At 32.2% G+C, this 72089-nt stretch overlaps 2 protein-coding genes and 1 pseudogene across 2 annotated transcripts; all 3 read right to left on the bottom strand.

Moving 5' to 3' along the window:
* Positions 1-21910: 21910 nt before the first annotated feature.
* Positions 21911-23053, bottom strand: LOC149558928 (bark lectin-like). Its single transcript, XM_089831128.1, has 2 exons — positions 22395-23053; positions 21911-22052 (listed from the first exon to the last, which is right to left on the bottom strand). Exons 1-2 carry the CDS (start codon positions 23051-23053, stop codon positions 21911-21913), a joined length of 801 nt encoding a protein of 266 aa, XP_089687254.1.
* Positions 23054-38587: 15534 nt separating this feature from the next.
* LOC149558927 (L-type lectin-domain containing receptor kinase IV.1-like) lies at positions 38588-39805 on the bottom strand. The gene is made up of 2 exons (XM_089831126.1): positions 39107-39805; positions 38588-38986 (listed from the first exon to the last, which is right to left on the bottom strand). Exons 1-2 carry the CDS (start codon positions 39803-39805, stop codon positions 38588-38590), a joined length of 1098 nt encoding a protein of 365 aa, XP_089687252.1.
* Positions 39806-54872: 15067 nt separating this feature from the next.
* Positions 54873-56262, bottom strand: LOC149558926 (L-type lectin-domain containing receptor kinase IX.2 pseudogene; annotated as a pseudogene).
* Positions 56263-72089: the final 15827 nt, after the last annotated feature.

Below are 72089 nucleotides of genomic sequence, written 5' to 3'. Positions count from 1 at the left end.
TTTAACATTTAAAACACATATGATACACATATAATACTAAGCACCTCGTCCTTGTATGATATAATATAAAATTTCACCCGATATTGCTCACTTCGCAACATTTGACTAAATATCTTTAAACCCTCCCAACTAATATTCCACTCATCTTGCCAAACTGTAATCTTGGGACACCAGATGGGAAAGTATTTTCGATATCAAGCGATATGGCATTCTTAGTGGAAATCCCCGTGGATATTCTAGCAAAGTAGAAGACTAATGTTGAAATTCATGGGCTTCTTGTTCGATATTAAATTTTAGTCTTTTTGAAGGCAGACAGGCATGGTGCAGAAGATGGTGGTTAGCATATAAGTCGAGTCATTTTTATAAAACGTTAAATTCCTCGTTAGTTTGTTGTCTCTATTTTACTTACTGATTTTATGATTCGAAATTCCCTAGAAAACACATAGAAGTTGAGCATTTCTTAATGTAGTCAGTCGGGTGATTACATTTTGACATACCAACGAACACATAGGCCTCTCCGTGTTGCGTTAAATTTCATTATATTTTTTTTACCGATAAGATCTAGGAAATTGTTAGTGATGATGAAACCTCGATGACATGCAGGTTCCATAAAGGTCTTGGTTGAGATATGAAGAGTGTGCAAGAGAAATATTTTCGATGTCATCCGCTACAGAATTTGTCGTGTAATTCCTTTGGCCATTACAAATGAAAAACATCGAACATTTTGAAACTCTCGGGGTTCTTGTTGTGATGTTCCATGAGTTCAATCTTTTTCGAGGCAAATAGGCATGGTCCACAAATGTCGAATATCATAGACATCCATTTTTTTGTATAGTATTTTAATGCCTCGTCAGTTTGTTTTCTCTAAGTGGCGTTAATTAAGTTGAGAGGCTTCTACAATGGGAGCACATTTTGTTGTAAACAATCTAACATTTTGAAAAAATATGATAGGTAGTTGAACACTTATACCACGTCCTTTATTGAAATTCCATTCGGACTTGACCAGCAATGCTTAACACTGACACTTCCCATTCCTTCATTAACCACACTGTATTTTTGGTTTGAACGCTTCAATATTTCCAAACACTAAACATGCGTCCTGCAAGTCCGTAATTGCAAACATCAGGTCCAGTCGGGTCGTCATCAAATAACAGTTTATTGCTGACAGTGTGAAGACACATTTAGACGTTTCTAAATATATTTCTTCGTCATTCACTCGAGCAAGAAGAAAGCAAATAATCTGTTATGACAAGAAAACCAAATGTCTTGTCTTATGCTCCATTTTTACGCCTTACATGTTTTCAATTCTTTGAAGTTGAACCATCACACATCAACATTATATATGGCAAGAGCCCATTTTCTTTTTTATTCAACATTGTATTGAACAACATGATCGATATTCTGATTTATATTCAACATTGGATTGAGTAACAGGATCAATATTATGATTTCTATTCAACATTGGATTGAGCAACAGGATCATTATTCTGAGTATGTATGTTTATGTGTTTTGATTTCTTCTATTTTTGAAACTTTTATTGTGTTGTTTTTTCTTATTTTCAAAGCTCTATAATTTCCTTAATTTTTCTTAGAAACTTTGATAGAATAGAAATTCTTCTCAATTAGAAACATTTTAGATTTGTATTTCTTCCATTTTAGAAACTTTTATTGTGTTGTTTTCTCCTATTTTAAAATCTGCATAGTTTCCTTAAATTTTCTTAGAAACTTTGTTATATTAGAAATTCTACTCAATTGTAGATTTCTTTCTATTTCTTTCTCTTCATTCAAAACATTAGATTTTTAGAACTTAGATATTATAGTATTAATTAATCTGACTTCTTCATTAGATTATTTGAATCAATGATTATATTCCTCTATCTATTATTAAAATAACATTACAAAGCTATTTTAAAATAACATTAATAATGGTAATTGTTTGCAATTTTTATAATTATATGTTTTAATTTTTAATTTTTATTAATGAGTAGTAATCTTTTTAATAGATAGATCAATTTTAATATATAAAATTTTAGATTATACTATTTTTCATGTTATATTGTTATAATTTAGATATGCTCTCAAATTATTGATATTAGAAAACCTTATAAATTTGTTTAGATTTATTTACTATGTGGATTAATAATAATAATTGTTTGCAATTTTTTATAATTATATGTTTTACAATTTTTAAAATTTATTTAGATAAATAATTTGGTCTCAAGAAATATATTAGTATAAAATTATGATTTAGTTAAATTAATCTTCAAAATATTTTAACAAGAATAAAAAATGTAGTAGTAGATGGATTCAACGTTGTTTTTAGATTTGATCTTGTAAGATTTTAAATCTGTATATAAGTGTTGCATTCTATGAACTATGATCATCATTTTGAAGAGTAGTAGATAAATTTTAGATCAACTAATTATATAGTATGGGTCATGTGAACTATTATCATGATGTTAAATAAAAGTAGATGAGATTTATATCAATTATAGCTCCTACAAACTATTATTAAGATTTTCAACAAAAGTAGAATAATTTTTAATCAACTAATTATATGCTATAGGTCCTATGAACTATTATTGTACTATTAAATAAAAGTAGATGGATTTGAGATTAGCTAATTATACTATTATAGGTTTTATCAACTACTATCATGATATTAAATAGTAGTAGAATAATTTAGATAACCTCATTATACATCATGAAGCAATTTAAATCTAATACTTTAAGGAAACTCTTTAATAAAAATAAGAGTTGTTTTTTTAAGAAATAGAAAATTAATTTGAAACCAATCCATTATATAGTTTATCAAACATCCAAGTTTAGATAAATAAACATAGATACACATGTACAATTATAATTAATTTATATATTTATAATGCATGATACATTAATTTTTATTAATGAGTAGTAATCTTTTTAATAGATAGATCATTTTTAATATATAAAATTTTAGATTATACTATTTTTCATGTTATATTGATTGATCAATATTATTGTATTGTTGTTATGCATCCTTTGAGAATAGACTTATCGGAAAATAATTTTTTATTGCTTGATAAAAAAAGAAAGTTTAAAATTATAGGTATTATTTAGTTATGTATTTTTAAAGAACAAAATTTATGAAAAAATAATTCTTAAAAGCTTTGTTAGAATAGAAACTACATGGTCTCTACCTTGTCTTGTGATATATGTAAGAAGTAGGTCCTAGGCCGTGATATAATCTCTAATATTCTTTTCAAATTTTCTCAAATTTATAAATTTCAACCTTATATTAAAATAGATTAGAAAAGTTCAATTAGATCTATCAACTAAGTCTGAAAGATTAATACACATTTAAATGAAATGATGGATTAGGAAATTTAAATTTTATATTTAAGAATGTCTTTTAATTTTTATAAATTTTATTCTACTTATAAATCTCAATTTTAACGTCTATCAAACTATGAAGAAAATAAAAAACAATATTTCATGAAATGTTATCTATTTTCTACTTAATATTTGAAGTTAGGTTTTACTATTAAATTTCTAAATCAAAGATTAGAACATTATATAAATAATATTAATAAGATATAAGGTTTTATTTAAAAGAAATTAAATGCGTAGAATTATGTCAATAAGAAAGAATCAAACAAATCTTATTCTCTTTCAAATACCAATTTATTGCTATATATGCATAGCTTAATTCTTGTCATTTTGATACTGACCATTTTTTATCCTTACATTATAGATATCAGAAAAAAATTAGCTATGGATGCTTAACAAAATAATTCTGAGAACACTATCACAAGCCCACTTCTTCCAAATGACTTGGTGCAATCAAGCCAAATTGTTCAAAATTATTTGGATAGTTTGGGAACAATCATTTCTGAGTCTTGTAAAAAAATTACAGATGAAATTCATAATGCGAGCTTTCATGTTCGAGGTGTCCAAGATTCTCAAATCTTGCAGATGGGACAATATACAAAGGAAATTCATGACGAATGGAAGAAATCATTTCGGTTCTTTGAATTTATGAAAGACATCTGCTATAATGAAGAGCACATTGATGGCGAAAATAACCTTTTCCTCACTGATGAATTCCACATGTTTTTGCATCACTATAATGAAATCTAGGAGTCATATTATTTGAAATTATCAATTTTTTTATATTAATTTGTCTGTTCGACTTATCAATTTTGATGAACGTATGTTATTTTTCCTTTGTCTTAAATAAATTTAGTATTATACATACAAGACTATTTGGTATTTAGTATATTTGTAGATCTTATCTACACAAAAAAGTTCCTCCTATATGTATTTGTGAATTGTTAAACTATTAATTAGAAATCAATAAATAACTATCTTATCTAAAGTGCAATGCCATTAAATTAATGTGATATTTTAAACCAATTTTATAAAAAATAATTTACTAAATCTACTATTTTTTTAATGTTTGGCTACAAATTTATTTCATAGAAATGAATAAATCAAGTATGAATTTCCAATCAGACCAAGAAAGAAGACAATACAAAATGGAGCAACAAAGAGCATACCAGAGAGAATACCAGAGAGAGTATCATAGACAACGAGAAGAACAAATGACACAAGCTAAAAGAGAAGAAGAAAGAAGAAGGAAAAATGAAGTCTGACGACTAAATTATGCTAGAAGAAGGGCAGGATTGCTAATACAAGAATATGAATTACAAAATAGGGATAGAATTCCTTGTCAATGAACATCTGATGAAGTATCTCATTTTGAAACACAAGGGAGACATGAAGTTGATTTTGAATAAGTGATAGGCACAATCAAGCATTACCTGTATTTGTGGAAATGAGTCGCCAGAATGAAAATTCAAGAACAACAGACCGTTATCTTGATCCTGAAACACCTCATCCTACAAGAAAAAATAGGATAAATTTAGGTGGACAAGGCAACAGAGAAAATATACAAAACCCAACTGTATTTCTTAAGAATAATTTCTATAGATCCCAAATGCAGTTTCAACAATAACTGGATACCTTGAAAATGCCACAGATCTGTTATATTTGTCAGGAATGCTATCTACGAATGAAAGTGGTCCGTACATCAGAAGGTCCAGTATGCAATAGATATTGACCAGAAGGCTATGATCAATCAGCCACCTTCTGGAGGCAATTTCTAGTGTAACCGCCCCAAAGCTGTACACGTCATCTTTAGGACTGGTTTTCCCTGTTATGTAGCACTCTGGAGCAACATACCCCCGCATGTGTTTCACCATGGTCATATGGGAAGCCTCCTGGTTATGTTCCATCAGTCTCGCCAAACCAAAATCACCCAACTTGGCATTGAAATCAGAATCCAACATTGCATTTCTTGCCTTCATGTCTCGATGAATGACACGCTGGTCCCACTCTTCGTGGAGATAAACAAGAGTAGAGGCAATGTCATAAGCAATACTATATCTTCGGCTCCAATCCAACGTATCCTCCTCTTCCCCAAAAATGTGTTTATCCAGACTCCCATTTGGCAAGTACTCGTAGACCAGAAGTAACTCTCCCTTTTCGTGGCACCATCCTAAAAGCCGCACAAGATTACGGTGTCTTAACCTGCTGATTGTTTGAACTTCAGAGACATACTCCTTTCTTCCTTGTCTCGATCCTTGAGCTATTCTTTTCACAGCCAGCGCGTCCTCGGTGCTGGTCAGGATTCCTTTGTAAATGCTGCCAAAGCCGCCTTGTCCAAGATTTTCTTTCTTGCAGAAATTTCCTGTCACGGCACTAAGCTCAGCGTAGGAAAAGCTTCAGGGGCCATGAAAACAACATTCATCCAGCTCTGGATCACTCTCTTCGCTAGCCTTACCTTCTCTTCCCCTTTTTCTAAAATACTGCCACCAGCGAACAACTATGAAGCCACATAGGACCACAACAACGAACACTAATAGATTTGGGAGTGTTTTGCAATGTCAATTTGCATTTGGATTTTTTTTTTGCCTTATAGCCCGATGACATCGCAATTGCGACGTCGTCGTGCTATAAGGAAAAAAAAAAAGAGGCGCATTGCTCATTATCTGCTGCCGCCGAGAATTATCACTGCGTCTGAATCGCCAAATCAAGCACCCAAGGTATGGAAAAGTTTTTGCTGCTTCTTTCTCCTCCTTTTTCCTTTTTATATGCTCTGGAAAAAAACTTAGTAGGGACACTACAGAGATATTATCATAATGGCCTGGATTCACTTTTCGCAAAGCCAAAATTCTTTCTTTAACATACTCGCTTACCTTGTCGCAGAGCTCCATGCCTATCATTAGGGTCGATGGGAAAATGGGTGAAAGCTACACTGGAAGCCCACCAAAGCCGCAACCAATATCTGCAAACCAAATTTTCTTTTCTTGACCAGTTGAGGCAGAACATGCGTTCGCTGGTTTCAAATTCTTAGAGTTCGAGACTTCGTGTTCTTCTTGAGCTTCGCCATTAGGGTTAGGCGTTGGAGATTTGTTGTCTTGGAGATGTTTTCTGGAGAAATATGAAGGGAAATGGTCGGCATAATTGAATTGAGCCGGACAGAGAGGTACAGGAAAGTGTGAATCACTGAGAGGATTGCTGTGAGCTCGCGCTTTGTAAAAATGCTTCCTTGGATGCTTCACGGATGCGCAATGCTCTCTAGCATGTGACATTGCTCAAATTCAACGGTTTTTCTTCACATTTCTTGACGAGATTGGAGAGAAGCTCTGTGGTGAAGAATGGTTGTTGCAGAACCTCCTGGATGAATGGCTGTCATAATACGCCTCCCGTTGTCTTGTCATATTTCTTCAAGATCTTTGCAACCCCTATGTAGTCATGGTCTCGCTCAATGGAAAAATTTGACAAAACGGGGGTTTTGAATTTGAGAAAGGGGGAAAATTAGGGACATAGTCCATTATTAACCTTACATACCTCTGATAAACACATTCGAAAACCTTTTGTCTTTTCAGGAACCCCATATACATCTGATAAACACATTCGAAAGAATTTCATCTCTTTTGGAACTATTGGAATACTTTCAACAACATTAGTGATACTAGATGATGCTCCAATTGGTCCAAGGCAGATGTTGCAATGACTAATACAAAATGAAGGTGTTGCAATATTTAATGTAGAGAGTCCGTTTGAACTTGATACTGGTATTGTGTTTTCTATGGAACAAATGAGAAGCAATTATTAGAAAATAAATAAAATATAAACTGTTCAAATGCAGGAAAAAATTAAATGAAAATTTATTGCTTGTTAAATATACTTTCAGATGTAAAATGGGGGTGTTTTAATGTGTTGATATTTAAAAAATCACATTAAGTATTATTGCCGGCATGTTATCATTGTCTGTTTATTATGATTAGTATTATTTTTCTATCTTCTTTGTGTCATCAATCAACAATATTTTTCTTTCATGTCATTTTAAGTTAGTATTTAATGCTGAAACAATACAATTATGTACAAGGTCTTGAAGGATAGGAGAACAATGGAGTCTATTCGAACAATATGTGAGAAGGTATATTTGAATTATTATATATTAATGTATTTGATTTAGAGCTCTACTAGAATTGATGTTTTGTTTTTAGATTATAGGCTTGTAATTGAGCTATTAACAGTTTACAATACAGTTACAATTGGATTGAAAAAATGAATTACAAAATTGTCACATAAAATTAGATTTAAAATTTGATACATGCCCAAAAATCTTGAGGAAGATGTACCTTTAATTGTCAAAGCCAAAGGTTCTAGAGATCTTGATGAAATCTGACAATCATCATTTGATTTTAAATGAGTTGAAGATTTTCCTTCAGAAAATGACTGGAACTACTCCACATGCTCTAATATCTTACGAGCTGCCACTCCAGATTGTTGCGACACTAGAAGTTCATATGCCAACAAAACCCCCTGCTTCTCTGTTTCCATTGGTTTCTTGATAACTGCAATCAAAAGAAAGAAAGAAAACACTTCTGTTATAATCTATGATATCAAGTAATGTGTACATGGATTTATAGAAACTTACAGCAATATAAGCATATTCGGTACTTCTCAAAAGAACTATTTAACTGTGTTACAAAGAAGACGTGCATACATGTTTCCTATAAGATTTCAATTTATGACCTCTCACCCATGAATTTAGCCTAAATGTATTAAATATAATAAATAAATAATTTATTCGATTGAATTGTTAAGTAGCTGATTGAAATGCACCAAAATTACCCAATGGGAAGTCAGAGCTTGTCCTTTGTCAGTTCATCCTCAACGGCATATAAGAGCGTCTCCCACTTTTTAACAGCTGAGATGCAAATTGTATCATGTCAACAACCAATATTTTATCTCAAATAGCCAGAATCAAAGGCAATCATGGAGGGGAAAATGTTGTGTTGCCCACCTGTCGTCCACCTGTAATTGGAAACTGTATGGGCGACCACTTAGATTCTGTAGTGCTTACAAGCACAATAAAAATATTCATGGAATAAAGGACACTATAACTTTTTAGCAATTTTAGAAGTACAATAGGTATTCATATGGAGGAGATATTTCTTACATATTTAGTATTCATTCTTTTATAAATATGAACTGTACATTTAGTGGTGATTGCATTTAGAAGATGTTTACAGAAAAGAACATTAGATCTTGCTAACCTCTTTAAAGTGAGAGCTACCATCATCTATATCCCTTCTTGCCCTCTTCCTCATGTGATCTTGCTCTGCATTTTGCATGTTATTTGCTTCCCCTTCAACCTCTTTAAAAGTGCGCTTCCTAGAGATATATGAGTTGAACCATTTCAGTGCATACTCTCTAAGAAGACAACTCTTTTCATTATCTCCTTTGCAACTGCCATTACCCTCTTTGAAATTCTTAACAGAGTTATTTCCTGATTTTGTTCTTTGTGCAATGTGATGCTACAGTAAATGTTTCTTCTTTGTTTGAAATCTAAATTTTATGTAGAATGAATGTATGTTTCCAAGTTTCCTCTTCTATTTCACAAAGATCGCACCTTTTCCACTGTGGGTATGAACTTTTTAGTTGCAAATTGCTCGTCTAGATAAGCTTCATCAGGAAAAAATAATCAAACAACAGATATCCGCTGTTAAATTTTGTGGTTTCTAATTTGAACTGCCTTTTCTAATCCAGGTGATATGGCCTTTAGGAATACAGTTTTGCAGCATATATCCAGCCAAAATTAAGCATTTTTACAGAAATAATTATTGGCGAATAATTGTATTATGATTTATTTGTGGTTTTCATAGTCTGTTCGATTTTCATCCTGTAAAATAATCATTCGTCAGCGATTGGAATAATTGGCTTTCAAAAAAGTCATTAAATAGAATGCCAACCAAATCTTAGTCTTGAAATAATGTAGCTCAAAAATAACGGCCGACATTTGAAGACTTAAAACTTTTATTACTCTTAAATACAAAACCTTCATTTAAAATCTAAGTTTCCCTCTTTGTTTTCATCTCTCTTTTATTAATTTTGCCAATCAATTTTTTCAATCTTGAAGTTCATATATTTTCACTTTTATTTTTATTTTTATTTTTAGAGTTATTATTATTTTTAGTAATTTTATTATTCTAACTATTTATCAATAATAATAATATATTTTTTTTCTATTAAGATAGTTTAATAAATATCTACATCACGAGTTCAGAGTTCCGAAAAGAAAAAGAAAAAGAAAAGGACTTTTCACACCCCCTTGAATATATACAATTACAAAATTAGGGGGTGATGGTATCAGTTCTTGATTGGGCATTGTATTCCAACCATCATACTACACTAGTCCCTGCTCTTCATGATTATGGGCTAAACCTCCACCAGATTGCTGATCAGCTCCCCAACCGGATTGAACAACATCAACCTGATCCTCCTCTTGATTATACATATTTGCCCAACCTGTTTGAGGAAGCTCAGTTTGAGGGACATCTTGCAACTGACATTCACAAATATATTTGTTCAATTCGTCCATTTCTGTTGGAGCCAAGAAGGATTGGAATCCTGAAACATAGTTTGTAGCTTGAATTTGATCTTTCTTTATGATTAAGCACCCTTCACAGATTAGCCTCATCAAGTCTGATCTTTTGATTTGAAGAACCAATGATACTTGTGACATAATATTAAAATGGGTGAGTTTAAAATTAAACTCAGTAAGCTTACTCCTCTCGGGTTGAAGGATTTCTTTATTCCTGTCCTTCCATAGAATCCATAATAGCTCAATAGTCAGAACAAACCAAAAACTATTGAATTTAGAATCAAATCTATCCACATATCCAGCAAGGATCTCTGACTAGGAAAAACTATTAATACAGTTCTACTTACATGGAGACCCCAAAAAAATAGACCATATCTTACGTGCATATAAACATTCAAAAAATAGGTACTCAAAAGACTCATGGACATTACAAATATTACAACACACAGGAGAAAGACCAATTGATGAAAGGACTTTCTCAAGAGCTAACTTCTTAAATAAGAGCAACCACTTGAAAAAAAGTTTTTTTGGCTCTGCTTTACCTTTTGACATGTATTCAAAGAAAAAAGACCAAATAGAAAAAGGCTTAATTTTCCCCCAACACTGAGACACCCTGGCTATGAGAGAGGAGTCATTTTTCATACAGAGATAAACATTTTTGGTAGTACTTTCTGACAACAGATTACCATTAATCCATTTAATCTTCTTTAAGGATCCATTAGCATCTAACAATTCTTTTGGCTTACAACTAAGCATTGCTTTCTTAATAAGGGTATATGTCTTTTTCTGCGAGTCAGGAATGTTAAATTTGTATTTGATATCCTCCCACTCCCTTAGCTGCCCACCATCCATAATGTTCTGTATCAACGAGATCCCCTTTAAGTTCCAAGCCTTGGCTAAACAACTCTGTGTTAAAGCCAAAGGTTTACCATTATAGGAAAGCCCCCACCAAATAGATCTATCTTTGACCAGATAGTGTGGAGGACCTCCTACTGCTCCAATTTGCAATATCCTCCTCTTCACATGCATAAAATAGAAATGAAAATGTTATAATCTATCATAACAATGGTCTTTATGTAATGCGTATACTACCATAGTCCATACACAATTTTGAAAGACTACAATCAAAATCTAGACTCATATAATTGTGATCTCTCTAGCACTATGATGTCATTTAATATGTCTTGCTAACACTTGTAAATTTTGTTCCTTTTGCCATGTCATATAATATGTCTTGCCTTGCAGCTTATATGTTTTGAAATTGTTGTTAGGCCTTGTAGCTTGTATGATTTGATTGCTGGAGAGCTTCTACAGCTAAGCAAGAAGGCCATTGCATGACTTATATAGCCACACACTCATGTATGAAAATTGCATATTTTTTAATCTAATGTATATTTTAACTAGACTTTTAGCTTATATGTTTTGAAATTGCTATTAGGCCTTGTAGCTTGTATGATTTGATTGCTGGAGAGTTTCTACAGCTAAGCAAGAAGGCCGTTGCACGAGTTATATAGCCGCGTGCTTGGGTATGAAAATTACATATTTTTTAGTGGCTTAATGTTGTAAGGTCTCTTGAAATAAGACCTTCAGGCGGTTGGTCAAAGTTTTACAAATAATCTTATCCAAAAATTTGCCTAGAGCAATTGATTGAATGTTATAAAAGGTGATTGGATTAAATGTCATTATATCATTATAACAATTTATATACATATGAAATCACTTGATGATGGGTTGATGATCATGGTTTATTTATGTTAATCAATTTTATATAGGTTGATCTCCCCAGGGAAGTACATCATATGAACCACAACAATTCGAAGAATATAGTTTTTGAAGTGGAGGAACATGGAGGTGCAAATATCCAAGGTGAAGACAATGATCCCATTGAAGATGACGATCATGCGCTAGAAAACACAATTGAAGATGATGGTATAAATACATTGATCCATGACACATTTAGAACAAGTGTATCTGATGATGATGATGATGATAGCCTCGATGTACCTCTACTTGAGAAGGCATACGAGCCCCTATATAAAGACTCCCAAACAACTCTTCTCTCTGCTATATTGTTGTTGTTGAACTTGAAGGTTATGAGTGGTTTATCCAACATAACTATGTCACGTATGTTAAGGTATGTCATATATGTCTTTATAGTTAACAAAGGGTGAATAATGTACCACTAATATTGTTTATATTAACAACTTATATTTTTTCTTGTAGATTGATAGGCGAGTTTCTGTTACCATCATCAAAAATTCTACCTCGCTCATATCGAGAATTATCTACTATTATGAAAGATATTGGAATGGAGTATCAAGCAATACATGCTTGTCCCAATGATCATATTATATATTATAAAGAACATGAATTTGCAACACAATGCCCTGTATGTCATACGAGTAGATATCGAACAGATTGACTAACAAAAAAGGTGCCTCAAAAGGTTCTTCGTTACATCTCCATTATTCCACGGATGCGACAATTATTCAAGTGTAGTAGCTTGGCTCAATTTATGGATTATCATGCACGCAATAGAAGTCGAGATTGAACAATTTATGGCTACATTTGTATATTGAAAACAATCTTGATTGGATGACGGTATGGATTGAACGATGTCAACATTCTGGTCGGACATTAACATGGGAAGGTGTATCTTCATTGGTTAAAGAAGCTCATCGTAATGGAGATTCCAATGTTATGCAAAGGGAAATAGATTTAGCATGTGGTTTAAGAGATTTCCAGGTACGTACAAATTTATTAATCACTCATATGTTTATCAACTCATGATACAATAATTTTGACATGTTTCACATATTATTGTAGGTTAAACACCACAAGGCTATGTTCTGTAATGGTCAAAAATTTCGCGTCAAAGTGTTGGATGACACGAAGAAAACTTGTGATTCAGGAATAACTGCAGTCTTTCAAGTGACTAATATTTCATCTAGAAATGACTTACATCCTCGAGAGTCTAAAAATCGATACTATGGCATTTTGGATGATATACTAGACTGTGATTTTAGTTCCTTCAAATTAGTACTCTTCGTTGTCAAATGGTACAGGCTACGACTTAATCCAAATGATCCTGATAGAACTGTTATTGAACATGATAATGGATTTACAATGGTTAATACAAGGTCATTTGAGCCAGTTGGGGATGAGCCCTATGTTCTTCCAAGCCAATGTGAGCAGGTATTTTACTCAGAGGTTCCACATAAACCGCGTTGGTCATTTGTTGTTAGACATGAACCGAGAGGAAGGCCAATAATGTATAATGCGATGGAAGAAGAAGATATTGAAGAAGTAGAAGATAATGTAGATGTTGCTACTGATGATGATGATGAAGATGAAGATGATGTTGATGTTGATGATGATGATGTTGATGATGACGACAACAATGACGACGATGATGATGTTGAGGATGATGATGATGACGAGGAGGATGATGATGATGATGATGAGGATGATGATGATGATGAGGAGGATGATGATGATGATGATGACGACGACGAGGATGATGATGATGAAATTTAGAGGTATGCTAATAGAAATAGAATAGAATACTGCTAATCTAAATTAACTATTAATATAAATTAATTAAATAAAACTATTTAAAACAGATATTGATGCGTGAACGCATTGAGCCTTATTTTCTTTCAGGTCAAAAGCATTTGTAAGTGTTTAGTTTAGAAAAGGGAATTCATTAAATATCTATAAAAGGGAGTTGTAACTAGAATAATATCTATAATGTGAGCCTGATTTAAGTGTTATATTGTGTACCTTTTAATGTTTTTAATTTTTATGTGATGCTTATGATGGATGTGATTATGATTATGATGTGATTATACTCATGATAATTGAATTACATTTGCAGGAAACTGAACCCCTTTCAGGAGCATCCCGCATAGTCTCATGGATCGACAGGTATGGGTCAATACTCCTTATAGATAGTCTATTTAATACACTTATCAATAGTAAGATTGATGTCTTCTAAGATCTCTCCTATTTGCAGGTAGCAGCGAATAGGTATTTGTCACAAGTGTCTTCCTCGAGTGAGGGAAATATAGGAATAGAAGAGGAAAGCGAGACATACAGTTTATCTAGAACAGGGAGATTAACTAGAGGTCAAAGGACTAGAAGGAATTTCAATAAACGCATGAAATTTTTCCTTGCTCAAGGAGGGTCATGTTCTTATGATGATGAGATGGAAGGCGACATCGACGTGCCCTTGAGGTACCAACATCTACAGAAACATTGGGTACCCAAGGAACTTCCTCCAATAAACACTGATTTTTGTGTTAACGACAGGATATATCGCATAGCAACATCATCATTACATGGTTTGGGCCTATTTTCTATGGACGGCATAAAGGTGTCTTACAAAAAAGTTTTTGAATTGATGGAGTATGTTGGACCATGTTATGATTACAAAAGTTGGATGCATATTGTTCAATATAAAAAAAGTATGTGTAGGTATGCCCTCTCGGCAAATTATATACAGCAGCAAGACAATAATCAAAGTAAAAGTGTGGCTATATACATTGATGGAAGGCCAAAAGAAACAAGGAATATTGCGGGTTTTATAAATAGTACACGACCCGGGTCAACTATAAAGCAACCCAATTGCATATTTGAGGCGCGCGAGGGAAATCGTGTATTCATCTGTGCGATAAAAGAAATACGTGCAGGGGAAGAGCTTCTTATTGATTACAATTTGAACCGCATAGATACAAACAAGGCTACTATCATGGGGGTGGTACATACTATTAAACCAACTTCTAATCAATGATTCCAACATACGATTTAGTCAATAAATTTTTGGCTAACATTTTTATACTTGATCTTTGACATAGGGGCACAATATGGAGCAACCGCCTGGAGGGGATGCTAGCGATGTTCCCGGCTCATCTACACATGAGCAGGTAAAACTCATTGTAATTGTGCAAACTAGATAGAACCAAAATGTTATTTTTTTAATGTTGTTTTCTTCATTGTTTTGGAGTAATTTTGATAATACTAATACTATTGTTGTCACAGAGGGCTAGTGGTCAGAGGGAGGGAAAGGAACCTGCACTCCCTCAGCAGTCCACCCCTAAGGAGGACCCATTTTATATTTATTTAGCAGAGACCGATGACCCGATCGGTTCGATTAAAAAGTTGCTAAAGAAAATTGGCAGAGAAATTATATGTTTGGCAACCATTAAGCCTACTACTCAGGAAATAAAAAATAGGGCATCTGAATTGTTGCACACCTCTGAAACTTTAAAAGTAAGTATTAATGAAAATTTTAATTATAACAAGAGTTCAATAATAGTTTTTATGTTATGCTCTTTTATGCCATTAATTAAAATATGGATGTGTTGTCTTTACAGAGTTTTTTGCATGATTTCGAGCCCCATTCCCATGATGAGGGTGTTGCAAGTGGTTCAGGTAGATCGCATGTTCCATTCCCCACTTGTGTTTTCCATTGAATATAGATAGAAATTATCATAATCATTGACAATACATGCAATTAAGACTGAATTTATGCATGCGTTCTATATTTATGCATGCTCTAACAATTTTATTCTTTAGCTTTAGATCCTATGATGACACCGCCTCCATCTAGGACAACCACAAATATCTTTCCGACTACTGAGTCGACAACACGCAGTTTACAGGCATCGACTGTTGCACCATCTACTGGTACACAAATCCCTCTTTTTCTCTCTTTTGTCATGCACATGGTGTCAATGTATAATAAAGTAACAATTGATTTGCAATATCTTTCATTTTTATATTTAAAATATTCAAAATGTAGCAAATGAAATGATTTATCCCAAACAGAAACAAAATGAAATGACTTATCCCAAACAGAAACACAAATGAAATGACATTCCCTAACAGAAACACAAATGAGAAGCTGTGCCTGGTTTGCAAATAACAGAATGTAATCATAAAGGAGAAACTGATATGTTTGAAAGCTTAAAATAAAAAAAAGCTTTAGAACTTAGAAACAAAATAGTAAACAAAATGTTCTGTTGATATTAGGCATTAAATGCCAAGGTGAAAGGCAGGATGTATTACAGAATCTGTAGAACAGATTAGAGTTGAATCTGGGACCTAGAATTTATTTTCTCTTTGAAGATTTAGCCTCTTTAATAGGTTAGCTAAACAATCTGTCATGTGCGCAATCTCACAAGTATGCTACAAAATAGCACAATCTCTAGCAGAAGGGTACAAAGATGAGGTAAAGTTAAACAATGGCAAGAGATAACACCTTTGCCGCAAAATATATGAAATGAAGTCCCTTTCAAAGTCACTAATGTTGTCCAACACTTGCTATTAAAATATATTAAAAAACAAAATGGCAAGTTTGATTACTTACAGCTAGAAATACAGAATTGAGCAGTGCCACAAATGTGGGCACTAATCGACAGAGACAGAAACAAACAGTGAAATACCTTTACAAATTTGATTCCATTCTTTTCATTTGAGATTAGGGTAAGCATAATTGTTGGTTTTTTTATACTTTTCTTTAATTTATTTGTAATTCATAACGTGTTTAGATGTAATTTGAAATAATAGATTTAGTCATTTAATGATGAAGAACCAAAGGGATCAGAGCTTTAAACTATCTTTGTATCGCTATCCACTTTATCGGTATGTACAAGGATACTTTCAGCATTTTAGGATATGGGCAACCCTTAATGCCCAACGAGCAAGGAGATGGTTGAATTGATGTCTCTTTTGAATTGACTTGATTAGTTAGTTGATGTTGATTGTTGGAACAACTAATAATAAAAGAGGGTGATCCTTGCAGATGTAGATAAAGTAAAAAACCCATTTCTCTTTGCAATAAATATCTCCAAATTTCTCTTTGCAATAATTTATCTGAAACAAGTTAATTTATCTAAACTTATGAAACTTATGAAACTTTTTGCAATAGGAGCTACAACATCATTCCCTAGATGTTCCTATGTTCCTAGCATGGGAACGGTGAAGGATGTCATATTGATCGTCAACGACGATGAAGGCATTCCATTAAAAGTAGACAAAGTTCTAGGTACTTTAAAGTTATTATTCTATAGTGATATAATAGTAATTTAGTTTTTGATCACTCTTCATCGACTAATGATCCCATGATTGTTTTGTAGGGAATGATGTTTTTTGGAAAAAACTTGGTGATGAGTGTTTGCGAATATTCGGGCCCACTGTGCGTACCTGGTAGAACATCATATCCTAACTAAAACCCCAAACCACTATTTTGATTTCATATCATTGCTAGAATAGTTTTCTTTTTCATCCATTTCTTGAACTATATTAAAGGTAGATTCACTTCAGTTATGAGTCTAACATGGTTTTTTTTACTTAAAAGGTGGAATCAACAAGACAAAAAATTGAAGGATGATCTTCTAGAGAGCATGACCCAACTCTTTGGACCTCGTGCATTCGAGAGAAACAAGCTCCTTGAAAAAGCTGGTTTATGTTTGAAGTATATTAGGGACCAGTAAAGAAAAAATTTATGGGATAACCCTAGGTACGAGCGTCCGCCCTATGTTCCTGAGGCTGAGTGGCAGGCTTTGATTTTGGATGGAAAGTATAAAGCTAACAAGAAAAATAGAATTACACCAGTAGAGAGTACACCGCCAAGGTATGTGATACTATTGAGAATGTAATTATGTACTAATTAACCTCTATATTTATATTATCTAACATATTTCAAACTTTTCATAGATTGCCTGACACATCAAAGGCAACAAAGGAAAGACTAGAAAAGCACAGGACACACAAGCTCGACTTTGGTGGTTTTTCGAAACTTCAAGCACGAGTTGTAAGTATTCTTGATCCTCAACTTTTGCAACTTTTGTATTTCCTTTTGATATTTTAACTACCCTCCATTGGTTGATGAAACAATGCATGTAAAATTCACCATACCATGCAAAAATGCAGGGCTCAGAGTTCAAGAGATGCCTCACAGAAGAGGATAAGAGAATTGGCTTCCAACAAGGCTATAGAGCCGTGGCTAAACGGCTACGATCTGAAATTAGTGTGGAAGGTTTTAATAATGATGCATCTGAGTCATAGGTAAATAAGCTAAATGAAATTTATTTCAAATTGAATACTTTAACAATTAGTCTATTTGATGTTAAGCAAGCAATCATAACAATGCGTAGGATGTTGGAATGCAGCCTGACGATCCTTCTACACAATCTGTGAATGTTGAAGGTTCACATGATGTGCATCCCAGTGGTGGAGGTATACATTTGCTATTAAATTTTTTATATTTAATTGCAATTTGTGTTTGGATTAATGTAACATTTTGTATAGCAGCTGTAGAGGATCGAGGCGTCAATGTTCATGAGCGTGTTGATGTTGAGACTAGACAAAATGATGTGGTCAGATCAGGTAAAGAGCGCCACAGTTATGTCATTTAAAATAATTAAATACTTGTAACAATTATAATAAATTATTTTTAATTTAACTCTTTTATTTGTTATTGCAAAGGACCCACCTTTACAACATCATATGAATTTGAGATCATCAAGAACAGAGAAAGGAACTAATGAGGGGGGAATTGATGATGACACTGATGCTCCTCTTAGAGCTTACATAGAACAAAGAAATAGAAAGAAAAAAAAGAAATGATTTTCATCTACATACCTTAATTTATAATGATTGAATTTCATGTCTCAATGAATTTAATTATGTGCTAATGAATGTTCATGAATTATGTGTTAATGCAAAATATTGATGAATGTTGTGTGTTTATGAATCTAATGTGTTAATGAATGTTATCATGTGATATTGATTGAATGTTTCTTAGGTGATAAAGTGGTGACTTTGTGCTCCCTTATTGCCTCTATTTGAGTAGTCTCTTTGTTTTTAAAATAATAGCATTGACATCTTCCTATGAGACCAAAGCCTCAACATCTTAAAAATATTGAAGAGAGTTTTTGCTGGAGCAAAAGAGGCTGCATCTCCTCTTGAACTTGCAAGAGTCAATTGTGGTGATGAGTTTGGACTAGGTGGACTAGGTCCATACTATCTAGGACTTTTGGAACTTTTCTAGGATGTAGGCTCACTTTATCTATGTTGTTGAATCATGGAATAAGTGGCATTGGATGACAAGGCAAAGCAAACTAGGTGGGTTGACAACCTTAGTCACAGATCATGGTCCCAACAGACATCACAAAACCCAAGAGTCCAAGAACTACTAAAATGCCAAGCTTCTAGAATTAATCTGGGTGATTAGTAAGCTACATTTCATCTTACTCTCCCCTATTTCATCAATTGGTTTCCTATATTTTCTCTAATAGTTTACTTGTAGACATGTATGTAAAACTTAGAAGCCTGCATATATGATTAAATTTGTGGGGAGCTATTTTTAATTCTTTCCTAAATCTCAAAATGAATTATTGTAAAATTTTGTTTTGAAAACAATTTGTATATCTCTCAACTCCTTTAATCAAAAATGTTATTTTTTTGTTTCTATATTCTCTTGTACTCTACAAGAGAATAGTAGAGAGCTTCCTTAGAAGCCTTGGGTAAAATAGTTGATGATGCTATCTTGGTGCCTATTGTTTTATAGGCACTACCATTCAGATACAAGGCGTTTGTGACAACATTGAATGTCACGAAATATATTCCCAGTTTTGAGGAACTAGTAAATCTCCTCCAAAAGGAAGAGTCTATAAGCCAAGATTGTGGTGAGGATGAAGAAGCCTATGAAGTAATTCGGTGGACTTCCCAACATCATTTGCAGAATTAGCTACATATCTTGATGAAGATTGGAGAATAGTTAGAATCCTTTTTCAAAAAGATTTCTGAGTTGAGAGCTTCACAAGCTTCGTTTAAAACAATTAACGATGCTATCTTAAGACCTACTGTTTCACAGGCACTACCATCCAGATACAAGGTGTTTGCATGTCCCCTTTTTGGTATATATGAGACACTACTAAAAATATACAATTCCTACTTAAATAATTTTTTTATTGATCCAATTTTAATTAAAAAGTAGTAAATAATGCAAATGATTCAAATATACAAAGGCATACACAATTATGATCAGAATGAAATGTCTTCCTGGTAAGTCCAAAAGAAAATGCTGAATTTCTGTACAGTATAGAATGTAGCATACAAATAAGCGAAGGCTATGCCAAATATAACAATGTAAAAATATGCTCAATAACCTGAAGGGCTGTCTCTGATCTCTCTATTTAATCCATGCTGCAAATACACATTGGTATGGTGTTCATGGACAGAGATAGGCTGTCTCTAGTATATCTTTGAATGGCTTATGCACTGATTCTCTAGATTGTGAAGCTATCTCTGATATGGAAAATATGGTTTATGATTCTCTAATGGATGTTGTCTCTGATATACAGTTAAATAACTTGTACCAGTGTTTGTGGTAGTAACCTTCTATGCTCCTAAGTCGAGCACTTTCCGCAAGGGAATATATAAGTTATCAAACGTCAATTCTTCACTGCCTCTTGGAGAGCTGATTGACCTATATATATATGTGCATCAAACTATGAAATTGTGCGGGTGGAAAGATGCCACCCTTCATAACAACTGCTAATTATATTGTTACCCAATAATCATTCATGATTATTCAGTGAACTAATCATAAGTGATTATTGCTAACAATTTCCAGCTGATTATGCTATTAATCATGAATCACTAATTGCCAGGTGGATAATACTATCAGCGTATGTTATTGTACTATGGTAAACTTATAAGGCCAATATATGAATCGAAAGTGATGGCCGATCATATTTTTCTTTAGTCTAATGATGTATGGTGATTCATTAGTCTTATGATCTATGGTTATTGTTGTATTAGATCTGATGATTTTCCTTTTTTCAGAGATATGTGCATACTTATATGATGCTTAATAAAATGTGGATTGGAATGCAATAATGTGACAATGATAAAATGATGTGGATGATGCATGATAATGATGCATTTACATCTAGATGGATGTGTCTATATATGGTGTGGGTGTCATGAATATATGTATGCATGTGATGGAACATCATAAATGGATGCATTTATGTGGATGACAATGTATGTATCATGAGTGGATGCATATCTGTGGATGGCAATGCATATGAAGTTCAATGCATATCATGATGATTATCACATAATGGTTGCTACCAGTAATCAAGTCATTGGTCCATCATGTAGCTCACTAGCATTGACGATATAGATAAGTGATTATCCGAAGTTCACTTGTACATAGCATCAAGGTTAAGTGTCTCCATGGTGGATGGGTGCCTTGTTGATCAATTCTAACTATTATCCAAAGATGCAGATAATGTACAAGACATGGTATGCTTCTGATCAAAGAATACATTCTTACAATATAAAAAATACATTGTACGAGACAAGATAATGTACCAGACAAGGTATATGATCAAAGAATACATTCTTACAATATAAAAAATTACTTGTTTATATTGTAAGAATGTATTCTTTGATCATATCATTTATCAACATTCAATTTTTTGGATTTGTGGTTAGATGAGTTCAATTTTTTAATAGCTTTGTAGGCAGAAAGAGAACTTTTGGTTTAGATTTTTGTTTAAACATCTTAGTGTAATATGCTTGTTTAAAAATTTCTTATTTTTCATAAACAAAATGTCACAGTTTAGAAAGTGTATTTAATTATTTTATTTATGTTGCAATAAATTATGGATAGTAATTTAAAGGTCAAGTAATTTTTTAAAATTATTAGTTTTGAGCCAATATTTCTTTTTGGTTTAACTTCCACATCCGTCGCAATTGCGACGAGGTTGCCGTCGCATGTATAGCAACCCCGTCGCAATTGCTGGGGATTTCGTCGCTATTACGACGACAACCCCAGACATTGCGATGGGGTTGCCGTACATGCGATGGTAACCCCGTCACAATTGGAGTCGCAATTGCGACGGCTGTGGAAGTTAAACCAAAAATATATGGCTGCATAGCGACGGATCGGCGTCACAAATGCGACGGAAACCCTGTCGTAATGTCGACGGAAAGAAGAGGAATTGTGACGGGGTTGGTGTGACAATAAGGTGGTTGCAGAGTGACGGATGGGCGTCGTAAATGCGACGGCAAGGGTAGACGTCGTAAATTGCAACTAAATAACTACGACATCTATGTCTATCACAGTCGCAACACATTTCTGTCGTAACTGTGACACATAGCCATCGCAAATTGGTGCCGAATCTATAAGTGGAAGAACACGCATATCAAATAAACTTTCACAGAAAATCTATTTGCATTGCCATTTCTAAGTAATTCACCAGGAGGTTCGACTCCCCACGAATATTCAGAAGTAAAATTCCAAACTTTTACGGTGTGCATCTCTGTGTACTCTCCAGTGGCAGTTGAGAAGCCAATCTTGATTTACTCTGGTAGACAGTTGCTTAGGTCTATTGTGTGGTTAAATAGAGGGATTTTGGGTTTAGAATAATTATACCAGAGAAACAAGTGCGGAACCTTTTCTACACCGTCATAATCCACCCAGGCATCCCATGTCGCGTTTGTGAGATTTTGGTGTGTAGAGTGATTAAATACACCGGATGTATTGAGCGGAAAAATGAACTTCAAGAAAATGCTATTGACGTCAATCCCAACATGATTGTCGTCAGGATCCCAATCGTTGTTGTATGTATCAAACTCCACAGCAACCATCTGATAAGATGATTGTTTAAAGCTTTCCTCATTAAACAAGCCAAGAAATCTACCATAAGCATCCTCTGGTGGTTCCAGTTCGAATGGTGCCATGAAGAGCGCAAGTCCATCTCCATGATTATCGTATATTTCATTGTTCAGATCAATATTGAATTGAAAGTAAGTTGAAAAATTGGCCAGAGCCCCAGTAGACCTATTCCATAGCGAAATACGGTCAGTATAATACGCCCAGCCGGAACTCTTCTTAAGGTTAGCTGATGCTTCATTTCGTGTAAGTTGCAGGGCTCCTTGGTTACTCTCATGATATGCGGCATCATTTTTCCTTTCTATACCTGTTAGAGGAGGGAAGCTAAAAGAAAAGTTTCCTGGATGCGACGATAATAGGAAAAGAGCAACAGAGGTTAAGAAAAGGAAGGCCCGTGTAGGGTGAGTGAATTTAGCCATCCTAATATGTGATTTAGAGGGTCTCTGAGGGTAATTTGTTAGCAATTATATATTGTAGTGCCTTTCATAGGAAGAAGGCTATTGCAATTTTTCAGCGGATTCCATTTTGAGATAGGAACGAACACATAGGCCTCTCTCTTCATTATTATCTTACAGGATTAGGACCTGCCAATTTGTTAGTCGGGATGGACCTTCGATGGCCCGCAGGTTTCATCGAGCTCTTCGTGGACGTAGGGATCAGAGCCCAAGAAAACTCTTTTTGATATCAAGCAAAGTATAATTCTTGGTGGAAATCCTTGTGGGTATTCTAACGAAGTAAAAACTAATTGTGAAAAACATGGGCTTCTCTTTTGATATTCCATTCCAGTCTTTATGAAGGCAGGCGGGCATGGTGCACAAGATGGTGGATAGCATATAAGTCGAGTTGTTTCTACAAAACGTTAAATGCCTCGTTAGTTTGTTCTCTCTAGATAACTAACTGATTTTATGATTCGGCATTTCCTAGAAAACACATAGAAGTTAAGCATTTCTTGCAGTTGGTCGGATGATTCCATTTTGGCCTACCAATGAATAGATAGGACTCTTCATGTTGCGTTAAAGTTTATTATTGTTTTGAGAAATTGCTAGTCATGATAACATCATCAATTTGTTTTCTCTAATATTATGATCCAGAATTTCCTAGAAAACAAGAGCACTTAAAGGAGCTGAGGTCCCTCTCTTTTGATCAAAATGGAAGATGAATCTTTTTTTTAAAGATTAGGACATTGGGTGATCACTACAACATGAAGGGGGAACATTGATGATGACTTGAGACTTGCATGTGGATAGATGGTGATTGGCTTTGGTAGCTTTACATCTTGCACTCAAGATTGCATGCTCATCACATAGATGTTGAAACAAATTAGATGGAAATTAAACTTGTTTTAATTGTAAATTTTAATACATGGTTTCAAATGTTGCTTAAAAGGCTAAAGCTTTTGATAGTTTTAAAAGAACTAAACTCTAATTAAAATACCTTTACAAGTAAGTTCTCTACATGTGCTGACTTGAGGCTTTTGAAATGGGTATGCACATACAACAACAGAGAAAGATTTTAGCTACAATTGACCTTGTACACACGTACACCTAATGCGGAAGTAAACACAGGCATGACAAGTATTTTCATCACCACATATGCCAAGACTGAAAGCCTTTAAAAGTAACTAATTTATTGAATCAATTTTAAATTGTTGTCCAAGAAGACCATTAAACTCAAATTCTAAACATAAAAATACACATCAAGTAGAAGTTGAATTTTCATAGGGAAGATGATGGAAGAAATTTTTAAAGAACTTAAAAACAAGCCAAATTGAGTGTAATAAAATAGGGGAGTGCATTGGAAATTAGGTAGGCTATTGTGAACAAGAAAGAAAAGTGGGGTTGTGGGGCAATGATAGGGAGATGTGAAGAGGAAGAAAATAGCGAAGAAGGGTGCAGTAAGGGTGTAGGAAGAAAATAGCCAATATAATATAATTTTTTTGTTGCGAGTTGCATAAAATCTCACTGGATGCAAAAGACCTTCAAAGTAAGAGCAGTTTATACTGAATACTTGTTGGTTTAAGTTGAGCATTGTCATTCCTATTTGAAGGAGGATGCATCTGAATAGTTTTGACAAGCTATAAACACTAGTTTTAGGTTTTTGTATTTCTATCACAATAGTAGAATCCATTCAGTTAGATAAAGTAATTTTTATCCAACCTAGTGTGTATTTAGTTCTAGAAGTTGATGTTCCAAGAATAGTAGATAGATATAGTTATTAGCATGTGATAATTGTGGTCATAAAGAGACCGCACTTTCCCATTAAGGAATTCCCACACAAAATAATGTATACCCAATTGTAGTCAATCCATGAAAACAATTTTTAGTAAAGCATCTACTTAGATAGCTTTAGTTTAAATAATATAGTACAAAAAAAATCCATAATGAAAACTTGAAATATATTAACACCCACAACTTCAAGTTTGTGTACCTTAATAAAATCATTCTGATTCCAACATGTTTATTGAACCACCCATGTATATTGTCTAATTCATGAGCTCAGAAACTCTAGCCATTTTCTTGAATGTAAATCAAATAGTTTACACTTTTTACTACTTTATATATCCACCCAGCTCCACAATAGTTCATCCTAAGAGATCACCCAAGAAGATCAATTCAACTAATCTTTTGTTGTAGTATAATCTAAAAACATACCATATTTATTTACTTTTACCTCTAACTCATAAGAAGAGAAATAGAACGGAGAGATTGTAGACTTAAGCGAGTTACTATAAGATCATCTATGCTTTTCAGTGAAATAAAAAATCTAGAATAGGAAGGTTGATGAGCTCCTCAAAAAAAAAAAAATAGAATATAATATAGCTTGCATTCATGAAGCTACTAAAAATTTACCATGATGGAAGCAAACATGAGCCTCTTGGAATAGGAAGGGTTCATGCTACAAAACACTAGGGATGAAACTACAATTGTTTCACTAGCAACATCTAAGCTAGGATCCTGCCTATCAATTTTATATGTAGTTCTAATAGCATACATATTCCCTAGCCTCTACAAACATTTATGGTCATTGTAGGGATCACCGGCTTGCATAATTTAAGGAAAGTCTCAATAATGTATATACCCACTTGAGATAGAGATAGTGATTCATGACTAAAAGCATTCACACAGTTTAAACTTTATACCTAAACAAATATAGTGCTTGGGTGAGCAGTAGTCTTGAGAAGATATTTTATGGCCCTAGCATATGGAAGTCTTTTCATTGGAGAGCTCACTACCATGAATCTACCAAATTCCAAATAGCTCCAAGAGAGCATTGAGCTATTTAAGTTAAAATTGGGCATAGATTATTGAGCTAGAAGAGGAGACATTCTTGGGCACTAAGGCTTGACATAACTTTGAAAGTTGGTTGACGGGGTTAATGGGGTGTGATGGAAGTATTGTGATACTTAGACACTATTTTTTCTAGATAGATCAGAATAAGCTTGGGTCAGTGCTATTTCTCTTTGATTTGGAATGCCATGAGGAATATTTATCACATCTCTCCTTAAGGAATGATGGTCTCCCATGTAATGAGAAGCTCCATGGTGAAAATTGAATTATTCTATTTAAATAGAAATATATGAGAAAAGAATAGACTCACCGAAAGAAATGTTGGAAGATTAAGGACTCATTGGTTTTTACTATATTCTAAAAAAAATTAAGTGGAAAGAAAATTTGAACTTATTTTCATAAGAAATCATGGCGAGTCAAGGTCCTCCCTAAATGATCTACACAAAGTTTACTTAGAACTTGTAAATGATCTACAAAAAGTTTACTTAGACCAACCACTAGTTATGAAAATAAGGGAAAAGGTCAAAGAACCACACAATGTGGTTTGAGATTTGTCTCATACTTTATTCATGCGATAATTCTATAAGAGGTTCTTCTTGCAACCACTTGTACCATGTGCTTCCCCTCAACATATTAAAGCCAAGTCAAGTAATGACCAAACTTTGTGTCAAGAGTTTGTGTTACCATTGGCTTGAACAATATGGTATTCTTGCTTTCAATAATGATTATGACACAAAATGTGAATGGGATATAAGTAAAATGCATAAATGTTTTGTTGATCAAATGCTACAATCTACAGTAAAATACAAGCTCACCATGCTTAACCAACCAAGGAAGACTATTGTCTAGCATACAAATGTCTATCTAGTATGTAGAGGTAAGGCTTTTAAAATTTAGTAGTTGACCTTCCAACAAATGGTGCAAACATGCTATTGCAGAATTTGTCTGCAACCAAGCTTTAAGCATGGATATCCAAATAAACAAAGCCATAATAGTAGCTAAAACTTAAACAAGCATGAAATTCAAGGAAGTAATTTCCATATCTTGATTTAATACAACCAAAAATTTACAAAAGAAATAGTCATCAATAATTATATATAGTTACAAAACAATAAGGATTGATTTTAGATGGTTTGAGTGTTAAAGTCAACTTTTTAAGTTTCTCTTAGTTGACTGTATAGGTTATGCTAAGCATACCAAGGCTATCATGCTATATTTTTTTTCAATTTATTTGTACTCCAAGTTTAGAAAATATTAATTGTTGGATCATAATTTAATTCCAAATCCAAGCTTGCTATTTGTGAAATGAGTGTTTGATTCCATTTTCTTTTAAAGAGTCTTCCATTGAACTTTCTTCTGTCATAACTTTGTGGACAATGTGTTGGTCTAGGTATTGTCTGTTGAAATCTCTTGTGTCATGCTCTTTTGGACAATACATTAATCCAAGCATTCTATGCTCATTCTCTAAATCTTTCTTAGAAATTGATGTCTTTTCTACGTCATCTTCAGAATTTTTTGTGTCACTTTAAGATGTCCAAACTTATAAAATAGCATATCTATGCCAATTTTCAAAAATAGATATTTGACTAATAGCATAATATAAAGTAGATATTTCTCTCTACTTGGTTTTGTTATCATTCCCCCTACACAACACGCAGTGGATTCACAACAATAAAATAAGCTTCTCTAACTATGGACAAGATGGGCCAGCCAATGATAACATACAATCAGCCTACTATGTTTAACTATCATACAAATAAGCAAGAAGAACATACGTACATATCAGCAATGACCTATTAAGTTGTTTTAGGACAATAAAATGCATTTTTTTAATGTAAAAGAACATTAAATGTTTTGCACATTCTTTTGAAACCTTTGGACACGATTTTCCTACGAAAGAGCATGGTTTTTCTAGCATATGGAGCAACCATATGGGCTACTATTCTATCTCCTATTTTTCATTATAATGGGACCCCAAATACATGGATCCAAGGGGTTTCTAGATTTCTCTATCGATATATATTAAGAGAATAAAAGAAATCTAGCCTTTATGGATTCATCATAAATCATAATATGATCATCTACAAGGAAAGGCTTCTAACTTACATCTTTCTTATTTTTTCTAGAATTTAAAATTTTCCTTATTTATTAAAAAATGATTATATTGTAAAACCCTCTTAGCAATATCATAATTTGACTTTCTATGGAAAAATTTTCCTCATTATCAATGATTACGTTCTTGTAATTCAATTGACATGTATTTTCTTCTCCTTTGCACAGGTTCCTAGGATCCTTTTACTTACAAGAATTCATTTCTTTTCTTTAGTTTCTTACTAATAAAGATAAAACCTAGCCTATAAATCAACAGAACCACCTGAGGGAAAGGAGGGGGTGGGGAAGAACGAGGCCAAGGAAGGAAAGGGGAGGGTAGCGAGAGAAGGAGATTGGAGGCTGGAGGGAAAGGGAGGAAGAGGGGGTAGGGGGGGGCAAGAAAGACGCAAGCGCTACAGAGATGAGAGAAGGAAGAGAACGAAGAAAGAAGGGGGCGTCAACGGGGGGATTGATGGGGTCTATTGGTGGAAGATAACAGAGGGTGCCACGCTAGGCTAAGGGCCCAACCATCATCCTGATGATGGATCATAGAGTATGATCCGAAATATTGATGTTAAAAAAACATACACAATCACACCCAGAAGCGAATACAAAATTTTATGGATTGTGGAAATCTGTTACAATTAATAATTTGACTTTCTATGGAAAAATGTTGCTCATTATCAATGATTACATTCTTGTAATTCAATTGACATGTATTTTCTTCTCCTTTGCACAGGTTGCTAGGATCCTTTTACTTACAAGAATTCATTTCTTTTCTTTAGTTTCTTTTATGCTATTACTTTAAAAGCTTTTGTTGATCTTGATGGAGACTACCGTTTTACAAAATTAGAGCTCCCATCTTAGCACAATGATTAAAATTATAGTGTTGTTCAGGATCGCATGGTTCTTGCAAATGTTAATGGAAGCTTAGGGGCATACCAATTTAGTTGTATTAATCAAGAAGGACAAATGGAATCAGTAGGACCTCTAATGGAAATTGTAATATCATAGAAACTAGAATTACACATATTGTAAATAAATATTATTTTCTATGTGTTAAGCTTTACAATCTCAGACAATAGGAGTATTTAACATGCTTGACTTGTAAGTATCTGTGCACTCTTGTGAAGAGAAACAAGCCTATATATGACATGTCGAGTCAAGAGGGCATGAAGAGGAAATCAAGAATAGTAGAAAAAACATATTCATAGGCTGGCAACAGTATAATCGTTCCAATAATGTCATGCTCTATATGCAATGATTTCATAAAACATATCAATTAATAAAGGATAGCTCCATTGATGTCTACCACCTACAACACATAGAAGCCCATGCCAATAGCAGAGTTATATCTTTCTCAAACATACAAGCTCCCACCTACACCTTTACTTTGAATGTCTTAGAATAAATTATTATATCTTTACTCATTTAGCTTAGGATGTAGCAGTATAATAGTTCTAGTGTCATGCTCTATATGCAATTATTTCATAAAACGTATCAGTTGAGAAAAGGACAACTCCATTGATTTCTACCAGCTACAACACTCAAAAGCCCATGCCAATAACAAAGTTATATCTTTGTCAAACATACAAGCTCAATTATTATATCCTTACTTATTTAGCTTAGGACATAAATATTTAATTTAAACCAGACTAATCTAAGTCCTATAAGGATTATTAAAATTATCTACATTTATTTATCCAAATTACAAAAATTATCAATAATTAGAAATAATTTACGAATAAACAATTTAAAAAAAATTAAACATTTAATGACAAATGAAAATCTGTTTTTTATTTTATTTTGAGGTAATATAAGACAAGAGGAAACCTATTTTTTAGTTTGTTTGTTGTTCCATTTGTAATTTAAGGTCCCCAATGCTACTTTTATCCATTACCATTGTAAGAATAAGGCCCCAAAATGTGAGAAATTATGAATCTGCAAACAAAAATGTACTCATTGAGTGAGTTGAGAAAATGTCAACATGCATGCAAAAATTTTTGATAGACGGTTGACGTTGGAAAATATTTATTGGCAAAATGCACAAAATCGAATTATAATAGACTCAAAATTTTCCATGTTTGTAACTATTTTGATGTTGTATACTAGGAAAAAAATAATTAAAAAAAAAATCTTAAGCAATTCCAAATCGAAATCCATGCAAAGACCTAAGCATGTATATATTTTGTCAAATGCTAAAATGAGCGAAAAAATATATTGCATTGTTTTCAAAAATATTATCATCATATGAGCATTTATTTGCACTTCAAGAGACTACTTGATGGATTGCAAGTTTTGGCGTAAGATATATAGGGATATCTTTGTAGAGTAAATCATTACTAGAGCCATGCAAAAATACAAAAAATCTAATGAGTTGAGAGAATTTACATCGATTTAATTTATTTTTTATTTAGCTCAATGGGTTTGAAAAACTATAAGAAAGTTTCATGGTTACCAAATAGGATACTAAGAAAAATTAAAAGTGAAACACCAAAAACCTCAATCAAAAAGATAGTAGAATAGTTTTTCCTACAATATGCAGAGTTATTAATTTTAGAAACCAAGAATTCTATTTATTCTAATGAGGGATGGATTCATGTTGAATCACTACTCATGAAACATGGGTCAATAAGTTTGACTCAAAAACTACACAGTTAAATCTTGATAGCAATATCACACATCAATAAAATTTATCCTATAGTATGTAGTGCATACATATTTTTAATTTCATTTTTATTAATTATTCTTTTTTTTTTCATTAGTCCGTATGCATTTCACTAGGGGTTTTATATTTTATCTATTAAGAATTTTAAAAGAAAACTATTCCAACCAATGAACAAATGGCAGTTTAAAATTATTAACACATTGTAATGTTTTTTTTTATTGCCCAGGCTAGAGTGGACTGGAAAGATAAAATAGACAACTAAAATGCAAGGACAATGTAAGATTACTTAATAATTTTTAAATATGACATTTAATACTATAGTTACAACTGTCGTGGGTGAATGCCTTTCCATTTATAGCTCCAGATTGTTCCTAAATTTCTTGTGAATTGATTTAGAGCTTTTGGATCTATTCTAGAGTCTACGATGATTTTTAAGTTCCCTGCAAACAAAAGTGAAAATTGATTTGATATTTGTTTTTCCTTTTGGGGTCACTATCAAAAGTTATCTGTAATTTTTTGTTGTCATCAAATTTGTGAGTTTTTGACAGATTATTTAAATACAATTTGTGCAAAGTTTTCTCCCACTTCCACATTGAGATTGTGTGTTAAGTTGTACAAATATTAGGTTTGTTAAGGATATCTACTGTAGTAGAGCTTAACTTTGGTATGATTTCCCCCATTTCGTAGTGCAGTCTTTAGATTTTATGATAAAGGAGAGGTGATTGCATTGGTTTTTCTATGATTAGAATTCTTAAGTCATTGGTTTCTATTATTTAAATTTGAAAAATGAAGATTTTGTTATTCTATTTGTGGTGACTATTTCTTCTATGCCACTCCAAAATTATTCAACCATCAGGATAACTATTACACGATGTTGTAGTTTTCCATTTATTTAAACTCTTTTTTCTTTTATTGTTTGTCTCAGTGTCTACAGGTTCGGTGATGTATAGGGTATTTTTTTTTGGTGGCAGGCAAGTTTATATATATTGTGATTTCTCCATTAAAAAATTTCTCATCTTTTCAAATATATTGCACTGTATCATATTTGTGAGCTAGAGAAAGATTTTAGATTTGTAATAATAGAGTAAGGATGAATGTATTAGAAGAGTTGATTAAGTGCATAGGTATATGCAACGACCGATGGAGGATTCACTACCTAGTTGGAACATCATGGAGTTTAACATTAACCATCCAATGTGGAGTGCATCATCTAGAATTCATCATAGAGCTTAAAAGGTGTGATACAGTGACAATCATTCTTTGTTATTTGTATTTGGATATCTCACATGGAAGAGAAAATGCTCTAGACCAATATGGTGCTCTTGATATTTTAATGCTAATCTTGTTTACTCTTTTAACATTTAAAACACATATGATACACATATAATACTGAGCACCTCGTCCTTATATGATATAATATAAAATTTCACCCGATATTGCTCACTTTGCAACATTGAACTAAATATCTTTAAACCCTCCCAACTAATATTCCACTCATCTTGCCAAACTGTAATCTTGGGACACCAGATGGGAAAGTATTTTTGATATCAAGCGATATGGCATTCTTAGTGGAAATCCTCGTGGATATTCTAACAAAGTACAAAACTGACGTTGAAATTCATGGGCTTCTTGTTTGATATTACATTTCAATCTTTTTGAAGGCAAACACGCATGTTACAGAAGATGGTGGTTAGTATATAAGTCGAGTCATTTTTATAAAACGTTAAATTCCTCGTTAGTTTGTTGTCTCTATTTTACTTACTGATTTTATGATTCGGCATTCCCTAGAAAACACATAGAAGTTGAGCATTTCTTAATGCAGTCGGTTGGGTGATTACATTTTGACATACCAACGAACACATAGGCCTCTTTGTGTTGCGTTAAATTTCATTATTGTTTTGTTATTGATAAGACCTAAGAAATTGTTAGTGATGATGAAACCTCGACGACACACAGGTTCCATCAAGGTCTTGGTTGAGATATGAAGAGTGTGCAAGAGAAATATTTTCGATGTCATCCGCTAGAAAATTTATCATGGAATGCCTTTGGCCATTATGAACGAAAAACATCGAACAGGTTGAAACTCTCAAGGGTTCTTGCTGTGACATTCTACGAGTTCAGTCTTTTTTGAAGCAGATAGTCATGGTCCACAAATTTCGGATATCATAGACATCCATTTTTTCGTATACAATTTTAATGCCTCATTAGTTTGTTTTCTCTAAGAGGCATTAATTAAGCCGAGAGGCTTCTACAATGGGAGCACATTTTGTTGTAAAGAATCTAACATTTTGAAAAAAATTGATAGGTAGTTGAACAGTTACACCATGTCCTTTATTGAAATTCCATTCGGACTTGACCAGCAATGCTTAACACTGACACTTCCCATTCCCTCATTAACCACACTATATTTTTGGTTTGAACACTTCGATATTTCCAAACACTAAACATGTGTCCTGCGAGTCCGTAATTGCAAACGTCAGGTCCAGTCGGGTCATCATCAAATAACAGTTTACTGCTAACAGTGTGAAGACACATTTAGACGTTTCTAAATATATTTCTTTGTCATTCACTCGAGGAAGAAGAAAGCCAATAATCTGTTATGACAAGAAAACCAAATGTCTTGCCTTATGCTCCATTTTTACACATTACATGTTTTCAATTCTTTGAAGTTGAACCATCACACATCAACATTATATATGGCAAGAGCCTATTTTCTTTTTTATTCAACATTGTATTGAACAATAGGTTCGATATTCTAATTTCTATTCAACATTGGATTGAGTAACAGGATCAATATTATGATTTCTATTCAACATTGGATTGAGCAACAGGATCATTATTCTGAGTATGTATGTTTATGTGTTTTGATTTCTTCTATTTTTGAATATTTTATTGTGTTGCTTTTTCTTATTTTCAAAGCTCTATAATTTCCTTAATTTTTCTTAGAAACTTTGATAGAATAGGAATTTTTCTCAATTAGAAACATTGTAGATTTGTATTTCTTCCATTTTAGAAACTTTTATTGTATAGTTTTTTCGTATTTTGGAATCTGCATACTTTCCTTAAATTATCTTAGAAAGTTTGTTATATTAGAAATTCTACTGAATTGCAGATTTCTTTCTATTTCTTTCTCTTCATTGAAAACATTAGATTTTTAGAATCTAGATATTATAGTATTAATTAATCTGACTTCTTCATTAGATTATTTGAATCAATGGTTATATTACCCTATCTATTATTAAAATAACATTACAAAGCTATTTTAAAATAAAATTAATAATGGTAATTGTTTGCAATTTTTATAATTATATGTTTTAATTTTTAATTTTTATTAATGAGTAGTAATCTTTTTAATAGATAGATCAATTTTAATATATAAAATTTTAGATTATACTATTTTTCATGTTATATTGTTAAAATTTAGATATGCTCTCAAATTATTGATATTAGAAAACCTTTTAAATTTGTTTAGATTTATTTACTACGTGGATTAATAATAATAATTGTTAGCAATTTTTTAAATCGATAAGACGTAGGAAATTGTTAGTGATGATGAAACCTCGACGACACGCAGGTTTCATCAAGGTCTTGGTTGAGATATGAAGAGCATGCAAGAGAAATACATTCGATGTCATCCGCTACAGAATTTGTTGTGGAATGCCTTTGGCCATTACGAACGAAAAACATCGAACAGGTTGAAACTCTCGGGGGTTCTTGTTGTGACGTTCCACGAGTTCAATCTTTCTCCAGGCAAATAGGCATGGTCCACAAATGTCGGATATCATAGACATCCATTTTTTCGTATATTATTTTAATGCCTCGTCAGTTTGTTTTCTCTAAGAGGCATTAATTAAGTCGACAGGCTTCTACAATGGGAGCACATTTCGTTGTAAACAATCTAACATTTTGGAAAAAATTGATAGGAAGTTGAACAGTTATACCACGTCCTTTATTGAAATTCCATTCGGACTTGACTAGCAATGCTTAACACTGACGCTTCCCATTCCCTCATTAACCACACTGTATTTTTGGTTTGAACGCTTCGATATTTCCAAACACTAAACACACGTCCTGCGAGTCCGTAATTGAAAAAATTCAAGTCCATTCGGGTTGTCATAAAATAACACTTTATTGCCGATAGTGTGAAGACACATTTAGATGTTTCTAAATATATTTCTTCATCATTCACTTGAGCAAGAAGAAAGCCAATAATCTATTATGACAACAAAACCAAATGTCTTGCCTTATGCTCCATTTTTACGCGTTACATGTTTTCAATTCTTTGAAGTTGAACCATCACACATCAACATTATATATGGCAAGAGCCTATTTTATTTTTTATTCAACATTGTATGAAACAACAGGATCGATATTTTGATTTCTATTCAACATTGGATTGAGTAACAAGATCAATATTATGATTTCTATTCAACATTGGATTGAGCAACAGGATCATTATTCTGAGTATGTATGTTTATTTGTTTTGATTTCTTCTATTTTTGAAATTTTTATTGTGTTGTTTTGTCTTATTTTCAAAGCTCTATAATTTCCTTAATTTTTCTTAGAAACTTTGATAGAATAGAAATTCTTCTCAATTAGAAACAACGTAGATTTGTATTTCTTCCATTTTAGAAACTTTTATTGTGTAGTATTTTCCTATTTTGAAATCTGCATAGTTTCCTTAAATTTTCTTAGAAACTTTGTTATATTAGAAATTCTACTCAATTGAAGATTTCTTTCTATTTCTTTCTCTTCATTCAAAACATTAGATTTTTAGAATTTAGATATTATAGTATTAATTAATCTAACTTTTTCATTAGATTATTTGAATCAATGATTATATTCCTCTATCTATTATTAAAATAAGATTACAAAGCTATTTTTAAATAACATTAATAATGGTAATTGTTTGCAATTTTTATAATTATATGTTTTAATTTTTTGTTTTTATTAATGAGTAGTAATCTTTTTAATAGATAGATCAATTTTAATATATAAAATTTTAGATTATACTATTTTTCATGTTATATTGTTAAAATTTAGATATGCTCTCAAATTATTGATATTAGAAAACCTTTTAAATTTGTTTAGATTTATTTACTACGTGGATTAATAATAATAATTGTTAGCAATTTTTTATAATTATATGTTTTACAATTTTTAAAATTTATTTAAATAAATAATTTGTTCTCGAGAAATATATTAGTATAAAATTATGATTTAGTTAAATTAATATTCAAAATATTTTAACAAGAACAAAAAATGTAGTAGTAGATGGGTTCAACGTTGTTTTTAGATTTGATCTTGTAAGATTTTAAATCTTTATATAAGTGTTGCATTCTATGAACTATCATCATCATGTTGAAGAGTAGTAGATAGATTTTAGATCAACTAATTATATAGTATGGGTCATGTGAACTATTATCATGATGTTAAATAAAAGTAGATGAGATTTATATCAATTATACCTCCTACAAACTATTATTAAGATTTTCAACAAAAGTAGAATAATTTTTAATCAACTAATTATATGCTATAGGTCCTATGAACTATTATTGTACTATTAAATAAAAGTAGATGGATTTGAGATTAGGTAATTATACTATTATAGGTTTTATCAACTACTATCATGATATTAAATAGTAGTAGAATAATTTAGATAAGCTCATTATACATCATGAAGCAATTTAAATCTAATACTTGAAGGAAACTCTTAAATAAAAATAGGAGTTGTTTTTTTAAGAAATAGAAAATTGATTTGAAACCAATCCATTATATAGTTTATCAAACATCCAAGTTTAGATAAATAAACATAGATACACATGTACAATTATAATTAATTTATATATTTATAATGCATGATACATTAAGTTTTATTAATGAGTAGTAATCTTTTTAATAGATAGATCATTTTTAATATATAAAATTTTAGATTATACTATTTTTCATGTTATATTGATTGATCAATATTATTGTATTGCTGTTATGCATCTTTTGAGAATAGACTTATGGGAAAATAATTTTTTATTGCTTGATAATAAAAAAAAGTTTAAAATTATAGGTATCATTTAGTTATGTATTTTTAAAGAACAAAATTTATGAAAAAATAATTCTTAAAAACTTTGTTAGAATAGAAGCTACATGGTCTCTACCTTGTGATGTATGTAAGAAGTAGGTCCTAGGCCTTGATATAATCTCTAACGTTTCGTTCAAATTTTATCAAATTTATAAATTTTAACCTTATATTAAAATAGATTAGAAAAGTTCAATTAGATCTATCAACTAAGTCTGAAAGATTAATACACATTTAAATGAAATGATGCATCAGGAAATTTAAATTTTATATTTAAGAATGTCTTTTAATTTTTATAAATTTTATTCTACTTATAAATCTCAATTTTAACGTCTATTAAAATATGAAGAAAATAAAAAAAAATATTTCATGAAATGTTATCTATTTTCTCCTTAATATTTGAAGTTAGGTTTTACTATTAAATTTTTAAATCAAAGATTAGAACATTATATAAATAATATTAAGAAGATATAAGTTTTTTGTTAAAAGAAATTAAATGCGTAGAATTATGTCAATAAGAAAGAATCAAACAAATCTTCTTCTCTTTCAAATACCAATTTATTGCTATATATGCATAGCTTAATTCTTGTCATTTTGATACTGACCATTTTTTATCCTTACATTATAGATATCAGAAAAAAATTAATTATGGATGCTTAAAAAAATAACTCTAAGAACACTATCACAAGCCCACTTCTTCCAAACGACTTGGTGCAATCAAGCCAAATTGTTCAAACTTATTTGGATAGATTGGGAACAATCATTTCTGAGTCTTGTAAAAAAATTACAAATGAAATTCATAATGCGAGCTTTCATGTTCGAGGTGTCCAAGATTCTCAACTCTTGCAGATGGGACAATATACAAAGGAAATTCATGATGCCTGGAAGAAATCATTTGGGTTCTTTGAATTTATGAAAGACATCTGCTATGATGAAGAGCACATGCATGGCGAGCATCACTATAATGAAATCTAGGAGTGATATTATTTGACATTATCAATTTTTTAAATTAATTTGTCTGTTCGACTTATCAATTTTGATGAACGTATGTTATTTTTCCTTTGTCTTGAATAAATTTAGTATTATACATACAAGACTATTTGGTATTTAGTATATTTGTAGATCTTATCTACACAAAAAAGTTCCTCCTATATGTATTTGTGAATTGTTAAACTATTAATTAGAAATGAATAAATATCTATCTTATCTAAACTGCAATGCCACTAAATTAATGTGATATTTTAAACCAATTTTATAAAAAATAATTTACTAAATCTACTATTTTTTTAATGTTTGGTTACAAATTTATTTCATAGAAATGAATAAATCAAGTATGAATTTCCAATCGGATCAAGAAAGAAGACAATACCAAATGGAGCAACAAAGAGCATACCAAAGAGAATACCAGAGAGAGTATTGTAGATGATGACAAGAACACATGAAACAAGTGAGACATGAAGTTGATTTTGAATCAAGTGAGAGGTACAATCAAGCATTACCTGTATTTGTGCAAATGAGTCACTAGAATGAAAATTCAAGAACAACAGAGCGTGTTCCTGAAACACCTCATCCTACAAGCCAAAATAGGATAACTTTAGGTGGACAAGGCAATAGAGAAAATATACAAAACCCAACTGTATTTCTTAAGGATAATTTCTATAGATCCAATATGCAGTTTCGACAACAACTGGATAGCTTGAAAATGCCACAGATGTGTTATATTTTTCAGGAATGCTATCTACAAATGAAAGTGGTTCGTACATTAGAAGGTCCAATATGCAATAGATGTTGACAAGAAAAGGGAAACAATTGTGTTCTTCAAGGCTGTGATCAATCAGCCGCCGCAGGCAATTTCTAGTGTAACCACCCCAAAGCTGTACACGTCAGCTTCTGGACTGGTTTTCCCAGTTTTGCAGCACTCTAGAGCAACATACCCCCGCGTGCCCGCCACCATGGTCATATGAGAAGAATCCTGGTCACGTTCCATCAGTCTCGCCAAACCAAAATCACCCAACTTGGCATTGAAATCAAAATCCAACATTACGTTGCTTGCCTTCACGTCTCGATGAAAGACAAACCGGTCCCACTCTCCGTGGAGATAAACAAGAGCAAAGGCAATGTCACAGGTGATACTATATCTTTGGCTCCAATCTAGCGTATCCTCCTCTTCCCCAAAAATGTGTTTATCCAGACTCCCATTTGGCAAGTACTCGTAGACCAGAAGTAACTCTCCCTTTTCGTGGCACCATCCTAAAAGTCGCACAAGATTATGGTGTCTCAACCTGCTAATTGTTTGAACTTCAGAGACATACTCCTTTCTTCCTTATCTCAATCCTTGGGCTATTCTTTTCACAGCTAGCGCCTCCCCGGTGCCGAGCAGGATTCCTTTGTAAACACTGCCGAAGCCGCCTTGTCCAAGCTTTTCTTTCTCACAGAAATTTCCTGTCGCGGCACTGAGCTCAGCGTAGGAAAAGCTTCGGGGGCCATGAGAACAACATTCATCCAGCTTTGGATCGCTCTCTTCCCTAGCCTTACCTTCTCTTCCCCTTTTTCTGAAATACTGCCACCAGCGAACAACTATGAAGCCACATAGGACAACAACAATGAAGAACACGCATATCAAATAAAATTTCATAGAAAATCTATTTGCATTGCCATTTCTAAGTAATTCATCAGGAGATCCAACTTCCCATGAATATTCAGAAGTAAAATTCCAATTTTTTACAGTGTGCGTCTCTGTGTACTCTCTAGTGGCAACCGAGAAGCCAATCTTGATGTTCTCTAGTAGACAGTTGCTCAAATCTATTGTGTGGTTAAATAGAGGGATTTTGGGTTTAGAAGAATTATACCAGAGAAAGAAGTGCAGAACCTTTTCTACACCGTCAAAATCCACCCAGGCATCCCATGTTGCGTTTGTGAGATTTTGGTTTGTAGAGCGATTAAATAGACTGGATGTATTGAGCGGAAAAATGAACTTCGAGAAAATGCTATTGACGTCGATCCCAACATGATTGTCATCAGGAAAAGAACTTTGAGAAAATGAATTCCACATGTTTTTGCATCACTATAATGAAATCTAGGAGTCATATTATTTGACATTATCAATTTTTTTTATAAATTTGTCTATTCAACTTATCAATTTTGATGAATGTATGTTATTTTTCCTTTGTCTTAAATAAATTAAGTATTATACATACAAGACTATATAAAAGTTCCTCCTATATGTATTTGTGAATTGTTAAACTATTAATTAGAAATGAATAAATATCTATCTTATCTAAAGTGCAATGCCGCTAAATTAATGTGATATTTTAAACAAATTTTATAAAAAATAATTTACTAAATCTACTATTTTTTTAATGTTTGGTTACAAATTTATTTCATAGAAATGAATAAATCAAGTATGAATTTCCAATCAGATAAAGAAAGAAGACAATACCAAATGGAGCAAGAAAGAGCATACCAGAGAGAATACCAGAGAGAGTATCGTAGACGACGACAAGAACAAATGGCACAAGCTGAAAGAGAAGAAGAAAGAAGAAGGAAAAATTAAGTCCAACGATTAAATTATGCTAGAAGAAGGGCAAGATTGCTAATACAAGAATTGTAATTACAAAATAGGGATAGAATTACTCGTCAACGAACATTCGATGAAGTATCTCATTTTGAAACATAAGGGAGACATGAAGTTGATTTTGAATCAAGTGAGAGGTACAATCAAGCATTACTTGTATTTGTGGAAATGAGTCACCAGAATTAAAATTCAAGAACAACAGAGCGTGTTCCTAAAGTACCTCATCCCACAAGCCAAAATAGGATAAATTTAGGTGGACAAGGCAACAGAGAAAATATACAAAACCCAACTGTATTTCTTAAGGATAATTTCTATAGATCCCAAATGCAGTTTCGACAACAACTGGATAGCTTGAAAATGCCACAGATGTGTTATATTTGTCACGAATGCTATCTACAAATGAAGGTGGTCCGTACATTAGAAGGTCCAGTATGTAATTGATGTTGACAAGAAAAGGGAAACAATAGATTTTTAGCTTTAAATAATATGGATCTAGGGCCACAACCTGAGGAGCTTGCGAACTTGACCCAAGTTGAGGAAATGCTAATTGCATGTGTCAGCCCCATACTTCAAGTTACACATGCAACAGGTGGTCAATATAAATATAAAGGGCATAAAATAAATTTCCCACAAAATATAGAACATGTTTCCAATATATTGCCACACACAATAGATAATTTGCCAATTATTATTGTTAGATGAAGAGATCAATGTGGAACAAACTATAACTTTACTATGAATAGGGATTGTGTCTACAAAGCACTCAAATACAAAGTAGAGCATGATAAATTTTATTCAGATGGCCAAATTAATGAAAATGCTCTCAATGATCTACCTAGAAATGCAGATGAAAATATCTTTGCCAAATTAAAGACAGTCTATATGGAATTTGATTCAAATGCAAATGAGATTATTTTTGTTGGTCCAGTCATGGAGTCAGATGAAGCAAATATAATAGATCATACAACATCAATGGCTTCAAGACCACCTAATGCCCAAAAAGAAATGGAACTTATTTGTGGATGGGTCAATAACCCTGATGTGAATCCAACATCATTGATAGATTGGCCAAGTATAGGTGTATCTCCCATTAATGAATATGTGACATTAGGATTACTTGATATGGCATTTCCAACATTGTTTCCTGATGGAAGTTGTGATTGGTTAGAGCCATGGTTGTGGTAGGTTTATCTTCATGAATTTGTGAAACATCTGATGCGTTATAGGGATCATCCTTTTGGAAAACATCCCAGATTTAGATATTTTGTATTCAACATGATAATGAGACATCGTGCACAAAACTCATCGTCAGTGTTTGTGAAAAGAAACTTTAAAGACATGCCCATTACCATCCATGAATTGTGACAACATATGGAAAATATACCCCACTCCAATCTAGAAAATAAATTGATGTGGTTTGGGACATCATTAAGGGGAACACGGTCATATTGGACTAAATCTTGTGCAGAATTGACAGATTTGCTTCATCAAATTGGTACTCCTACAATATTTTTCACATTAAGTGCAACAGATATGTATTGGCCTGATTTGCATTCACTTACGCTAGGAACAATGCCAACTGGTCCATAAGAACCTTAGAATTGGAGAAGACAAAATATTATTGACTATCCTCACATAGTTGCACACTATATGCAATTAATAAACTCAATGTTTAGAAAAGACATTCTAGAAAAGGGAATGAATATCAAGGACTTTTGGTGTAGATATGAATGGCAACATACGGGGTCCCCGCAAATACATGGATTCATATGGATTGAAGGAGCACCTGATGTGGATAAAATTTACTGGTCAATTGAGGAGGAAAGAAGAAGTGCTGAAAGATATTTTCACTCCATTGTTCATGCATGGAACCCTAGAAATGATCCTCATCAATGAAATATACAGGCATGTTAATCAATTTATATATATTCATGTAATGTGATATTAATTAGTGTACTTATCTTTTCTTACCTTCAATTGTAGGCATTGGTCAATTTTCAACAACATCCATGTCTCAAAAACACAAGACAGCTTGCAGAGGTGGATTTGGACCGTGACTATGAGGAAATATTAAATTGTGTGGAGCGACACACGATTTGTAAGGAGGGTTCATGCCTATGAAAAAAAGGGAAAGATGGTTTGCAGGTAATTATTTCATCCCAATGAATAGTTACTAAATATATATAAATAATTACTACAAAATGATAGAGCTTAATATAATATTTCTTACATGGAGTGTAGGTATAATGCTCCTTGGCCATTAAACCTGGGGGGATCAAAATTATATGAAGACATGGAAACAGGGGAAAAGAGATTTGAACCAATGAGAAATTATGATAGAGTCAATTCACATAATCATCACATACTACAGTAGAGAAAAGCTCAGAAACATACCAGCAAATGTTGATGCATCTATCCAATATGAAAAATCCAGATGATTTAGTAGCATGAGCATATAGGAGGCTTCTAACTAAGACAATTGTAGAAAGAGACATTGGTACTCAAGAAACTTGCCATATGTTACTAGAGCTTCCATTAGTGGAGTGTAGTAGAAGATTTGTCAATCTAAATGTCTCACTTGAGATGTTCAAACTTGCAACTCTAAATAATGAAAATGAAAATGATGAAGAGAATAATAAAGAACAAACAAAATCTTTCATTGATGGTTATAAAAAAAGGCCATTATGTATGGAAGGTGTTACATTAATTAATGTAGCTAGATCATGGATATATAATCCTAAGAGAAAAAGAGACAACAAATGGGAGCCTACGGGAAAAGCTGCAATTGTTAGAGTATTTCCTAGGTTTGTATCTATCCCTTCAAGTGAATCAGGTAAATGGATTGAGTTTTGTTTATCAGAGTTACTTCTCTACAAGCCATTCTGTGATATTGACTGGGATATTGGTCATGATGATGCCTCTATCATAAAAAGTTTGGAGACATTCACTTACAACCCTTGGCATGTTCAACGTATAATGTCTGTAGAAAATGTTGAAAACCCAAATGAATATGAAATTGAAGACAATGAAGATGTCCATATAAATACTACAAAACATGAATGGGAGATTATATCTAGGTTGCACCAGGGTTAAAATATACATTGCTTAGAAATAGACATGTTGGGGAGAAGAGATGTTGATAGACAAACAAATTGGTCTATTGATTATCAAGGAGAAGAGTACACTTCCAGAGCAATCAATTTCATAAGTAACATTAAGAATAATGGGTTCCTTATCTATGATGAAATTCCTCAATGCATAAACTACATGACCCTTGGTGAGAAACAAAAAAAGGTAGTCAACATAATCATGACGCACTACCAAAGAAATCAAAATGCAAAACCATTGTTTTTGATAATTCAAGGAATAACATGAACAGGAAAATCATATCTAATTGGCGCCATTAGTCAATCTCTTCAAAATGTGGCAATGCCATCCCATTCTACACTTCTGTTACTTGCACCAATAGGAGTTGCAGCATTCAATGTAGGAGCTTCTACAATTCATTCAAAATTGAAGATACCAATAAGAGATTTTTCTCAACTGGAAGGAGCAAGACTCACAAGTTTTCAAGAAGAAATGTCACATATAAAATATATTTTGATTGATAAAATGAGCTTCATTGGTCAAAACATGTTGGAAAATATAGATTTACGATTGCACCAAGCATTCCCACAATTTGCACATATAAGCTTTGGAGGTAAAGATTCTATTTTTGCATCATGAATAGCTAACTCATGTGTGAAATATACTATATTTGAATCAAATTTATGAATTAATACATAGTTTTTAAATTAATTATTTTCGTCAATTGTATTTTAGGTGTATCTATAATAGTGGTGGGAGATTTGGGCTAGTTGCCTCCTGTCAATGATAGAGTAGCATATGACAAAAATGGGGGCACAAAGTTGCTATGGCAAGAATTCAAGATTGTTCTCACATTAGATAAGATATTTAGACAAGATGGGGAAGATATTGACCAACAAAGATTTCGACAACTTTTGACGAATCTAAGAGATGCAAACCCCCAAATTGATGATTGGAGGTTGCTAATGTCAAGGACCCCTATCAACATAGATGTTGCAACAAATTTTGAATTTGATAATGATGTTCATTTGTTCTCAACAAATGAAAATTTTCAAATGATGAGCTTGATCTAGAGTTGTTAATATGTAAGGATTCAAGGGTCATGCTAACTTCAAATGTATGTATAGAGGCTAGTCTTGTAAATGGGGCTCTTGGATACATTCAAAAAATTTTCTACAAGCAAGGTAGTGCTCCACCTGAGCCTCCAACATATGTGATGGTTGAGTTTGATGGTTATTCAGGATTACCATTCAAAGATCATAATCCAAAGATAATTCCAATACCACCAATACAGAAGGGTAGAACACTTCAACTGCCATTGAGGTTGGCATGGGCATTAACTATTCACAAATATTAGGGATTGACTCTTCCTAAAACAACAATTGATATAGGACCAAGAGAAAGAGCAGGATTGATATTTGTGGCAGTTTCACGTGTAAAATCTCTCCATTGTTTGAGAATAATGTCTCCTTTCACATATGATCGTTATGAGAAAATGAAAAAGGGTAGACAAATTTCCAAGCACAAGGATGAAGAAAATAGACTTTAAGTGCCTTGAAGATAGTTGATGTGATATGTTATTCTTAAATGTTGTGTCTGTAAAAATCTTTTTGAACACATTAGTATTTTTTTTGTAACACTTCCTACTATATTCCATGTTTTAAAAATGTCTCTATTATACAATGACAAATGATAAAAATAACTTTCTTCATTTTAATTTATTCTATTTTGAGAAATCCTATCTTTTTTTCATGATATTTTATTTTTATAGATCTTAATTAATTGTAATGATGTATTAAGTAATAATTATATCTTAACTAATTCTACTTATGTTTTAAGTAATTATTGTAGTGATTCATTCATTGATATCACTTTATGTTTACAAATTATATTTACTTTTGCTTCAATGTCTCTTAATATTTGATGACAATATTATGGATAACTTTTCTTTATTTAAACTATTAAATAAAAGATTCATTATATAATTTGAAGGAAAAAAATTAATGAATATAATTTACTTATTCTAATTATCATTCAATATTAATTTGGTTTTGTTTCATAATTTTAAAATTAGTGAACTATACTTTATTTGTATTGACTTCATTTGGTCTATATTTAAGTATAACTGCTACATTTAATTTGTGTGTTCTGTATTTGATTATATCTTATAATGGTTTTATATATATTTTTATTGATATTTGTTTAAAATTTTGCAGCATATCATTTGAGCTATGGATTCTTCTATTGGAGAGTCAAATATCATTGTTATGAGTCCTGCTACTTCCATAACCTCAAATAATTTCTTTGAGATTGATTTAGATAAATGTAAACGAATAATCCGGGAATCGTGCTCACATATAATCAAAGCTTTAGAGAATGTTGCATTGTCAATTGATACTGTTGATGAACTAGAAATAATGGAGATGGTAGATGTTGCCAAAGTTATGTGTGACACATCTACAAAAACAAATGCATTTCCAAAAATGATGAAAGAAGTCTACCACGATCATTGCTCTAATAAAGGTTACAACACCATCCTTATCACTAAGCAATATGTGATGCAGCTACATCATTATGGAGAAATGTTCTTTTTTTAGTTTCTTCTCATATTTCCTATACTTCATCTGAATACTTCTACTTGGGCTTATATTTCCTATTTCATCTATGTAATTTTTATGAACAACAACATGAATAAGTTATTTTCACTATTTCATCTATGTGAATTTTGTGAACAAAAAAATAAATAAATAAATTCCACTCTTCAAATGATGTTTAAAGGTACACTTACGATATTTGATGTTACATTTTCTATGCATAATCATCAACACTAATAATAATATTTATGGAATTGCTGACATTGATATGTATATTATGTATAAAATTTATGCTCTTATACATATGTTAGATGCCATATTATCTATGCACAATCATTAAAACTAATAATAAACTGTATAAAAATATAAAATTGATACTGACCCTTTAAAAAATTAACATTTTATCAAGTCATTCAAAATTAATTATTCAAATGCATTATGCCAAATTTTATTTCAATATTTATTAATAATTAAAGTTATTAATTCTAATAATTAAATAACTTTAATATATCAAAATAATATTTTAAAAAATAAAAATAATAATAGAAAAATAAATATAATATATTTAAACAAATAACATTATTAATTGTGCGCCGCGTCTACTACTAGCTTATATATATTTATATATATATATAAAAGCTGAGAGTTATCCTTCTCGAGGCACCTATTTTCATAATCTAACTAAGTGCAATAGGCGCCTCAAGAAGGATAACTCTCAGCTTATATATATATAAGCTAGTAATATTATGATCCGTTATTCCCTATAAACCAAGGGAAGCAAGTTAGCGTGGTGGGGTTTGGGTAATGTCAAGTTGTACATTTCATTGTGAACTTGAAACAAAATGTCAAATATGAGAGGGTTTTCAATTTGTGAAGACCTAGTTAACTATTCTAGATTATCAATAATTGAAATATATTAAAAAATAAATTAAAAATGATTATAAATTATTTTTTTCTTCAATAAAAATATTTTAAATTAAAATTAAATTACATGAAAAATTGAAAGTTCAAATATTAATATCAAAAAGTTAATTAAATATTTATTTATAAATTTTGTAACAAAAATGTAAGCTTATTAAATTAATAAATAATTAAGTGAAAATAAAAATAGTTGTTGATGTTATTAAAATTGATATGTATAGAAAAGTTTAAAACATAGTTAATATTAACATATATTAAAATCAATTTAAAGTAAAATTTGTTATTCAATTATTTTAAAATGTTGTTGTTGATGTTATATATATGTATGTATGTATGTATGTATGTATGTATGTATGTATGTATGTATATATATGTATACATATATCTATATATGTATATATATATATATATATGTATATATATGTATATATACATATATATATATATATATACATACATATATACATATATATATATATATATATTTATATATATATGTATATATATATTTATATATATATGTATATATATATACATACATACATATATACATACATATATATATAAATATATAAATATATATATGTATATATATATACATATACATACATACATACATACATACATACATACATACATACATACATACATACATACATACATACATACATACATACATACATACATACATACATACATACATACATACATACATACATACATACATACATACATACATACATACATACATACATATATATATATATATATATATATATATATATATATATATATATATATGCATAGACACACACACACAGACACACACACACACACACACATATATATATTAGTAATCAATTTTATAAAAAGTAATATGACATAACCAAAGTATGCCATATGAATACATATCATTGAAATAAAATGAATTAATCAAATTAAATTATAAAATTAAACAACTTTACATTAATTTGAGGATGTATATTAATTTATTTATGATTAAAACTAAATAAATGCAAAGATTTTAGTTGAAAATAGTGATATTATATTTTATTTTTTCGACAATTGAAATTGATAATGCCTAGTTTACCAAAGCTTGGTTTTCAGTCAATGTGAAGTTCTTTAGACAAAATTTGTATTGATGACATTCAATAAAATTATTTGAATTCATAATTTGTTTCTAGCCGAGCCTTCAAGAAAACACAAGAAACCAAACCATCCAAAAGCAATCCCCTGATATGATAAACAAGATTAATTATATTTTTTAATTCTATACCTTAAATGAGTTGCTGATTTTCTTAGACTCTACAAGAAGCCACATAGCCCCTACGTGGAGTCCAACTAACATGTGGAGATCTTCAATGCAACTACGTGCTTTTTTGCAAAGATGGCTAAGTGTCATTTAGGCAAAGGCAGGAAGCCACTTGGCAATTTGATATCGCAGCTGGAGCAAATGGATTTAGTAAGTGAACAGAGTCCCTCAACAGAAATCAAGTGAAAGTTAGATGTTGCTATATAGACATGGTTCATGGAGGTAACATGTTCAGAATTTCTCAAGTTGAATGAAATAAAATCAACCGTTGTTCTGACAATTCACAAAATGATAGTCTGAAAAGATGATAATTAAGCATAGTATGCTATTAGTATTCATGGATTCACATGCACAGGTTATGGGTGCACATACATATTTTAGGCTTGTTATTTTATTCTTTTCAGGCATTTACTTCTCTCTTTTTTAATGATCTTCCAGGAAAGAGAATTCTTCCTTGATAAAGAGACTGGGATTAGCTTCGAGGAAGATTTAATTCTCAATTCTCATATTAACCTATCGAACGTCACTACTCAAAATACATTACAAACCTAAGGGTATTATCTGAATGGATCATGATCATCCAAATTCAGATATTGGGCAAGCAATTCTGGGGGATGAATCTCGAAATCCAGGCAAGTGCACCAGGATTTGGAAATCAAATGAAACTTATCAAGTGTTGCAAAGAAATCCAGTAGAGTTTTGTCTTCACTGCCAACGTCTTCAACTCATCAAGGAATTGTGAAATTTGCACTGAGAATTTGGATGGTCTCCACAACATCTCTTTGTTGGGTTCAGAAAATGGTATTACAATGGAATATGTGAGATTATTGAAATATCTATTTTAATTTCACTGGATATACCATTGTAAAAGGCAATCTACAACCATTATCTTTAAATATTACATTGCTAAAATGGATTCGTGCCAATGGTCTTTTGTACCATTTGAGTGGTGAATGGAACATCTTGTTATTTTTCGTCTGAGCAGTAGAAATATTCCAAGCAATACAAGAAAAAAAATTGGAACAATTTTTGTGTCAAAATTAGGCATGTAAGGTAACTTTTCATGTGCTTTCCTACAATTTCCTAAATTTTTTATTGCTTCTATCTCTACGAATCTAAGAAATTATCTTTTTATATAGAGCTATGAGGGAGCAATTTATACAGTACTAGGTTTTCAAGCCCTAACAAAAATAAAAGTAAAAACGTTTGAAACATATTATTAGTTTTTTCTTTTTATGATAAGTCATAAATCTTTACATTAAACCCATCATTAACCTAATACCTTTTATAGTTTCTAACTTGATATGAACACATTACAAGCGCATCGAAGCCCCTCTTCATGTGGCCAAATAGGATCTTCGAGTCACCTACGTTGATCGCTTTCATTCTGTATTAGAGATTGAAAATGTTGATTTTATTTTCAGATATCATCAACATTGTGATTTTTAGCAACTGATTGTTCAAACCATATGCAATGATTGTGCCTGATTATTGATCTCCTATTCGTTTCAAAGCGGTTATCATCAAAGAATAAAAAACAAAGAAAGAAGGAAATATTCCCTGGAAAAAAATCATTTGGAAATCCAAAGAACCAAAAATAAACCAGGTATATTATTCATGATAGAGCATAAATTTATACACAAGAATAAACTATATGGCCATGTGAGGTCAAAGCAATTAATTTTATGAGAGCTGAGTATTATATATGTTATTTTTCACTTTAGGAACAAAAAGCTCTGCAATTTTTTTCTTTGGGCAATGCTCTCATGAAATATAAAACAAAACTTTGAGAACTCAATTCAAAAAGATTCATTGAGCGCTCTCAAGTGTAGTTTTGACTTTGTATTCACAAGTAAATTTTGCGAAGTTTCTAGAATAAAAGATACATTGGGTTCAATTTAGCAATTATTTTGACGAATAATTAAGTGAACTGATTCCTGTTGATCTGTTGCAAAGAAAAATTTGACTGATATAAGTCATCCAGTGATGAATGTCAACTTTAGTGGAAAAATGGCTTGCAAGAAATGAATCTCAAGTTAGACCAGAAACAAAATTAGCTCAATTACCAATAAAATCTATCCATGAAAACATTTTTCAACCTACAAAATAAGAGGGAAAATCTGAAACAATATTGATGCGCTGATTACATCAGCCTCAATCTAGAAACACATAAATGTGGAGAATATGACAGAAAATTTGGTGTTAGAACACCTCATAATTCTGATACAAAATGGATAAAGGATGATGTTGGAACAAATTTATTTAATAATCACTAAATGTATGAGCTAGAGAAATCCAGCTAAATCTTTTAGTATTAATTTTCATTTAATGTAGTCAATGAAGCCATTATAGATACACTATAGCATAAATATATAGTAAACTTCTCAAACATATGCCATTGTCTCACAAGTGTCATTTTAATTTTTCTTTATTTAAACATTTTAAATGAACTAATTTTCTCATTGCCTTTTCCCTTGGCTTCCAATTGGACTGCAGATAAATACTAATATTTGAATTATTTAAATAAATTTTAATAATGTAACTTTAACTTATTATCAACAAGCAATAAAATTGTTAAATTTCATTGGCTGGTTGAAAAAGACTTTGGATTAAGCAAAAACACTAGTATCAAGAGTTTGGATTAAGCAAAAACACTAGTATCCCAGCTTCGACAGGAACTAATAATTGTAAGGTAAGTGTTTCTTCAATCACAAATTTATGTTCTTTAATGTTTCATTTCGTACCCATGAATTTACACATGGTTTATTAATTATTAAATCACATGATATATATTTATATAAACATAAACAAACAAGATTAATTTAGTTTGGTCTTTATTTTTGTATTTGATCTAGGCAATACACTATTCAATCAGTTAGTCCTAGTTTCAGCAAATCAAATGTAATTATTTTTATTTTATTTTCATTTTTCATTTGACTAATGTTTAAATTTGAAATTTTAAGTTTTAAAATTATTAAAAGTATTTTATGTTAATTTATTTGGTTCATTTATATTGGATCTTATAGGAGCCAATTTGAAGGAAGCACTACTCATGTTGTACACAAATATTTTAGGATGCACATATATATTAAAATATCAACCATATAAGGGCAGGGGCCCTAGCTTGGTTGGCTAAATCTTCCCTATTGCAGGGGGTTGGTCATGGGTTCTAGGCTCCCCTGTCCTCGTGGTACCGGTGGACGTGTCGTGCCAGCACTACCGGTCACGTTAAAAAGTTTACCAGGCACACTATAATTTATAGGGGGGTCGTGTTGCACCAATTCTTGCAGTCTAAAAAAAAAAAAAAAAAATCAACCATATAAAACATGTTTAATAAATTCTCAATTTAATTAAAAGATTTATACACTAAAATACAATTAAGTGTAATAGAAACTAATGATTTGAAAAGGACTTGAGATGTATAATTTGTATGAATTCAACTTATTATAACTACATGCTTAGTTTTCAAGAATAGAAACTTCAAATCTAGTTCCTCCTCATTTTGAGGGTTACCTACTAAGTTTATCCACCTTAGCAGTTTATAAAAGACTTACCAACTATAGACTTTTATTCTAATCTTTTAAAGCATAATGATTGAATAGTGGAGCTATATAACAAGTTGGCTACTATTATTAGTAATTCAAGGTTTTTAATTGAGATTTTGAATTTAAGGTTGTAAGGTGTTAAAATTTCAATGTTATGATTTCATATGATAGTAATAGTGACAAATGCAAATCTTCCAATTTTTTTGATTGGTTTGTTTCAATTCAATATTTAAAATTATTTTTTAATGTAAAAATTGATAAATAATTTTATTTTTATTAATATTATTTATAACTTCTTTTCATTTTTAGTTCATTTATCTTTATGTGGGTTAAATCTTTAAGTAAGAAAGTTGATTCTATAAAAAAAAATTGTTACTTTCTTTTAATATTTAATTTTTTTCAACAAGACTATTAAATTGACAATGACAATTTGATGAAAAGAGGATATGTTATGGCAAGTAAACTACTATATCTTTGTATATAAAAAGTACAAGTTTTGTACGCATATAGTAGATATACAGAAAGCTATAATCCTTGAGAACTTCTCTCTACACAATTTCATTCCATGTGAGTTTTGAAACCTATACCTTGAAATCTCATTATTTTAATCCAATTCATTTTTGCAAAAGGATTTTAGCATAGTCAAAATTTCAAACTAACTTAATTTAGACTTTGTACTTGATACTTCTAACACATTCTACAATTAAAATTTATAAATTAAAATTTAAAAAATTATAATAAAAATAGTGAAAAAACTATGTAAGGATGAAAACTAAAAATTCATTACTTTCTTTTAATATTTAATTATTTTCAACAAGAATATTAAAATGACAATAGCAATTTGACCAAAAGAGCACATGTTGTGCCAAGTAAACTACTATACCATTGTATATCAAAACTAGAAGTTTTGTACAATTGTAGCAGATATCAAGAAAACTATAATCCTTGAGTACTTCTCTCTGCACAATTAACTTATGTTTGAAATTTTCAAACCTACACCTTGAAATCTCATTATTTTATCTGAATTCATTTTTGCACAAAGATTTTACCGTATTCAAAATTTGAGAATAACTCAATTTAGACTTTCTACTTGATACTTCCAACACATTCTAAAACTAAAATTTATAAATTAAATTTCAAAAAATTATAACCAAAATAGTGAAAAAACTATCTATGGACCTAAATGATTTTAATTAATATTTTCTATATCAACCAATCAAATGCAATTATTTTTGTTAGTATCATTCAAATTTTTGTATTACTCTAAAAAAAATTTATTTACTATTCTAGTTAATTAAACAATGTGACAAATACAAGCCACTATATGACACTTGTTAGTTGTTGTTCTTAGCTCGAGACTAGTTTTTTTTTTTTTGCATATTGTGTATTAGATTTTTTTTTTTTAAAAATTTAAATGAAGCAAATTAATAGGAAAATAAATAATTGTTCTTTACATTTATATGAATATATTATTTTTAACTAATTATTTTAAATTTAAAAAGTTTAAGAAATATATTCCTTACCAAACAAAAATGAGATGAATTAAAAAATTATATTGTTTGATTTAGTTTAGATTATAAGAAGTGATATCACATGGTGCATACTCTTATTAGATCCATGATTTTTCATTCCTCAACTTCTTTTGTTCCATTTCCATATCTATTTCTCTATTATTTACACTAGAGGAAAATGAGATTATAATCTACAAAAGTCTCCACAAACACAATCTCTATTATACAAATATGTCACAAGAATTGTAGAGATTGGTAACACAATTTTGTAAAATTTAATAAACTTAATACTTTACAAACTACTACGAATTGTAAAATTTAATTAATAAAAAATAAATTAGTTATAATTGAATTTAGTAACACATTTTAAAAAATAAAGTAATAACAAAAATATACATTGAGTAATCAATAATTATTTAAAATAAAAAAATATTATTACAAATAACTAGAATATTTTAATATCAAAATTTTTTTTTTTGTAATTTGTTTTTTTTTAAATTTTAAATGTTAGAATTTATCTTTTACTTATTTTACTATACAATATTATTATAGTTCTATTTATTACATATTTGATAGTTTTCATGAATACATTTTACTTATCTATTTCTACATATTACCTCTTAATTTATTTTTCCCTCTGCCTCATTATCTTGTTTTTATCTATCTATTTTCTTCGCTCTCCCTCTTTTTCATTGACATATACATATATATTTCTCTATCTCTCTTCAACTTCCCTCTCTTCTCCTCTCTTTTAAAAATTAATCTTGATTATCTTCTAAGGTAAAAGTTTTATTTCAATCTTTATAATAGCATATTAGCATGTGAATTTTTTAATTATTTGTAATGCTAATAAATCAACAATAGCTTTTGGGAAAGCATCGTTGTGACAAGTATATGTTGTTATAGCTGAATTTTCAGCATTTGATCGTGTGACAATTTTGTAAGATCATGTGTTGTCAAAAAAAGATGTACATGCATCTCATATTCGAAATCTGCTTAGGAGCCTCTTGCATAATTGAACTAGGTAAAACTTTTGCATATATACTGAAGAAATGACAGGAAAGAAAGCCAATATAAATTATAAAACAAAATTAATTATGTTTTTTATTTTTTCCAAACACAGATTTATAACATGAAATTTCCATTCTAGATTCCCACTTCAATTTGATATAGTCTAAATTGACAAGGCTAGTCGTGAAATGTAGAGGGCTCGACGACAGATTTTCACAACCAGTTGTAGTCGCGAGTAAAAAAAACCGTCGACCTGACGACTGGTGAACTTGACGACACCCCGGAAAGAAGCACCACAGAGCTCAACAAGCCTGAACTCATTATAACCGGAGTACACTGGCTGCACACAGCTAGCGGAAAATCCGAAGGAACCTATGGCAGTCCAACTTCACTTCTAATTACCATTATCAGCTCTCTCATTTTGGGTGCACAACAGCCCCACAACAATCAGCCACTCCACATCTACCCCGCATTGAAATTTCCACCAAGTTTCTCATCTGCTGCATCCAGTGCCTTTGCCTTTCCATTTAAATCCCAAACACACTCTACCAGTCTGCAATTGTACTATTCTTCAAGGCTGTGATCAACCTGCCACCTTCCGCACGCGATTTCCTGAGTAACCGCCCCAAAGCTGTACACATCAGCCTCTAGACTGGTCTTCCCCGTTATATAGCACTCTGGAGCTACATAACCCCGCGTGCCAGCCACCACGGTCGTATGGGAAGCTGCCTGATCACGCTTAATTAATCTTGCCAAACCAAAATCTCCCACCTTGGCATTAAAATCGGAATCGAACATTACGTTGCTTGCCTTTATGTCTCGATGGACGACACGCTGGTCCCATTCTTCATGTAGATAAACGAGAGCAGACGCTATATCACAGGCGACACTGTATCTTTGGTCCCACTGCAGAGTATCCTTCTCCTTCCAAAAAATGTGTCTATCCAGACTCCCATTTGGCAAATATTCATAGACAAGAAGTAATTCTCCCTTTTGATGGCACCATCCTAAAAGCCACACAAGGTTACGGTGTCTCAGCCTGCTGATCGTTTGAATTTCAGAAACATACTCCTTTCTTCCTTGTCTCAAACCTTGCGCTATTCGTTTGACAGCCACCACCTCTCCGGTGCAGGGCAGGATGCCTTTGTAAATGCTGCCGCAGCCTCCATGCCCAAGCTTTTCTTTCTCGCAAAAATTTCATGTTGCGGTGCTAAGATCGACATAGGAAAAGCTTCGGGGGCCACGAGGACAGCATTCGTCAAGCTCTGGATCACTCTCTTCCCTCACCTCGCCTCCTCTTTTGCTTTTTCAGAAATACTGCGACCACCTAACTATTATATAGCCACATAAGACAACGACAACGAAGAACAGACATATCAAAAAAACTTGGACAATAAATCTTCTTTTATCGTGATTTGTAGTTCCATCCACAGCAGCTCGGACTTCCCACGAATGGTTAGAAGAAAAATTCCAAACTCTCACCACGTGTCTCAGTGAAGTGTCCTGTGGAAGCCGACAAGCCAACCTTGATGTTTTCTGGTAGATAGTCGCGCAGACCTATTATACAATTAAACAGAGGGCTTTTGGATTTATAAGAAACATTGGTGTTGTTTGGATTACAAGAGAGAAAGACACGCAAACTCTTTTCTACACCATCATAATCCACCCAGGCATCCCATGGTTTACCGTTTAATAGATACAGGTAGCAAGAGGTATTGAATAGTCTGGGGTTGTTGAGAGAAACAGTCAACTTTGAGAATATACTATTGATATCAATCCCAACATGATTGTCATTGGGATCCATTTCGTTGTTGTAAGTGTCAAACTCTAGGGCAACCACGGGATGGGGAGATCCATTATAGGTTTCCACATTGAATAAGCTGAAACCTCCGCCTGAAGCGTTCTCTGGTTGTTCCAACTCGAGAGGTGCCAGAAAATGCAAGCTCGTCTCCATGATTGTCATAAATATTGTTGTTCATGTTAATAACGAATTGGAAATGGGTAGAAAAGCCAGAGCTTGAGGATCTGTCCCATAGGGGAATAGATTTATTATAAAATGCCCAATCATTGCTGCCACCTAGCCTACCCGATGCTTCATTTTTGGTAAGCTGTTGTAAAAGTTAGAAAAGCAATAAAATGCGCAAACAAGAATGCAAAAACAGAGTACACAGATTTATCGTGGTTCGGCCAATAAATCCTACATCCACATTGAGCAGGAGAATATATTATTTAATCCAGAAGTACATCCACAAGTTACAGCGAATAGAATATATAAAAGAGCTTCAAGGGAGACTCTTGAATGTCAGCAGAAGAATTGAAGAGACAGAGTCTCTTGGAGGGAATAATGAAAAATGGCTGAGCTTCATATCCCCAACAATCCAACCACTGCTGTAACAAGCTATTCCCCTACTCTAAACCTTGCTATCACATGCTAGAAATGCTGAGAGAAGCTCGGCAAAACTCAAACTTCTCCCGTGTTACAACCTTCGTGAGGGCATCAACTGGATTTAATTTTGTGTCAATCTTGACGACTTGAATTTTTCCTTCTTTAACCACATGCTGAATGTAATGATAACACAAGTCAATGTGCTTCGAGCATCGCTAAGATGTATGATGCTTGCTCATGAATATAGCACTATTGTTGTCATAGAAAAGGTTAAAATTTTATTGTTGCAAACGCAATTCTTTTTACAAAATCTGCAACCATAACATCTCTTTGGCCCCCTCGGATAGAGCCATGTATTCAGCTTCAACAGATGATTGAGCGACTGAATGTTGCAATCTAGAGCCCCAATTGATCACTGCACCAACAAATGTGAAAGCATAACCTGGGGTAGATCTCCACTTGTCTAAATCACCACCAAGATCTGAATCTACGAACCCTTGCAATGCTGGCTTATCTATTCCAAAACATAAAGAGAAAGTAGAGGTGTCTTTAAGATACTGGAGAATCCATTTAACTACCTCCCAATGAGGCTTGCCAAGATTACTCATAAACTAGCTAACTACTCCCACTGCATGAGCAATATCTAGACGTGTAGAAATCATAGCATACATAATGCTACCAACCGCTGAAGCATAAGGGATTCCCTTCATGAATTTTGTATCCTCCTGTGTTGTGGGACACATTTTAGTAGTCAAACAAAAATGAGATGCTAGAGGGACACAAATTGGTTTGGCATTTAGCATGCCAAATTTGTCCAATACCTTCTCAATGTATTGCTTTTGAGATAACCAAAGTTTCCTTGTGGATCTATCCCATGAATTGGTCATCCCAAGTATCCTCTTAGCTGCCCCCAAATCTTTCATTACAAATCTGCTTGCCAAATGCTTATTCAATTCATGAACAATCTTCATACTAGTTTTGGCAACTAGCATATCATCCACATATAGTACAAGAATTATAAATTCACCTATGAGCAACTATTTATAATAAACACATGGATCAGCCTCTAAGCATATGAACTTGTGCTCAACCATAAACTTATCAAATTTCTTGTACCATTGCCTGGGGGCCCACTTCAGTCCATACAAGCTTCTCTTCAATCTGCAATAAAGATGCTGCTTTGCTTTTTTTACAAAGTCTTCTAGTTGCATCATATAAAGTTCTTCATCTACATCACCATGTAGGAATGCAGTCTTGACATCCAACTGCTCCAGCTCAAGATCCCATGTAGCAACCAAGCCTAGAATGGCTCTAATAGTAATCATCTTGAATACCAGGGAGAAGATCTCATTGAAGTCGATGCCCTATAGTTATCCATATCTTTTGACCACTAATCTGGCCTTATAACAAACCTTGCCGCCATCTTCTTCCTTTATTTTATACACCCATTTGTTCTTTAGAGATTGCCTATAAGGTGGTAAAGGCACCAAATCCCAACTCTGATTTGTTATCAACAAATCCATTTCCTCCCTCATGGCATCTAGCCATTTTTTTGAATCTGAAGTTATATAAGCAGCTTTGTAATTTGTAGGCTCTAATTGATCAAACACTACTAAGGACAGTTCTGCCTCCTTTGCAACTAACAACTCATAATTAAAGAACTTTGCTAAAAGTTTTCTCTATCGAGATGATCTTCTGAGTCCTTGAGCAATTTTAGAATTTTGAGGATTAGTATTTTCCTCATTCCTATGGAGTGCACTTGAATTAGACTTATTTCCCTCTAAATTGCTAACTACAGCTCCTTTCTGCATGTTCTAGATGTTTATCAACATGGGTTAAGAGCTATCAAATGGCTTTGCAATTGCTGGTTGAATAGAAATTGAGGGAGGCAAAGCAGCTACTACAACTACTGGCACATTGTCTCCACATGGGGAAGAAAAGTTCACACGTGAAGGGGGGGACATAACCCCCTCAACTTCTGTTATTATTTATTACAGCAGTATCTATTGTTAGACCAGCATATGAAGAGTTTGAAGTACTTGGAAACACCACATTTGGTGTGTAGTCATCATGTTTATTAGGAAAAATAGATGTTCAGTGCCATCTCTAATATCTTTTTCACTTGAATTAGATGTAATAGAGATTGGTGAAAATAAAGTCGCAGGAGAAATGAACTATTGACTTCCACTAGTATATGTCTTTGAGTCATTGTTTTTCAAAATAATTGTGGGCACAAATTCTTCCTCTAATGTTGATTATAGCTGCCAACCTAGAAATGTCTTCTGATTGAAGACAAAATCTCTGCTCCTGATGATTTCCTTCTCTTTGTGATCCCAAATATGAAATCCATATTGATCCTCACCATAGCCCATGAAGATACCCCGCTATGATTTAAAATCCAACTTGGTTCTTTTTTCTTTTGGCACATGGAAAAATACTTCACACCCGGATGTGAGAATAAGAAATTCTTTTGCCTAACCATTCCTCCTTTGGAATTCCAAAGTCCAATCATGATGAGGGACTCTGATTAATGAGATACACCACTATATTGCATGCCTTAGCCCAAAATTCCTTACTCAAGCTGGCATCAGAGAGCATACATTGAGCTCTCTCAAGAATTGTTCTATTTAACCTTTTTGATGCTCCATTTTCTTGTGGAGTAAATGGAACAACCTTGATTTGATGGATATCATTATTTGCATAAAAAGAATCAAATTATGAGGAGAAAAATTCTCCTCCATTATTACTTTTTAGACACTTAATCTTCTGTCTACTTTACTTTCCAACGAGGCCTTTAAAAACTTGAAATTTAGAGAAATCTTCTAATTTCCTAGAGAGCGTATAAATCCAAAATTTCCTTGTACAATCATCTAGAAAAGTAATGAAATAATTAGCTCTACCAAAAGAGGTTACCTCAATGGGTCCAAAGACATCTGTGTGAACAAGCTCCAAGGGTGTGCCCTTCTTCTCACTACTAGTCTACAAGAAGTTGACTCACCTCTATTTGCCATAGAGACAATGTTCATAGAATTCTATATCAATAGATTTCAGCCCTAGCAGTTGATTTCTTTTTAGCATTACATTGAGTCCTTTCTGACTGATGTGCCCAAGCCTTTGATGCCAAAGCTTTGAGTTATGTCCACCATTGTCATAGTAGCTCCCACTTCATTGTTACTTTCTAGAATATATAAACTCCCAACTTTATCTCCTTTTGCAACTACCAAAGATCCCTTTGTTATCTTCCATGTATTAGGATTGAAGAATGTATGATAGCCTTGAGTATGAAGTTGAGAAATGGAAATTAGATTTCTCTTCAATTTTGGAACATTTAAAAAATCTTTTAAAAGCCATTACCCTCCTCCATGTGATGGTAATAAAATATCACTTTTCTCAATAATGTCACAAGCATTATTGTCACCGAAATAAACTTTCCCAAATTCACCTTCATTATAATTTGTGAACAACTTCGTGCATAAGAAAGCATGAAAGGATTCCCTGGAATCAAGTACCCATGATTCTGAAATAGTATCACTTGTAGCAAGAACTAAAATCCTTGGTTCATACTTCTCATAAGCAGTGTTAGCTTGACTATCCCACACCTTATCTCGTGCCCTTTTTAAAGCATGATAATTTTTCTTTGAGTGGCCTGGTTTGCCACAAAACCAACAATCCCCTTTGCTTTCTTTCGAATCTGTCCCTTTTGCAAACTTCAATCTTCCTCTATTGTTGGAGTTTCTACATCTTTGATGACTCCTTCCTCTATTGTCAATGCTTACTATTGTTGAGGCTTCACCAGATGAGGGAACATCACTCTTTCTTCTCATGTCTTCACCGAGAAGAGTAGCTGCAACTTCATCAAAAAATAACTTTTTCTTATTGGGAAGCGATGTGCTTATGGCTCTTACAACTCCATCCCAACTGGATGGAAGATAACATAACAATAAGATAGCTTTGTTTTCATCACTTCATGGCATGCCCACCAAATTTTCTTAACTAATAAGAGTATTATACTCATTGAGATGATTTGCTATATTACCACCATCCTTCATTTTGAGACTATAGAGTTTCTTCATGATGAAAACCTTCTTTGCAACAGACACCATTACATAAGTAGTTCTTAGCTTGTCCCAAACTACCTTTGTTGTTCTTTTTGTTGCAACATTAAGGAGCACATTTTCAAATAGTGAAAGAAGAATTGTTGCTCTTGCCTTCTTGTCCATTTTTTCCGAATCCTCATTAGACATCATGTCTAGTTGCTTCCATTTCCCCTCTAAAGCAAGTGCCAGATCTTGCTAAATTAATAGCGACTCCATTTGCACCTTCCATAGGCCAAAACTTTTTCCTATAAATTTCTACACTTTGACCTCCTCCAAGATCCTAGAATTTCAACCCTAAATTCGAAATAACAATACCTTGCTCTGATACCAATTGTAAAAGTTAGAAAAGCAAAAAAATGCATAAACGATAATGCAAAAGTAGAGTACACAGATTTATTATGGTTCAAATAATAAAGCCTATGTCCACACTAAGAAGGAGAATATATTATCTAATCCAGAAATACATCCACAAGTTACAACGAATACAATATATAAAAGAGCTACAAGGGAGACTCTTGAATGTCAGTAGAAGAATTGAAGAGATAGAGTCTCTTGGAGGGAATAATGAAAAATTGTTGAGCTTCATATCTCCAATAGCTATTTCATGCCTCCTTGATTATTCTCTTTGTATTCAACATCGTGTTCTCTTTCAATAGCTATCATAGGAGGGAAGTTAAAGCTAACACTTGTTGAATGTGTGAATAAAATTAATGAAACAATGAAGCAAAATAAAAGTAGAGTAGGTATAGGCTGATGGCCTATTTTGCAGTGTCTTCGACTGTGGGATTTGTTATTTTTGAAGGGCCTTTGATGGAAATTAGGTCACATTGAGGTCTTCGTCAATGTGTGAAGAGCACAAACATTAAAACAAAAATTATTTCAGATATTTTTCCATTTGAAAATACCAGCAAAACCCATATAAGATGTAACATTTTGATACAATATTTCATGTGACATTACATTTCTATCTTCTTAGATGGATAAACAAATGCAAAGTTTAAGAAGTTCTTGAAAATGGATGAGGAGGAAAAGAATGGTGATTTTTACAAACTGGGCCAAATTAAGGTTATCTAGTGGGATGTGCTTTCATGCATTCGTGAGTACTTTATCTTAGATGGTAGAGCTAAACATGTTCATAAATTTTATTTTGTGTTTCTAAACCATTTTAGGCACAAAGATAGAATCTCATTTCCTTTTTATTTGAGATTTTCTTTGCTCTATAGTCTCCAAGCTCATAGAAAAGAAGAAACCCACTTGATTTTTCATGAAGGATTAATTTTACTGATTGAGAATTATTGTAAGAACAAGGCTATTGTGTCTTCCCCTCCTTCTGAGAAAAAGAAGGGCTCTGTGAGTGAAACCTACTCTAGGAATAGTAAAGGAGAGGAAGGGGTTAGTGGATGAGGAGGAGAACAGAGATGTGGGAGATTTTAGCTCGAATTTGGAAGGTTACCCTGGTGGCAAGGGTGAATCTGGTAAGGAGGAGATAGATGAAAGCAATGATAAAAATACTGTGTCAAGTAATGCTAGTGAAGAGGATACCAATCAGAGTGAACAATCCCTAGGAGTGAGGGATGAAGAAGAAGTAATGGAGAAGGGAAAGGAGGAACTCTTTAATAAGAATGCTGAAAATGTGAAGGAAGACATAAGGAATGAGAAGAATGAGTCTATGGGTAAGGAAGATATGGGGGATGATAAGGATGATTATGCTGGTAGAGATACAAGGCTTTCTTTCCTACATACTACAAACTTAAAGGTAGACTCTTCCCTTCAAACTAACTCCTAGGTGTATAAAAAATTAATGAACTTGAAAAGAAAAGTCACAACAATGGAGAAGAACCAAGAAACTAATTGCATAAAGACCATCCAGTTGGCAATTCAGGTTGGTAATATACCAGACAAACTAAAGGAATATGAAAACAAGCTCTAGTTATCGATCAAAGAAAGTTGTAATAATATGGAGTAGGTTACTTCTAGCATTTGTGTAGCTGCTGCTAGCTTAGGGAAGAGAACTAATGAAGAAATCATATCTCTCGGTGGTCCATGTAAATGAACCAGATAGAGCTCTAGGAAAAAAGTAGCTGAGGGCATCGTGGAATCTATAGTTAATACCATCCAAAGTACTATGGAGGCTAGAAAAGAGGTGGTCCAAATGATCAAAGAACTATAATAGCAGTTTTTCTATGTTTCTGGTTTTTGATCTCTATCTTGGTAGTTGTTCTAGTTTCTAGTCATTTTTTTAGGTTTTTAATCTAGTTTTGTTATTTTAAAACTAGGTTCTAGGTCCTTTTAAAACTTGGTCTTGTTTTTTGATTTTATCTTGTGATTTTAGGTCCTTGTAAAAATTGAATTTAAACATTTAAGATGGTAGGTTTCAAGTCCTTGTAAAACTTGGTGGAACTTAATGGTTTATCTTTTGTTTTCTTGTTAAGGGTTTTAGGTCCCCTTCAAAACCTATTTTTACCTTTATTTAAAACAATCTTTTATGCAAGCCAAATGTGTTCCCCGATGCCCTCAATATCACACACTTTCCAATTTTTAATTCTAAATTATTAGTTTCTCTTTTTTATCAGTATGAATCCAAATTCTGAATTAACTATTGGCCAAATTTGCCTTTCTACCAAAATCACCCTATTTGAATTTAAATGATAAACGACCACTTTCCATTCTTTTTAAATATTTGAATACCATGGAAATATGAAATAATTAAATTGGGGGCTTTTAATATTTTCATATCTTGTTTAGTTTTCATTCGGGGCTCCTGCAATTTTGCACACCATCAAATCTTGCACAGATCTACAGCGGGCACTTTCCTGCTTCTTCAATGTGAATGACCTTTACATAAAGCAAGAATTTACCTCGCTACCATGTGCTATATAGGTATCATTTCTTGCAGGTCACCTTTTTTACCATGATTATATGCTAATATGAGTTGGAATACGGCTAAGTTTCTATTCGCAATCACTTTCCCACATTCTATCTGATGTTCCAGGCATAGTAGATAGATATAGTTATTAGCATGTGATAATTGTGGTCATAAAGAGATTGCACTTTCCCATTAAGGAATTCCCACACAAAATAATGTATACCCAATTGTAGTCAATCCATGAAAAAATTTTGTAGTAAAGCATCTACTTAGATAGCTTTAGTTTAAATAATATAGAACAAAAAAAATGCATAATGAAACCTTGAAATATATTAACACCCACAACTTCAAGTTTGTGTACCTTAATAAAATCACTCTGATTCCAACATGTTTATTGAACCACCCATGTATATTGTCTAATTCATGAGCTCGAAAACTCTAGCCATTTTCTTGAATGTAAATCAAATAGTTTACACTTTTCATTACTTTATATATCCACCCAACTCCACAATAGTTCATCCTAAGAGATCACCCAAGAAAATCAATTCAACTAATATTTTTTTGTAGTATAATCTAAAAACATACCACATTTATTTACTTTTACCTCTAACTCATAAGAAGAGCAATAGAATGGAGAGATTGTAGACTTAAGCGAGTTACTATAAGATCATCTATGCTTTTCAGTGAAATAAAAAAATCTAGAATAGGAAGGTTGATGAGCTCCTCAACAAAAAAAATAGAATATAATATAGCTTGCATTCATGAAGCTACTAAAAATTTACCACGATGGAAGCACAAATGAGCCTCTTGGAATAGGAAAGGTTCATGCTGCAGAACACTAGGGATGAAACTACAGTTGTTTCACTAGCAACATCTAAGCTAGGATCCTGCCTATCAATTTTATATGTAGTTCTAATAGAATCCATATTCCCTAGCCTCTATAGACATTTATCGTCATTGTAGGGATCAACGGCTTGTATAATTTAAGGCAAGTCTCAATAATGTATATACCCACTTGAGATAGAGATAGTGATTCATGACTAAAAGCATTCACACAGTTTAAACTTTATACCTAAACAAATATAGTGCTTAGGTGAGCAGTAGTCTTGAGAAGATATTTATGGCCCTAGCATATGGAAGTCTTTTCATTGGAGAGCTCACTACCATGAATCTACCAAATTCCAAATAGCTCCAAGAGAGCATTGAGCTATTTAAGTTAAAATTGGGCATAGATTATTGAGCTAGAAGAGGAGACATTCTTGGGCACTAAGGCTTGACATAACTTTGAAAGTTGGTTGTCGGGGTTAATGGGGTGTGATGGAAGGATTGTGATAGTTAGAAACTTTTTTTTCTAGATAGATCAGAATAAGCTTGGGTTAGTGCTATTTCTCTTTGATTGGGAATGCCATGAGGAATATTTATCACATCTCTCCTTAAGGAATGATGGTCTCCCATGTAATGAGAAGCTCCATGGTGAAAATTGAATTATTCTATTTAAATAGAAATATATGAGAAAAGAATAGACTCGCTGAAAGAAATATTGGAAGATTAAGGACTCATTGGTTTTTCCTATATTCTAAAAAAAAATTAAGTGGAAAGAAAATTTAAACTTATTTGCATAAGAAATGATGGCAAGTCAAGGTCTTTCCTAAATGATCTACACAAAGTTTACTTAGACCTTGTAAAGTCTAGTTGGTAACTATTAGTATTTAAACCTTAAACCAAATTTCCCCTTTTTTTATTGACGAACCACTAGTTATGAAAATAAGAGGAAATGTCAAAGAACCATACAATGTGGTTTGAGATTTGTCTCATACTTTATTCATGTGATAATTCTATAAGAGGTTCTTCTTGCAACCACCTATACCATGTGCTTCCCCTCAACATATTAAAGCTAAGTCAAGTAATGACCAAACTTTGTGTCAAGGGTTTGTCTTACCATTGGCTTGAACAATATGGTATTCATGCTTTCAATAATGATTATGACACAAAATGTGAATGGGATATAAGTAAAATGCATAAATGTTTTGTTGATCAAATGCTACAATCTACAGTAAAATACAAGCTCACCATGCTTAACTAACCAAGGCAGACTATTGTCTAGCATGCAGATGTCTATCTAGTATATAGAGTTAAGGCTTTCAAAATTCAGTAGTTCACCTTCCAACAAATGGTGCAAACATGCTACTGCAGAATTTGTCTTCAACCAAGCTTTAAACTTGGATATCCAAATAAACAAAGCCATCATAGTAGCTAAAAATTAAAAAAACATGAAATTCAAGGAAGTAATTACCATAGCTTGATTCAATACAACCAAAAATTTGCAAAAGAAGTAGTCATCAATAATTATATTAGTTACAAAACAATAAGAATTGATTTTAGATGGTTTGAGTGTTAAAGTCAATTTTTCGAGTTTCTCTTAGTTGACTGTATAGGTTATGCTAAGCATACCAAGGCTATCATGCTATATTTTTTTTCAATGTATCTGTACTCCAAGTTTAGAAAATATGAATTTTTGGATCTTAATTTAATTCCTAATCCAAGCTTGCTATTTTGGAAATGAGTGTTTGATTCCATTTTCTTTTAGAAAGTCTTCCATTGAACTTTCTTGTGTCATAACTTTGTGGACAATGTGTTGGTCTAGGTATTCTCTTTTGAAATCTCTTATGTCATGTTGTTTTGGGCAATACATTGATCCAAGCATTCTATGCTCATTCTCCAAATCTTTCTTAGCAATTGATGTCTTTTCTACCTCATCTTCAGAATTTTTGTGTCACTTTAAGATGTCCAAACTTATAAAATAGCATATCTATGCCAATTTTTAAAATAGATATTTGACTAATAGCATAATATAAAGTAGATCTTTCTCTCTACTTCGTTTTGCTATCACTCCCCCTACACAACACGCAGTGGATTCACAACAATAAAATAAGCTTCTTTAACTATGGACAAGATGGGCCAGCCAATGATAACATACAATCAGCCTACTGTGTTTAACTATCATACAAATAAGAAAAAAGAACATAAATACATATCAGAAATGACCTATTAAGTTGTTTTAGGACCATAAAATGCATTTTTTAATGTAAGAGAACATTAAATGTTTTACACATTCTTTTGAAACCTTTGGACACGAGTTTCCTACGAAAGAGCATGGTTTTTCCAGCATATGGAGCAACCATATGGGCTACTATTCTATCTCCTATTTTTTCCTATAATGGGACCCCAAATACATGGATCCAAGGGGTTTCTAGATTTCTCTATCGATATATATTAAGAGAAGAAAAGAAATCTAGCCTTTATGGATTCATCATAAATCATAATATGATCATCTATAAGGAAAGGCCTCTAACTTAAATCTTTCTCAGTTTTTCTAGAATTTAAAATTTGCCTTCTTTATTAACAAACTATTATATTGTAAAACCCTCTTAGCAATATCATAATTTTACTTTCTATGGAAAAATTGTCCTCATTATCAATGAATAAGTTCTTGTAATTCAATTGACATGTATTTTCTTCTCCTTTGCACAGGTTGCTAGGATCCTTTTACTTAGAAGAATTCTTTTCTTTTCTTTAGTTTCTTCTATGCTATTACTTTAAAAGCTTTTGTTGATCTTGATGGAGCCTACTTTTTTACAAAATTAGAGCTCCCATCTTAGCACAATGATAATGTCATGCTCTATATGCAATGATTTCATAAAACATATCAATTAATAAAAGGATAGCTCCATTGATGTCTACCACCTACAACACTTAGAAGCCCATGGCAATAGCAAAGTTATATCTTTGTCAAACATACAAGCTCCCACCTACACCTTTACTTTGAATGTCTTAGACTAAATTATTATATCTTTACTCATTTTGCTTAGGATGTAGCAGTATAATAGTTCCAGTGTCATGCTCTATATGCAATGATTTCATAAAATGTATCAGTTGAGAAAAGAACAACTCCATTGATGTCTACTAGCTACAACACTCAAAAGCCCATGCCAATAATAGAGTTATATCTTTGTCAAACATAAAAGCTCAATTAGTATATCTTTACTCATTTAGCTTAGACATAAATATTTAACTTAAACCAGACTAATCTAAGTCCTCTAAGGATTATAAAAATTATCTACATTTATTTATCCAAATTACAAAAATTATCAATAATTAGAAATAATTTACAAATAAACAATTTTAAAAAAATTAATCATTTAATGACAAATCAAAATCTATTTTTTATTTTATTTTGAGGCAATATAAGACCAGAGGAAACCTATTTTTTAGTTTGTTTGTTGTTCCATTTGTAATTTAAGGTCCCCAATGCTACTTTTATCCCTTACCATTGTAAGAATAGGGCCCCAAAATGTGAGAAATTATGAATCTGCAAACAAAAATGTACTCATTGAGTGAGTTGAGAAAATTTCAACATGCATGCAAAAATTTTTGATAGACGATTGATGTTGGAAAATATTTATTGGCAAAATGCACAAAATCGAATTATAAAAGACTCAAAATTTGTCATGTTTGTAAATATTTTGATGTTGTATACTAGGAAAAAAAAATTAAAAAACAAATCTTAAGCAATTCCAAATCGAAATCCATGCAAAGACCTAAGCATGTATATATTTTGTCAAATGCTAAAATGAGCGACAAAATATATTGCATTGATTTCAAAAATATTATCATCATTGGAGCATATATTTACACTTTAAGAGACTGCTTGATGGATTGTAAGTTTTGGCGTAAGATATATAGGGATTTCTTTGTAGAGTAAATCATTACTAGAGCCATGCAAAAATACAAAAAATCGAACGAGTTGAGAGAATTTACATCGATTAAATTTATTTTTTATTTAGCTCAATGGGTTTGAAAAACTATAAGAAAGTGGCATGGTTACCAAATAGTATACTAAGAAAAATTAAAAGTGAAACACCAAAAACCTCAATCAAAAAGATAGTAGAATAGTTTTTCCTACAGTATGCAGAGTTATTAATTTCAGAAACCAAGAAATATATTTATTCTAATGAGGGATGGATTCATGTTGAATCACTACTCATGAAACATGGGTCAATAAGTTTGACTCAAAAACTACACAGTTAAATCTTGATAGCAATATCACACGTCAATAAAATTTATCCTATAGTATGTAGTGCATACATATTTTTAATTTCACTTTTATTAATTATTCTTATTTTCTCATTAGTCCGTATGCATTTTGCTAGGGGTTTTATATTTTATATATTAAGAATTTTAAAAGAAAACTATTCCAACCATTGAACAAATGGCAGTTTAAAATTATTAAGACATTGTAATGTTTTTTGTATTGCCCAGGCTAGAGTAGATGGGAACGATAAAATAGATAACTGAAATGCAAGGACAATGTAAGATTACTTAATACTTTTTAAATATGACATTTAATACTATAGTTACAACTGTCGTGGGTGAATGCCTTTCCATTTATATTTCAGATTGTTCCTAAATTTCTCGTGAATTGTTGTAGACGTTTTGGATCTATTCTAGAGTCTACAATGATTTTTAAGTTCCTTGCAAACAAAAGTGAAAATTGATTTGATATTTGTTTTTTCTTTTGGGGTCACTATCAAAAGTTATCTATAATTTTTTGTTGTCATCAAATTTGTGAGTTTTTGACAGATTATTGAAATACAATTTTGTAGATAAATTTGTGCAAGGTTTTCTCCCACTTCCACATTGAGATTGTGTGTTAAGTTTTACAAATATTAGGTTTGTTAAGGATATCTACTGTAGTAGAGCTTAAATCTGGTATGATTTCCCCCATTTCATAGTGCAGTCTTTAGATTTTATGATAAAGGAGAGGTGATTGCATTAGTTTTTTCTGTGATTAGAATTCTTAAGTCATTGGTTTCTGTTATTTAAATTTGAAAAATGAAGATTTTGTTATTCTATTTGTGGTGGCTATTTCTTTCATGCCGCTCCAAAATTATTCAACCATCAGGAGAACTATTACACGATGTTGTAGTTTTCCATTTATTTAAACTCTTTTTTCTGTTATTGTCTATCTCAGTGTCTACAGGTTCGGTGATGTATAGGGTATTTTTTTTTGGTGGCAAGCAAGTTTATATATATTGTGATTTCTCCATTAAAAAATATCTCATCTTTTCAAATGTATTGCACTGTATCATATTTGTGAGCTAGAGAAAGATTTTACATTTGTAATAATAGAGTAAGGATGAATGTATTAGAAGAGTTGATTAAGTGCATAGGTATATGCAACGACCGATGGAGGATTCACTACCTAGTTGGAACATCATGGAGTTTAACATTAACCATCCAATGTGGAGTGCATCATCTAGAATTAGTCATACAACTTAAAAGGTGTGATACAGTGACAATCACTCTTTGTTATTTGTATTTGGATATCTCGCATGGAAGAGAAAATACTCTAGACCAATATGGTGCTCTTGATATTTTAATGCTAATCTTGTTTACTCTTTTAACATTTAAAACACATATGATACACATATAATACTAAGCACCTCATCCTTATATGATATAATATAAAATTTCACCCGATATTGCTCTCTTCACAACATTTGACTAAATATCTTTAAACACTCCCGAATAATATTCCACTCATCTTGCCAAACTGTAATCTTGGGACACCAGATGGGAAAGTGTTTTCGATATCAAGCGATATGGCATTCTTAGTGGAAATCCTCGTGGATATTCTAACAAAGTACAAAATTGACATTGAAATTCATGGGCTTCTTGTTGGATATTAAATTTTATTCTTTTTGAAGGCAGACAGGCATGGTGCAGAAGATGGTGTTTAGCATATAAGTCGAGTCATTTTTATAAAATGTTAAATTCCTTGTTAGTTTGTTGTCTCTATTTTACTTACTGATTTTATGATTTGGCATTCCCTAAAAAACACATAGAAGTTGAGCATTTCTTAATGCAGTCGGTCGGGTGATTACATTTTGACATAACAAAAAAAACATAGGCCTCTCCGCGTTGTGTTAAGTTTCATTATTGTTTTTTTACCGATAAGACCTAGGAAATTGTTGGTGATGATGAAACCTCGATGACACGCAGGTTCCATTAAGGTCTTGGTTTAGATATGAAGAGCGTGCAAGAGAAATATTTTCGATGTCATCCGCTACGAAATTTGTCATGGAATTCCTTTGGCCATTACACACGAAAAACATCGAACAGGTTGAAACTCTCGGGGATTCTTGTTGTGATGTTCCACGAGTTCAATCTTTTTAGAGGCAAATAGGCATGGTCCACAAATGCCGGATATCATACACATCCATTTTTTCATATAGTATTTTAATGACTCATCAGTTTGTTTTCTCTAAGTGGCGTTAATTAAGTCGAGAGGCTTCTACAATGGGAGCACATTTTGTTGTAAACAATCTAACACTTTGAAAAAATTTGACAGGTAGTTGAACAGTTATACCAGGTCCTTTATTGAAATTCCATTCGGACTTGACCAACAATTCTTAACATTGACACTTCCCATTCCCTCATTAACCACACTGTATTTTTGGTTTGAACACTTCGATATTTCCAAACACTAAACACATGTCCTGCGAGTCCGTAATTGCAAACATCAGGTCCAGTCAGGTCGTCATCAAATAACAGTTTATTGCTGATAGTGTGAAGACACATTTAGACGTTTCTAAATATATATCTTCGTCATTCACTCGAGCAAGAAGAAAGCCAATAAACTGTTATGACAAGAAAACCAAATGTCTTGCCTTATGCTCCATTTTTACGCGTTACATGTTTTCAATTCTTTGAAGTTGAACCATCACACATCAACATTATATATGGCAAGAGCCTATTTTCTTTTTTATTCAACATTGTATTGAACAATAGGATCGATATTCTGATTTCTATTCAACATTGGATTGAGTAACAGGATCAATATTATGATTTCTATTCAACATTAGATTGAGCAACAGGATCATTATTCTGAGTATGTATGTTTATGTGTTTTGATTTCTTCTATTTTTTAAACTTTTATTGTGTTGTTTTTTCTTATTTTCAAAGCTCTATAATTTCCTTAATTTTTCATAGAAACCTTGATAGAATAGAAATTCTTCTCAATTAGAAACATTGTAGATTTGTATTTCTTCCATTTTAGAAACTTTTATTGTGTAGCTTTTTCCTATTTTGAAATCTGCATAGTTTCCTTAAATTTTCTTAGAAACTTTGTTATATTAGAAATTCTACTCAATTGCAGATTTCTTTCCATTTCTTTCTCTTCATTCAAAACATTAGATTTTTAGAATTTAGATATTATAGTATTAATTAATCTAACTTCTTCATTAGATTATTTGAATCAATGATTATATTCCTCTATCTATTATTAAAATAACATTACAAAGCTATTTTAAAATAATATTAATAATGGTAATTGTTTGCAATTTTTTTAATTATATGTTTTAATTTTTAAT

This window comes from Cupressus sempervirens, chromosome 5 (assembly GCF_028749045.1).
Source record: "Cupressus sempervirens isolate cs-2001-9-10 chromosome 5, ASM2874904v1, whole genome shotgun sequence".
Taxonomy (NCBI): domain Eukaryota; kingdom Viridiplantae; phylum Streptophyta; class Pinopsida; order Cupressales; family Cupressaceae; genus Cupressus; species Cupressus sempervirens.
This window is presented reverse-complemented; position numbering and strand designations above follow the sequence as displayed.

Bases quoted from the DNA above. Each gene is read 5' to 3' on its own strand.
- LOC149558927 (XM_089831126.1), bottom strand. From the start codon at position 39,805: ATGTGGAATTCATTTTCTCAAAGTTCTTTTCCTGATGACAATCATGTT. The intron at 38,987-39,106 runs GTGAAAAGAATA...TGCCACGAAAAG, and splicing joins GCACCGGGGAGGCGCTAGCT to GGAGAGTTACTTCTGGTCTA.
- LOC149558928 (XM_089831128.1), bottom strand. From the start codon at position 23,053: ATGGCTAAATTCACTCACCCTACACGGGCCTTCCTTTTCTTAACCTCT. The intron at 22,053-22,394 runs GTATAATTATTC...GTAGTTATTTAG, and splicing joins GTTCCGCACTTGTTTCTCTG to TTGCAATTTACGACGTCTAC.